The sequence below is a fragment of the Brachycentrus maculatus genome, unplaced genomic scaffold (genome assembly GCF_059751285.1).
Source record: "Brachycentrus maculatus isolate JH-2025_06_01 unplaced genomic scaffold, ASM5975128v1 h1tg000204l, whole genome shotgun sequence".
In the NCBI taxonomy this organism is placed as follows: Eukaryota; Metazoa; Arthropoda; class Insecta; order Trichoptera; family Brachycentridae; genus Brachycentrus; species Brachycentrus maculatus.
The window spans coordinates 191,420-257,765 of NW_028280955.1; the positions used below are offsets into that span (position 1 = coordinate 191,420).

The 66,346-nt window shown below is 34.7% G+C and overlaps 1 protein-coding gene across 1 annotated transcript; it reads left to right on the forward strand.

The window, feature by feature from the left end:
* Positions 1-5,435: 5,435 nt before the first annotated feature.
* LOC148307170 (unconventional myosin-IXb-like) lies at positions 5,436-57,588 on the forward strand. Its single transcript, XM_088263831.1, has 34 exons — positions 5,436-5,654; positions 6,378-6,624; positions 9,981-10,124; positions 17,336-17,448; positions 18,383-18,968; positions 19,554-19,884; positions 22,120-22,294; positions 24,035-24,174; positions 25,018-25,264; positions 26,059-26,194; positions 26,561-26,709; positions 27,327-27,437; positions 28,946-29,188; positions 31,621-31,854; positions 32,855-33,102; positions 33,421-33,592; positions 34,031-34,199; positions 34,523-34,590; positions 35,999-36,088; positions 36,172-36,291; positions 37,687-37,827; positions 38,172-38,277; positions 44,426-44,679; positions 46,069-46,295; positions 47,124-47,283; positions 47,659-47,862; positions 49,307-49,700; positions 50,381-50,662; positions 51,943-52,104; positions 53,214-53,411; positions 54,662-54,844; positions 55,938-56,195; positions 56,721-57,351; positions 57,460-57,588. Exons 2-33 carry the CDS (start codon positions 6,589-6,591, stop codon positions 57,102-57,104), a joined length of 6,465 nt encoding a protein of 2,154 aa, XP_088119957.1. The 5' UTR covers positions 5,436-5,654; positions 6,378-6,588; the 3' UTR covers positions 57,105-57,351; positions 57,460-57,588.
* The last annotated feature ends 8,758 nt before the right edge of the window (positions 57,589-66,346 follow it).

Consider the following 66,346-nt stretch of genomic DNA (forward strand, 5'->3'; position numbering starts at 1 on the left):
GTGTTTCAATGCATTCCGCATCATTTTCAAAAACCGTAAATTATTTTAAGAAATAGTGGTATTTACTATGTAAAACATTAATTAAAAATGGATAGATTTTAAATTCTAATAATAATTTAAAAAGTAATATATTCTTTCAAAATTCTTCACCTTTGCTTTCCATTTTTCCTTTATTTTCAAACTCCGCCCCCTTGACGAACCCCCTCCCCCCTCTCCTTATTTACAGAACAATTATTTATTCTGTTTTAGTTTACATTTAAATCTGAAGATGGAAGCTTAGCTTCCGAAACTAGTTGTCTTAATCAAACTCAAGTGGTAAAAAAACAAGCGTTTTCTTTAATGATGTCAAATATGATTGACGTACGCTCCATTTGCAAGAATTATAACATCTTCCGGAAGGGGAATTAATTTTGCGCCACCTGTATGAAGTCGTACCTAGTTTCACACGTATTTTCTGTGTATCCACTGTGAGGTTAAATATGGGTAGGAATTTGAAATTAAGATGCTAATTGAAACTAGATTTATAACAAGAGATAAGTTATTTATATATTGTGATTAACTAGACAACAGCGGGCGAATACTGTCGTGTAACTGTGTAAATCAGGTAACTGACCTGGTAAGTATTTTCCAATATGAATTGCATGAGTGTATGTGTCTACTAAATGTTGAATCTTTGTCTTTAACTCTAGTATATCCCAAAGGATACTCATCCATTTATCTAAAGTTCTCGTAATACAATGTATAACAGTGGTTTTCAAACTTTTTGACCAATACCTCCTCGGAATTAACTACTTAAAATCAACGTAAATATCGTGGGTATACTGGGTAAAAACGTTAACTCTAAAATCCCTGTTTGAATAATCCCTGTTATTTAAAGCTATTAGCCTGAATAAAATACCCACTATTAATCTTTAAGTTGAATTTACTCGTAAAACAACATAAATGTTACATTTCAAACTACTTAGTGTATTTTGCCAGTGAAAACTTTATAATACTGCATCATTTGTCAAAATTGCATATTATCGAGTTAACGTTTTTGCCAGTAGGTACACCGAAAATATGAAAGACAAAATGTACTTAAAAAATTAAAACATCAAATTACAGTGGAACCTCTCATAACGAGTGACATTTCGCATGAGTCACAGAGAAGGAGCAAGTCCCTTTTTCACGACATTCACTTGTGAGCCGGGACTTCCGCGCCAGTTAAAACTTTTTTTTTTTTTAATATTATTTTTGTCATCTCATCAAAGATGAAGAAGAATATGGAAGTCTGGGCATTTACGGGGCTGACGACCGTCATAGGCTGGTTTAAGTGATCACTTTACACACATGTAACATTCACCAATTCTACCCATTATTGACAACCACACTACTCAAATTCTTGGAAGTTCTGTATATATGAACCAATTTAGAAACCTTGTCCTTGAATCACTAGAACTTCACTAGAGACATCTATTGGTGAGATGTAAAGAAGCTTTTTACTAAGCAGAAACTCTTATATTAGTATGTGAGGTCCGAATCCTGGATAATAATCATACACATGAGAAACGTCAGAAAATACCATTTTCTTTTTTATTATTTAAGCTTATAATTTGACCAGACAATTTATTTACAACATTTTGAGTGTGTCCAAATACTTGTTCACAAAATCTGGATTATCTCCAATTAATTAAAATAACTCTTGTAATTGGAGATAATAAAGATTTTGTGAACAAGTATTTGGACACACTCAAAATGTTGTAAAAAAATGTTTCGCTTTACGAGTAAGATTCTGGAACGAATTATGGTCGTTATGAGAGGTTCCACTGTATATTACTTAATGATTCTCTTTAGTGTCATTTATAACATGAAGCGCGGTCTACATGTTATATAATGTATGACACATTGTTGGTCTGTTGTTAAAACAATCTTGTACCACCCTAGGGGCATGAAACTAATTTGACACTTTTAAAAATGTGGCTCCATTTTCTAATGCGTCGTCAAATATAATATTATGTACATCTACAACTTACTGGTAAATCGATAGCTTATGAAAATCTATTGACCTTATGCAGTTAGCTATATACTTCAACGCCTTGTTTCTACTAATTACACGTTTATAATTAATGATCTTGTAATTTATAATATAAATATTATGATGATAGTTCTAAATTATGCCTTTTTTTCATGTAACGCGGTGGAACGGCGTTATGTCACCTTTTTTGTTTAAAAAAAGCCCTGGTAAAAATAAACTGTTCCTTATTTTATCGATGGTACGAATCTGTATTATAATGTTAAATTTAAACTATCTGTCGTATCTGCGATTACGTAAACTTCACTAACTTTAACTATATGAAAAAAAGTCAATGAATAAATCCTTAGTATTTTTTTAAAATCCGACATGTCATTCTTCAAATTTTAAATAAAACTATGATACTAAAAAAAGTCATAAAATTGTGAAAGAGGCCATATGGCCGATATTGTGTGCCAATCAGAATTACATTATTTATAGATTTGGAATTTATGTAGTTTGTGGAATATGATGATTTAAATTTTAAAATAATACACTTGCTTTAAACCACTTTTGAGTTTCTGTAAACGCGACTAGTTTCGAGAACTGCAGATATTCTCATGAAAATGTGAAAAATTAACTGGCGAAAATACAAAGATTTTGTATTTTCACATATTGATGAGAAGATCTGTATTTCTCGAAACTAGTAGTGTTTAAATTTGTAAACTTAAAAGTGGTATTATACAAATGTTTTATTTTTATATACCGCTTAAATAATTAGAATTGTGTCATCTCAATCTCTATTTTTTTTTTAAAACTGGGTTTATTTTTACTTAACTACTTCCATTAACTAACTGTTCGTTTTGCTGCCCCCAGAAGTAGACAGAGAGGATAGAACGCTCAACACTATCCTGTCTCTGAAAACATTATTCGCCTCTTTCATATTAAAAAATCTCATCATATATAATCGATTATTCGGACATCTGACCTGACTAATTATTTATTGAGTATGTATAATATTTGAATCGGTCTTGCCTAATTTTCATCGATCTTCCTCTGCTGCTTTTACCAATAGATTTCTCACTTATTTCTTACTCAACCCACCCGGAATAAACCTGTATGCGAGGATGTAATAATTTTACTAAGGATGTGTGTATGCCTATATGCTGAGATCCTAACCATCCGAATTTTGGATGTGCCGGATTTATTACGAATGTCGAGATTTACATCGTTTCCCCTTTCTGGGTACTTACTTACAAAATCCTAAACGCCATGAGGGTAGGGCCTACCTTTTTTGTCCATGTTTGAGGGTGGAATATGTTAGACGGACATATATAATAAACAACCCTCTGTTTTTTAATCAATGAATGTTTAAAAACAAGGAAGCTTACAATTTACAATACTGAATGAGAACAAAAAAAACTATTTCTGTATAATTATGATAATGTATTGAAGACACTAGTCCAATTTGAATGGGCGCATCTCTAGGGCGTCTGCATATTTCTACGTCTAATGATAAACTTGTGTACGAATGATACAGACTTAATGTATGGTAATCAGCTGATGCCCTTTGTGTGGCGAGAGCCATTATTTAGTGACATCCTCTTAACATTTTGTCATTTATATCCAGCCACGCTTTGACTAGATAAACTTTTACACGCCAACCTTTACATTGTAAAGGTATTCTTGCAACAAGTTGTACATATTTAATTTATTAATCGATAGGCACCTACCTTCAACTTGATCTACAGGCCAATAATCCTAACTCACATTTCAGTTTTTATTTATTATTTTTCATTCAAATCACGTTTTTTTAGGCTTGAATATTAAATTTTATGTAAGAACAAAGTAAAATCATTGCTTTTAAGGCCCAACATTCGTTAAGACGCATTCATTCCACCGGAGATCACCGGAGAGATCACTTGTCTGCTCCCCCCTTTTTTATTAAGAGAAAATTAAGTTGCGACCTAACGAAAACTTGGCCTTAACAACTAACATATTATAACAACATGTGTAGTATATTTACAATGTAGTATATCTACAATCTATATGTGTAGTATATCTGGAAAAATATTAAAATCTAACGTCTTAGAAACTACATGATACATAAGTTATCTTCAGGGCATTGATTCCGTGCGGATGTTAACGTTTTAACGACATAGTACCTAAAGATAGCCTTAATTTTACCTCTGAATTTAAATTTCTAATGACTTTGGTACTGTCAGTAAGTTACCAATTAAAAAACTACCCACAAAAATACCTGCTTTATGTGTCCACCGTAATTGACACCCAGGTATAAAATGATGTGGTAGATTTTGTTAATTTTGTTATTAACACGTTGAACGCCATGTGAGTTATATTTAATTCACGCAGGTCAAGAGGTTGAGTGACTTAAATATAACTCCAATAATGGATTAGATTTTACGTTCTGTGAATTAGATACTCTTCACATTTTCCTTGTAATATAAAGGTATGCACACTATCTGTGGCTCCCTGGACAAATTACCGAAGTTGGCCAAGATTATTTTCTGAAAATTAATGTATGCTTGTACCTACTTTGCATTTTACAGTTGTAGCCCCATGGAATCGTTTTTTTCTTCTAATTTGGCAGGTACTGTGTTAATTTACAATTCTTTTTGTTCAGGAGAGCAGCGACGATGATACGTTTAGGTGACGAAATTTTATAGCTAGAGGGACTGTTTATAAGGCAATACTTTTTTTATTCACGTGTTTAACCACGTATTTCTACAGCATACACCCCAGATGTCAATGTCCATCTAAATGGAGACTTTGGATGAAACCGCGGTGTGAAATGTACCTACATAAATTAGCGCCAGCTAGATAATAGAATAAAATTAACAAAGCACACCTATTAGGTATTCCTGTGTCTAGAATACCCAAAAGTACCTACCTGACTAAAGAGGTTTTCAGCTCTAAATATTTATATTCTACCGCCATCTATAATAATTATATTTTACTTTTACCTAACTAAACTACGAACAGCGCCATCAGATATAAAAAAGCGGTGAGATGATGAATTAAATTGAAAATAGATTAAAAAATGTTGCTCTAAAATTTCGCTAGAGGGCAGAATTTCTCTAAGCTTCCTATATATTTATTGAACTTTTTTATTCATCAACGGTAATTTTTTTTATCTGAATAACAAAATAAAATTCAGAATCATTTATTTCCACGACAAATAATAAATAGCTTATTGTCCTATAATGTATTGGATCGTAAACTTCAAAAACTTTGTATTTCTAATCCTGGTCTACATAAAACTAGTAAATTGCGTTTTTTACTAATTTTATACGGAAATGGGAATAAATAAAAGCGATGAATATTTGGTAAATGTATTGACAGTTGTGTGTCCATAAATGAACTTAATGAATTTAAATTTCCCGCGACTGTCGCATGACCCTGATATTTGCGGTGCATTGTGGTTGGTCATTGTGGTTAGCGCACAAATAAAAATGGTGGTCGTCAGAGAGATTCCTCTCAACATTTGTATTTATAAAATGTAAATTGTATTTGTGATATCCGCGAACACACTTAAGTTAGAGACGTTTATGTGAAATCATTGTAAATAATCGATTCGAACCGCCGAAAGTAGATAAATTCCGTGGTCCAAATTTACAAGTGTTGTGTCGGCGACAGGATATCGGTGGGTGTTTCAGTGTTTCGTTTTCGCTATCATAAATTATCTTAATAATTTTAGTGTCAACCGATGAAATCATTCGTTTTGACCGGGCTCTTAAAATTGTGTGCAGTGCGGTGAATAAATAAAATGGCTAGGAAGTAATTCTAAGGAGTTTTTTGGAAATGCTGTCCACGGGACGGCAAGAGGTCACTCGGCTCGATTTAGCCAAATCAACATGTGACCCCAATCTGACGTTTTACTTGGCATCTTTCAGTTGAATTTGCGTTGTTTTGGTCTATATCATCAGGTAGTTTGCGCTTCTTAGACTAAAAATATTTGTTTTATAAATATATCCCGTACACCTGTCGTCAGAAACATCTACCTGTTACTGATTGTTGAGTATGTGGAAGTCTGTACGATTGTCGAGAGCAACATTTACGGAATGAAAGCTGTGCATGGTTTTCTATTTTGACGAGTCGATTTCTCTAAGTATTTCATATTGCACTTATTGAATGATGATTTGACGCTTTGGTGAAGTTTGGTAATGTTTCGGAACGACAGATTGGTGGTTATCAGTCGCTCGCGTATCGCTAGCTTCGACTGTAAAAGTGAATGTCTTCTTAATATTTTCCGAGAAATGTCATTCATCGATTCGTGAATCAGCGTGATTTTTGACAAAAAAAGTTTCATACATACCCGAACGCATGATTTTACACCGCGATTCTAAATGTGACATGTTGATTTTAGGTTCGTATTATGATTATTACGCGTACCTTATAGTATAAATTGAAATAAAACATTGTAAGTAGTAAATTCAGTGTTTCTATATAAAGTGAATTGTTTAAATAAGTGATAAAATAGTGAATTATCATGATGCTAGTTGTGCATTATTTGATATGCCTTCAAAACAATGAATGTTCCATCAAACCTTTGAAATAGTGAAGGAGTATGCCAGATAATGGCACTCATAGAAAACAACCGATACATCGTACAGGTGAGCATTCTTGCGTTATTGTTTATATAAAAATGAAACCGAAACTGTCCTTAGAACCTGAATTCTGAAAAATTTTAGCAAAGTATTTTAATATACACTGATCGCCATGCAGATGCTAAATGGTTACTCAAACAATTAGCTTTGTAATTTTGTACAATGTTAAGCTGCTCTTTGTATTTACAAGGTCATTTGTTGTGGATGAAATCGACGGCCCCTACGTAAAGTACTCTATCTGCAAATATGTTACTTTACAGGAGAGAGCTTAGATTTTTTCAACGTATACAACGGTGTTATCTGAAATTCTAAACTTGTATTATACATTCAAACATACAATAAAATAATGTATTAAATCGTTTTAAAACTTTATGCTTTGTCAAAATTAAGTAGTTAGCGTTTTAGGAGTTCAGTTCATTTCGAAAATTCGATGTAGATAGCGTCTTATATGCCTGAAAACTAGGCGTAATTAATGTTATATATATTTTTTGTTTGTTTATATTTGTAGATAACGGTCAGTTGATAACATACACCAAATATCTCAAAATTGACAAAAATGTATTTAGAGCACTTTATGTTAGGCACGTCGAAATATCTTAAGACCTCCATTTATTTCAAGAAACTTCAGGTAAACACAAGAATTTAAGTTTTCTACTGACATTTCTTGGTTGAACTGCATTTTATGTAATGAAATAACAACTGCATAGTTTTTTTGTTTGACCAGCAGCCGGGTTTCATCGTAATCGACATCAGTAGACTGATGATGTCGGTTGTTATTTTATGATGTCTATATAGTTGTTATTTTATTATATAAACACAAGAATAATGTTTTCTTTTTCATTTCTGATAAAAATTTAATACATTATTTAGACTTAATAAACATCAAATTTACCTTTTCCTACATACTATTCATCAATTTCCTTTCCAATACAGGAGTAATGTCCTTCACCTGAGCTCTTTATCAAATATTTTCCATTCCTAGATTAGATCCAAGAATCTGGAGTTCAGGATTAATCACCTAATGTAATTGATAGTCAAATTAACACCACATTGATCCAATGCAGTGCCCTATGCGCTATTAGAGTGTAAATAAAAAAATAGGAATGATGGAAATTCCTACACCAGGGTGCATACAAAAGAACAAACCTGTTTCATCATTGTAAATATAAAAAAAATCTGTGACTGGTTTCCAGTATCGGATTATCAGATTTGTAAATCTGGGATATCTTAACCCTTACTGGTCCAATGTCGAATCTCATTCGACATCCGATTTTTGCTCTTAGGTCCCATGTCGGATGTTATTTAACATTTTTTCCATCATTAGTATTATTTATTTAAACTCCAAGCTTACATTTTTGTCACTCGTATCTTTTACAACAGTATGTGAAGCAGAGGACTAATTTTTCTACCTAGATTTTTTTTTTAATTTTGGGGGACCGCAAAAGGTTAATAGAAGAGAAGATTTAGTGGAGATGTTTGTTTTGATAAATGTGAATGATGTGTATCCCAAATAGGGAATAATTATTGAAATGTATTGAATTAACTTAAAAATTAAGTGATTTTTTTAAAATTCTTATTTTTGTTGTTGTGAAAATAACCAAGTGCTTAACTGCTCGCCATCAGTTACCATGGTAGTGACATTTAAAATGTTGAAACTGTACCCCCTACACATTCAATGTTAACCTATTCGACCTGTGGGAATTTTTACATTATTCCAATTTCTTCTTGAAAACTTAAATTCTATGCGGAATGTTCAAAACAACTAACATGTCACCAGTCCAAAATGCATAATTTGCAGCTAATTTGAAGTAACAATATCTACACATTTGAAAATTAATGACATTATAAAATATATGTGGGATACATTGATTTTTTTTTGCATTATTGAAAAATATAAAAAATTAAACTGAAAAGGTTTATTGTATGTACTATGGTCAATATTCTATCTCAAAAGAATTTTAACCCTAGTGAAACCTCTAGCAATTTCAGTCAAATTTTACAATTTTTTTTTAATGAAAACTGTTATTTAAATTTCATGTTTGTGTAGCAATATCATTGATTTTTTTTTAAATGTCAATTTCTCAGTTCCCGTGATAAAATGTTTATACTCATTTATCTCTGAGTATAATAGTTTTATCTAAATCATATAATCAGTGTATTAACCCTTTTTTGTTTATGAAGTCATTGCTAATTTCTCCGCCAATGTTATCCATGAAACTGGAACTTGTTTTATCTTTATAGATTATCATTATCTCACCCATTTTAAAAACTTTTAAGGCATAGATAAAAGGAACATATTTTTATTGGCCCAATATTGAGGCATAAAGGGTTCAAGGTATTTTACATATCTCCACAAAATGAAATAAGTAATTACTGTCTTTATCTTATCACCTGTCATTGCTATAGTTGGGTATTTCTAGCCTATTATTGTGTCATTACTATTCTTTGTTGAGTAATGATATTCAATGCAAACAATTAATAATACAATACAGTGTTTTATTTATTAAACTCTTTGTATAAAATATACATACATTGGCGAGCTTATTGCTAAAAAGCAATATCCTCCAACCAACCAAAAATGGACTAGTGATACTGGTCAAATGGATCTTATACAACCGTTTGAAATTAGTTGGCAGACTCATGGCTCCTGTCCCCTAATTCTGAATATAGGCCTCTTCCGTATCCTACTATTTTTTCAGTCTGTTGCTGCTTGTAGCCAATTTCTACCCCCCGCTGTGGCTATGTCGTCGCACCATCTTTTTTGAGGTGTTCCGATGCCTCTTTTATTCTCCCAAGGTTTCCATCTCTCAAATTTAGGGGTTCATAAGTGGATTTAGTGAAATACTGCGTGTACATAAGTGTACATGAATAATCCGATGGTATTTTAAATACTTCATCATATAAAAAAATACCTACAAATGATTTATTTTTTCGAAAATATACAAAAAAAACTTCTTCATTTTTACTCAATAGACTGAACTTGTCACCCTCCGTATTGTAGTGGTTTAGGGCATTTGGCTACGGTTCTTTAGGTCCCGAGCTCCATCCCCATGGGTCTCAAAATATTTCCCTAGACCTGAGGTGCAGGACCAATCACATATGATAGAAAGATACACACTACATACATTTTGTTTTTGGTGAAATGCTTTTAACAAATTGCTTACAATTCGGAATATTGTTGCCTTAAGTCGATAAGTGTTCATATGGGCATACTGCACAGGAGAAAATACAAACATCACAATTTACATATCTAGCAGAATGGATCAATAAAAAAATCTTTTTTAAAAATTATTTAATATTACCTTTTGTTTGTTAAAAGTTAATTTTTGGTCAAATTATTCAGATTGTTAATTTCCTCTCAGGTTTTTGTTGGTGCGCTATCAGAACAATATGAAGCCCTGTCGGTGGAAGCATCGAAGCAGACCAGCTCTGAGGAGATCGTGTCCTGCATCGCAGACAAGCTCAACATCACGGATGCTGCGGGCGGGACCTATGAATTGGCGGAGGTATTTCATTTTTATTGAACAACCAATTTAAATGCACTTATTAGCTGCAAATAGGATTAAGTTATATTTTTCACCTTGCTGTAGATAATGAGAAAATACTTGTTATCTGATAACTGTGATTGATTTGAGTGCTTTATAGTGACTCTTAATTCGTACAATTATATGTTTATAAAAATATATCGCTCATAAAATGCCAATGCAAAAAAAAATGTTTATACTAAAAATGGTAGAAATTTTTTTTTTATCTGTATTTGGTCCACAATAAAGAGCGTATTGACATGATTCATTGTTTCCCTGACAGGTGACAGTTATTGTCACGATATTTTGATCAATACCACGATCTAAATATTTTTTTTTGTACTGGGCTCAAGTAACACATCAAAGTTTAAGTAGCATTTTCATATTCAAAAAAGACACCCATGATTCTAAATGAAATTGACATTTCAAACGCTAGAATCGTGGGTGTCTTTCACGAATATGAAAATGTGGATGATTTAGATACCATTTTCAGTATAATAATAACAAATTTTGATAATTTATATAGCGCCATTTTCGTAAAATACTATCTCAAGGGCACTTCACTGTGAATGAATTGGGGAAAAGACGATGGTGGAAATGATTTAGCAAACAAATGTGTTTTGTTTTATTTTTACTATCCTATCTGCAGACAAACCTCTGAAATAGAGGCTCTGCAATTTACCAATGATTAAAAAAAAACAAGAGGAAGACCGAGAAAAACATGGCACGATCAGGTATGCCAAATACTTGAAAGTGGTCAGGTTAGGAGTCGTAACAATCGGCGGGTATGTATGAGGAGATTCATGAACGTGGAAGAGGTGAAGAATGTTTGCAAGGACAGAGTGGTGTGGCGCTCTATTCTCTCTGCCTACCCCTGCGGGGAAGCGGCGTGATGGTTAGTTAGTTAGTTAGTTTAAAAAAAAACTTAAATGTATTTAATAAAATGATTTATTAAATACTGGTAACAACTGGTATTATTCTTTTGTCTTTCATATTACGTATATATTCTAAGCCTTGATGAAACAAGTAAAACATTACTTCATTTGTATACTTTGTAACTAAAAGGAATGTTGTAGTATCATTCATAGGTAAGTAGTAATTATTTATTTCCATGCAAGAATATTAATAATGAATTCCTCTCGAAGAATCGTTTACAGCTGTCAGAACTATACCTCTAATTATAATAATTTGCCTACTCTAATCATATTATTCAACTTTATTTAAATTTATGTAATAAAGGCACCATGACACATCTTAAAATACTTGTTTGCTTGCCTACACTAATGCGCAGGTCATAGATTGATTATTTGGTGTTATTTAAAAATAATTAATATTTATTTTAGTTATTCTAGTCACTCATGACATTTATATTTGTTTGATTTTTTTTCACCTAGATTCCTCGGGTACTATTTTGGTTATGAATTTTAATTCCCATTTGATTATTATTAATTGAAATTATACTTATTACTATTCTTAACAATATGACGCCCACACATCTGGTTATGATTATTTTATTTAGTGCATGTAGCACTTAACCCGCAAAGCCTCTACTTTTTGAGCCTTTTCTGCAAGTAGGATAGTAAAGAAGGGAAAGTAGGGGAGAGTGCCCATGAGTGGGACAGAGGATGAATGGGACAATCGTCCTCCAGCCCAAACTATTTTTACAAAAAAAAAATAAAAAATTACCCAACATGAACGCTACGATATAAGACAGATTAATCCTCAAACCTTAGTTCTCGACTGACAGTGAAGAGTGTAAGACGTGTTACAATTTTTTTGCGTCAAAAAGTAAATTATATACTGCAATTTGATTTTGTTTGTACATATAGGTTATGATAAGTGCTGCAATTGATATATACAATTATTTAAGTTGGCTCTCTCAGGATATTATAAAGTATGTTTCATCAAATTTACTTTAGTATAAACGTATCGATTTATCTATTTTTCTAAAAATCACGCATTTCCTTGAATGGGACGCGCGCAGTGATCATGAATGGGACGGTCCCACTCAAGGGAAAATTGTCCCATTCATGGCGAATACTTTTAATTTACATTAAAAATCGTTTGTACTCGTTTGTATTACACGCATTGTAAACATTATATTGTTTTTAGGTTATAATGCCAAAAACACGCCATCGTTCACCAACCATCAATCACCAACTTTCTAATTGAAGCTGCTGTAATAGAGGTTTTAAATAAAAGCAAAATATTAGGTCGGTTGCAAAGACATATGCAATAGGAAAATCTTATCTTTATAGACATGTCAAACAAGTAAAGGCTGATAGGAAACAAAAGAGCCTATCAGCGGAAGCTAAACTGGCAGTGCATAACGGAGTCCTGGTTCTAACTCCAATGTATGGAAGTGAAACATGGAGTTGGCAAAATAAGGATGAAAGTAGACTGAATGCAGTCAAAATGCGATCTCTCAGAAGAATGTGCGACAAAACGATGTATGATAGATGTTCGAATAGTGAAATAAGGAAGGAATGCAAAGCTGAGATAAGAATAATCGACAAAATTAAGAAAGATGTGTTGAGATGATTTGGACATGTAGAACGAATGAGTAAGGATAGAACGGTTAAACAAATTTATTAGGCGAATGTTATTGGAAAAAGGAGCAGAGGAAGACCGAGAAAAACATGGCACGATCAGGTAAGCCAAATAGTTGAAAGTGGTCAGGTTAGGAGTCGTAACAATCGGCGGGTATGTATGAGGAGATGCATGAACGTGGAAGAGGCGAAAAGAATGTTTGCAAAGACAGAGTGGTATGGCGTTCTATTCTTTTTACCTACCCCTGCGGGGAAGCGGCGTGATGGCTAGTTAGTTTTTTAGTTAGTTAGTTTAGTCTGAAGCGAGAAGAAATACTTTCCACGTATTTAAATTCAGCTGGAAGAATATGTTGTACAGTACAGAAATAAATCAGTAAGGGGAAATCAAGTATAATATCTGACACTTCAGAAAAGGACAAGTTTTTAAAAATACAATTATTGAAGAATGGAAAATGAAAACCTATAGATAGACCAAAAAATAAGCCTAACGCTAAAAGAGTTTTAAAAAACTCAGTTTTCAACAAAATATTTCAATGAGTGATGACAGAGATCAAGATCAGTTCAGATAAATCAGTTGAAATAGAAGGTGTATCACTGAAAAAAACAAAAGGAAAGGAGGATAATAAGTGTCACATATGTGAAGGAGAATATCAATATAGTTTTATGCATTGGCTTTAATGTAAATTTCGTGGCCCATGAAAATTGTGGAATATTAAGATATCTGAACTTTTTTTGCCAAAAATGTTGCAAAAATGTTTAATAAAATTTCTTTTACATGTGTCTACGTATTATACGAAAGTGTCTACAGATGATTTTTATTTTAAAATATAATTATTGCATCAATCTAGCATTTTAATTCATGTCCCATTCATGATATACTGGTGTCCCTCTCATGGGAGGGTGTTTATGAATGGGACATTTTAAGACATTATTTGAAATCGATTTTTCAGGCAGTTAGGTTAATTTTTTTAGAAAACAAAGTATGGCATATTTGTAGCTAAAAGATTGAATAAAGAGAAACCACGTTTACTTTTTGTGATTTATTTTACAGAGAAGAACTAGAAAGGCAAAATCAAAAACGTCCCATCCATGGGCACTCTCCCCTATATGTAAAAAATGCATCACAAACTCCCAGACCAATTTAAAATAAATCTTTCTTGAATTTGTTTTGCAATTGGCGGGAATCAAACTTGCGATGCCAATTTCCCAGTCGAGCGTCTACCCAACTATGTCACTGCGCCTGCGACTCAGGCATTGGTTCAGATCGTTTTTGGGAGATCATAAATTTGTCAAGTTTTACGAATCTCATTGCCATTTCTTATGAGCTCTCAATCTTGTCCTCTATTTTTATAAAAATTTCGAGGATATTGTCATATGATATTGGATAGTGTCACCGCATCTTGATAGTTTTGTGGATGTCACCAATGCGATATCAACAGCATTTGCCTTATACTTTTTGCAAAACCCCAATGTATCACCGGAAAACATAGTATCAATATTTGAATGAACAAAAATTCCATGAAAAATTCTCCATGCTCCACATGCTTTTCTGAAATTTACTCACTGGCTGATGAGGAAAACATTGTTTTTTTTTTTTATACTTGATTATACTTCATCTGTTGGGATTACATATATAGAAAATTAGTGCACAAGTAACATTCATGTACCGCATTTGTTTACGCTTCTAATGCCAGCTGCTTTAGAAATAGCTTCCGACATAGACTTTAGATTATACTGTAATGTTTGCTAAAGTATTGAAACCCATTAATTGTACTTAGTTTACTCTGATGTGTTGGGCATGTGGTGGTTTTAAAAAAAGCGCAGAATTTAAACAAGAGGCGACTAAAACTTGTCACTTAATAGAAACGTAATTTTTAAAAATTTAAGTTGCGAAAGAAACATGTAATAATCTTGTTAACATTTTGAGTGTATATTTGTATACAAAGTCTTATTTTAAAGCCATTTTTACTTTTTTTTTTAGATATTAACAAACATAGTTTTCCGTACATATCAGTTTATTTTTATGTTTAGTAATAATGATCGTTAACCGTTTAACTGCTGAAATATTTTCTTTAAAGTATACTTAAATTGTTGAAAACATGTTTGCAATAATGGTTCATTTCTAATTATGTGTATTGAAGGGGGATAAAAAAGTTTTTTACAAAATAAAAAAGCATCTTTAATTTTTGTCAGTATTTTACGCCGAAAAATATCGGAGTATCGATGTTTTTCAAAGTATACAAGAGTCAATATATTGCTTCTCAGCAGTCAAACGGTTAATAATTTATTATTCTTATCTATAATTTTAAGTGCCATTTTTATAAAATATCACCTCAAAACCTTGTGGTATCCTTTGATATGGTCATAGGCCAGAGAAGGTGAGAAAATTTAGCATGATATAAATTATAAATAAATATTTCTCAAACCACATTCATATGTTTATGATACTAAAATTGCTTAAGAGAATAATTATATGTCCCTACCTCATTCCCACTGATAAAAAAGTGTAAGATTACTATTTCAAGTTGGATAGGTAATCTGTTATACATATTACTAAAATATAAAATAAGTATTTCTGACTTAGTGTATTAAATGTTATTAATTGATTCGGCAGTCACTTTGTTATAAAAGTTATACATTTTAAATTTAAGTTCTTCTTAGTGAATACCACTATTTCTTAAAATCTATTGTGACAGATGATTTCCGCATCATTTTCATATACTGGCTCAATTTATGGTGTTTGAAAATTATGCCAAATGCATCTAAACATATCGCTCACTCCTTTCAAGAATGTCATAAATCAAAATACTTGATTTTTCAGGAGAACGTTTTTAACGTTTAAAAATATAATACAATGTATTAAAAATAAATATCAAGCCACTCATTGAACTTTTTACTGTGCAACAGATCTTTTTAGGTAAAACCTGAAGGTTTTTTCTCCGTTTGAAAAATATTTAGTTTATCAAAAAAAATAATTATATAATAACTTTTCTTAAAAATGCAAAAACGACACTTTCTGCCCTGTAGCTGGTAAATATTAAGTTAAAAATATGCCGCTTTTGCTGGGATATAGTACATTTCTGGGCATTCCGAAAACATGCACAATTGAAAATTTACGATTTTTGATTTATAAGGTTGTTGAAAGGAGTGAGCGATATGTCAAAATGGATTTTAAGATATAGTAGTATTTAATTAGTAAAACTGAAATTAAAAATTAAAAATATATGTTCAAGTTTCTCTACTTTCATACACATCTTGAGAAGTATTTGTGTTTAATTCAAGTTTATTAATGCATATTTTAATTTAATAGTTTACTTTAAAGTACCGCACTGCTCATTGTTGCTGTGTTAATATTATGACTCCTTTCTACCCGTCACTAATTGAGAAGCTAATTTTAATTGCCTTTAATCAGTATACACCCGAGCTTGCATTATTTTGCGCTCAGCAAACAAAGTACATTAACCAATTTCACTTAAGTGAGTACATACATATATATAGTAATAAAATAATTAGTATTTTTTAAAGTTTTTATATACTTATTTGGAAAATATTTGAAAGTACATTAACCAATTTTACTTAAGTGAGTACATATGAACATATAGTAATAAAAGAACTGAATTTTTTTAAGTTTGTAAATATTTGAAAGTACATTAACCAATTTCACTTAAGTGAGTACATACGGATAATAATATAAGAATTTATATTTTTTGTCTTTAATTCTCTATTAAATCATTTAAATATTTTTATTTGAATTATATTAATTTCTAAGGATTTGCTTATTTTGATCCGTTCTTATCAACTCCATTTACATTTCCTGTGATATGATTTTTCTGGTGCATGGTATTGTTATCATATAAATGTTTTGATTCACAGTTTGATTTTTAATATATGTATACTATACCGGTTTTTCACTTCAAATATAACATTTAACATATCAATTTGGATGCCTTACAAATCAAATTGGACTTTTAACAAATCAAATTGTACATTATATTATATTTTATATAAAAAGCTAGATTAAAAAAATATATATTCAAATTAGTAATACACATACTGCCAGTGTGAATACCACATGTTTTATTCTTAAGATTAACAAGTGTTAATATAATAAATTGCCCTTAAATTACAAGCAAAATGTAACATTATCGTCCATACTTTTATCAACTAACTTAACAAAAGTGTCGGGTTGTGGTCATAGTTTCAAGGTTCGAACCCACTCTACCATAATTTGATACCTATTTCTAATAATGAGCCACTCAGGTTCACGGAAATAGTATGAAATTGAAGTATTTTTGTAAATAATAAAGAACACAAATATTTCTCTTTTTAAAAAAAAAAGTACTTTGTTTAGATGACAAGGTTTGTCCTTACTCACCATAAGATTAAATTTCTAATGTGATGCAGAGTTCTACATAATTCTACCATAATTTGATACCTATTTCTAATAATGAGCCACTCAGGTTCACGGAAATAGTATGAAATTGAAGTATTTTTGTAAATAATAAAGAACACAAATATTACTCTTTAAAAAAAAAGTACTTTGTTTAGATGACAAGTTTTGTCCTTACTCACCGTAAGATTAAATTTCTAATGTAATGCAGAGTTCTACATAATTCTCGATCAATAATGTGTGGTATTTTGCAGGTTGTTGGAGATGTGGTGGGGGGAGAGTGCAAGGAGAGGCGACTGGGCGCCAGTGAGAGTCCCGTTGCCGTCATGCTCCTCTGGCCGCACTCCACTCCGGGACAGTACTACAGGTGTGTACTCTCAATGTTTGTATAAACACAGTCCGGAATTTGGACCTCGTCCAGCGGTTTCAGAATCGTGTGAATATTTTATCCACAGCATTTTGAGTGTTTGTCTCAAAATTAGACTCCGCATCAGAATTGTGAATGATACCATTCAATGGAAAATCTGTTTTATCATTGTATAATAATTCATATTTTAATATGAATTAATCAATAGATACTTAAAAGCGGTCAGGTTAGGAGTTGAAATAATTGGCGGGTGTGTATGAGGAGATGCATGAATGTGGAAGATGCAAAGACTGTCTGCAGAGACAGAATGGTATGGCGTTCTATTCTCTCTGCCTACCCCTTCAGGGAAGCGGGGTGATAGTAGTTTTTAAATCAATAAACTCTATAAAGTAAGTAATTTGGCGTTAAAGGTCTTGCACTAATTACTGTTCGTCATTATTGATATTCAATTCTTACCTGATTTAAATATGATTTTATTACTTGGTACACATAAGTACAAGAGATAATGAAACAATCTAAAGATGTCAAAAAAAGGCAAAACCATCTTTCGGCGAATGAATATAGCATTTTTCTAGATTTATATCATTAACTTCATGAAAATGATAAGTATATTAATTAAATTATATTACATTAATAATAAAATGCAAAAAATACACATTTTACATACCTACTCATTATATTATTTCTTCACAATGCATTCAACCGATTGTGTTTTTTTTATGTTTGGTTGTGCTCAATGAAGCATAACATTTCTGATCTTAACAACTGATGTAGCTGTGACTAAAACAGTATTTTCTCAGTAACACATTAATGGTTATGTGACTCACTCGTGATTATTTTAACTCTATAACTGGCTTCCTCAATAATTCCTTTCATGATTTGTTAGTCACGTACGTAATGAGAGTACTAATCTTTCTAAATATTTATATTGCAGGTTTTACCTTAGAGAAAAAATGACCATGGACGTTCTGTGGATGAAAAACTTCTCCATGGACCCCCAGCTCATCAAAGATTACTTTCAACGCTTTCTGTACCAACCGAAAGACCGCGAATACCCGGACTTATGTCAGCTGCCGGATCTCAACGAACAAACACTATTGGACAATCTTAGAGCTAGATTTTCAGCCGGCTACATTTACACGTACGTCGGGTCGATATTGATCGCCGTTAATCCGTTTAAATTCCATCCGATCTACAATCCCAAATACGTGAAGCTGTATCAGAACAAGAGAATAGGTTCTAGTTTGCCCCCGCACATTTTCGCCGTGGCGGACACCGCCTACCACTGCATGCTCAAGGAGAGGACTAACCAGTGCATCGTGATCAGCGGAGAGAGCGGGTCGGGGAAGACGGAGAGCACCAACTTCCTGCTCCACCATTTGACGGCACTCAGTCAGAAGGGCTCCCACGGAAGCGGCGTGGAGCAGACTATACTCAGTGCCGGGCCTGTTCTAGAGGCTTTCGGAAATGCCAAGACGGCCCACAATAACAACTCCAGCAGATTTGGAAAATTCATTCAGGTAAACAACCAGGCCATAATATTTGATCTTCAAACCCTTAAAGTGGGGACTGACCGGAGTCATTTCGTGGTAGCGCAACACGTTACGATGCGAGCATTCGTATAGGCAGTACAGCGTTCTGAGTGCTCCATACAAAGTCGGATGCTCGCCGAGAATGTTACATACGACAAAACGCTCCGGTCAGTCCCCACCTTTGTTTCTGCACCTGATGATGCATAAGGCACTGCATCGTATTGACACAGTGTTATCTTGATCGTTACTTACATGAAGGCAAGGTGATCACTCCTGCGCTTCAGGGACCAATCCAGGGTAATATTAAATAAATATTAGAGTGTAAAATCACTAATATTTATTTTCATTCCGAAAATCCCAGGAACAAGTCTGATTATGTTGCCTTTTTGCAAACGATGATCAAGTCTTGTCAATCCAATGCAGTGCCCTATGCATCATTTAGGTGCTAATGGGGGTTAAGGAAGTAAAAGATAACTCATGTTGCAAAATCACTGATCATGAATAAACACATTAATTTTTGTAATTTGAAGAAACAATTTTGGACCGTTGTCAAAAGTTTATATGTTGTTCAAGGTTAATTACAAAGAAAATGGCATGGTACACGGGGCCGTGGTTCAAAAGTACCTCCTGGAGAAGTCGAGGATCTGCAGCCAGAGCTGCAAGGAGAGGAACTACCACGTGTTCTACTACCTGCTAGCCGGCGCCTCCGAGCAGGAGAAGGAGCAGCTTCACCTGCTGGCCCCCGACAAGTACAACTACCTGGCCAAGAGCGGCTGCCCAGGGCTGCCTAGCATCGACGAGAAGTACGAGTTCTCCAGGCTCAAGCAGTCCATGGAGATGGTCGGCTTCATGCCCGACAAGCAGAGGCGCTTGTTTGGCGTTCTGTCCGCCGTCTTGCTTTTAGGTGAGTGTCTTCCTGCTACTCGGCTGTCCAAACTCAAAACACAGTAAGGAACATTTTGGACTAAGTAGAATCTACTTAGTCCAAAAATGCAAAAAAAAACTTATTACAAAAAATGTCCCTTACTGTGTTTTATGTTTGGACAGCCGTACTGCCCGTACCATTTTTTTTGTTGTTTTATTATAATCCGCTGCCGATGATATTAATAATTCAATATTATCGTCCGCCTCCGTAGTAAGCACGCTTGGCTACCGTTCTGGAGGTCCCGGGTTCGATCCCAGGGGGGTCGAATAAATTCAAGTGATTTTTTCACTCTAATATTTATTCAATATTACTTTCGACTGGTACCTGAAGCGGAGGGCTAACGATCAAGATTACACTGCGTTTATATGTTGCAGTGCCCTATGCACTATTGGGTGCGGATAAGGGTTTGAATGAATGAAGTCATTTACTGTAAAAATAATGACTAAAAATTTATAAAGCGCCATTTCGTAAAATACTACCTCAAGTGCGCTTACACACACGTGAATCATGATATGAAAATGAAAATGATAGACACCAAAAAAAAAGATTTAATTAAAACCTCCCTGAGCGATGGTCATGCCGGAGAGCAGTTTGTGGAGCTCCTCGTCATTGTATATGGCTAAGTTCCGGGTTCGATTCCCAGGGGGGAAAATACATTAGTGCTTTTTCTCTCTTATGTTTACTTTACACATTGTTTGCGGGGATGGCTTAGAAGTGTCTTTTACGTACTATTAGTAGAGAGCGGGAGACGCTTATAAGCATTCTATATGCTTACTTTTTGTAAAGCGCAAGACGCCAAAAAACATTTTACAGATGGGAATTGGGTTTGCAGTTATTTGTGATTAGTATACAACCCTAATTAATATACTAATTGGGGTCAGGGTTGATGAAAACACCACCCGACAGGAGCCCAGTCAGGTACTCTTATCTCCTGAGCTAATTGGTCATCTGCCTAAAATGAGAAATTGAGGAACGCCTATTTTCCGAATACTGAACTATACTTTCATCTCAAACCAATGCTTATCCTGTTCACTATTAATTCATTCCAATAAAACTATCCCCCTTATCGAAATGCAACATACATACTCCCAATTGTCAGTAATTGACCAATTTAAAATCAGAAAGAGGTAAGGGATCTCCTACGTTTATTGCATACTGGTGTGTAATAGATTGGCAATGTGCTTATTTTTTTCATTCGAGCACCTGTTTATTTAATGATTAATACTTTGCATATATAGTCAAAACTACAATAAGAAAAATAACAAACGAGATAATGATATGTTATTTCACCTGTTTATACAACAATGTTATATGTATTGTTATACATAATAATTTCCGGTGATAAATTTTTTGAAAACAATACCTACCTACCTTTGAATTTTTTCAAATGTTGCAACTATTAAAATTTCAGATTTAATATTTATTTAACCTTTTCTCTTTATCGTATGATAAAGAGACACTGATTAATTAAGGTCAGGCTATATCTAGTACCTCCACAGTCATTGTTTGTTCTATTCAACATATTCGCATCATCTTATGATAGAACCACGTTTCCATGACCTCTACTCTTTATATTACCTTCCTTGGTAGTCGAGGCTTCACATCCATAGGTTATTATCGACCAAATATATGCACTTCTTACTAACAATATATATTATGTAAGATTTTATATCAACGTAGTACAATTTATTGTTTCGCCATTCACTTTGTGGTAAGAACTGATTAAATTGTAAATAAAGACTCTTGTTTATTACCAATTGAGTATTTCTTTACCGACTAGTTTAAGAAGCTATGCTTCCATTTACGGCTTTAAATATAAAGTAAATAAAGTTTATATTTAAACCCATAGATGGAAGCATCTGTAGCTTCCAAAACTAGTCATTCAATATATGTATATAATACTCAAGTGGTAATAAAGACGTGTCTGCATTTACAATTTATCATAGTACATTACATATAAATTTTAAAATTAAAAATTACTGTAAATTGTTTTAAATGTTAAAATCACTACAGATTGCAAAGTGCCCTTGAGGTGATTTCTCACGAAAAATGGCGCTGTATAAGTTGTCCATTAAATAATAATAATAAATGTGAAAGTACATAAATAACGAAGCATATAGAGGTTAAGTAATATCCACATTTATAAGAAAGGGTTTTTTTTTCTAGAAAATATAAAAAGTTGAAAAATGTATTGATTTGCATTTTATTTTTCAGGAAATGTGGAGTTTCAACCTAGAAAATCATACCACGATGAGGCTGTGGGGGTTAAAAATATTTTAGTGGTTGGGCTGATTTCGGAACTGTTGAGAGTCAAACAGGAAACCTTATTAGCTGCACTTACTGCCAAGAGAGCGAGAGCTTCTGGAGAAACACTCGTTATCAACTACAGGTAATGAAGTCAAATTATTTTATTGCATACACAATAAAAATCAGCCTTGTTTAGCTTACAAATAACAAAAGCAGTAAATTAAATTAGTAATTTAACCATAGACTGAATGCAGTCGAAATGCGATCTCTCAGAAGAATGTGTAACAAAACGATGTATGATAGATGTGCGAATAGTGAATTAAGGAAGGAATGCAAAGCTGAGATAAGCATTATCGATAAAATTAAGAAAGGTGTGTTGAGATGGTTTGGACATGTAGAACGAATGAGTGAGGAAAGAATGGTAAAACAAATTTATGAGGCGAATGTTAGCGGGAAAAGAAGCAGAGGAAGACCGAGAAAGACATGGCACGATCAGGTATGCCAAATACTTGAAAGTGGTCAGGTTAGGAGTCGTAACAATCGGCGGGTATGTATGAGGAGATGCGTGGAAGAGGCAAAGAATGTTTGCAAGGACAGAGTGGTGTGGCGCTCTATTCTCTCTGCCTACCCCTGCGGGGAAGCGGCGTGATGGTTAGTTAGTTAGTTAGTTGATTTAACCATTTAAGTGCTGAAATTTTTTGCCCGTACTATGGGAAAAATGCTGAATATTTGCACTAAACACTATAAAGATACATAGCCATAAAGATGGCACAAATACAAAATAATGAAGACATCTTTTAAATATTAACCGAACATTGTTTTTTCTTTCTGATGTTTATAGAAGACATGTTATATTACACAATTGCACATTAACATTATCAAAATATCAATATCCATTTTTTTTATCAAAAAAAACATTCACAAATGTTTCCTTACACATACACCATACACTCCCCTTTTACAGCAAGTGTAAATGAGCCTTGTTTGTGATTTTCCCTTTCTGTTCTTATTACTACACATAACACTCTGCCTTAGTTTACTCCCTTGTAATTTTTTTCAACCCAAAATATTGCATAAGGGATGCAATGTAAATTTTTCCAAAAAAAATATTTTTTTTTTTTCCTGGCTACATCCCAGCTTATTGTCCTTGTTGGGATCAGCTCTCCTCGTCCTCAGGTTATATGTCCTTCTGTCCTGGATAACATCACCTAGGCCATGCCTTCGAATCATGTTATCTTTCTGTTTCACTCATGAATTCCTTGGTCTTCCTCTAGATAACTTTCGAGGAAGATCCATTTCCAAAAAAAATGTACAATTTTTTTTTACATACAAATGATTCTGTGTTTGTGAGTAAGGTCTTATAAGAATTACGTGTAAATATTAGTTTTTATACTAAATGTAATATGAGTTTAAGAAATAAAATAAAAAACAAAGTCTACATTAAAACTCACCAGTCAAAGGGTTAAATGACTTTTTACATCTGTGAATGTGTTTATAGATCAGGGGTTCCCAATCTTTTTCAGCCCACGGCGCACTTCCAAGTTCAGTATTTTGTCACGGTGCCCTACTTTAGTAAGCTATTTGGAATAGATAATGTGACTATATACATATGTATAAATGAATATTATAGTCGAAAGAAATAGGTACCTACAATAATAAAAGTTAGGTAGAAAGATGCTAGCTCTCAAAATAGAAATTGTTGCTATATAGGTACCCGAGAATATTTGTGGTTTCGGATAATGATAAAAGGATCGATTCACGGCGCCCCTCTCGACTGTGTACGGCGCACTAGGGCGCCGCAGCGCACACTTTGGGAACCACTGTTATAGATGATGATTTTCACAATAAATCTGCTATTAATTAATTTTGTTTTGATTTTTAGACTACCTGAAGCGATTGCGGCCCGGGATGCGATGGCCAAATGTCTATATGGAGCCCTGTTTGACTGGATTGTGATGCAAGTAAACCACGCTCTCCTTTCTAAGAAAGACACTCTGCGAGAGCATCAGGGACATAGTATAGGTAAATATCACTATCCTGTTTTCTCTATTTAAAAAATCTAATAAAACAACATCTTGAGTGTGTTCAAATAATGGTTCGTTCACAAATCTGGATTTCTCCACTTGAGAGATATTTTTATATTTTGACATAAAAATGTAAAAATAACTTTTTTATTTTTGTACAATAATAATAATAAAACCCTTATCCGCACCCCAATGGTGCATAGGGCACTGCGTCATATAAACGCAGTGTTATCTTGATGGTTTACACATGAAGGAAAGGTGATCAGCCCTCCGCTTCAGGTACCAGTCCAGGGTAATATTGAATAAATATGACAGTGAAAAAATCACTTATATTTATTTTACCCCCCTTGGGAATCGAACCCGGGACCTCCAGAACGGTAGCCGAGCGTGCTGACCATTACACTACAGAGGCGGACAAAATTTTTTGTACAATATGTTAGTAATATTATTATAAAACCACTCACCGAGATTTTTGCATTTACCCATCTTTTCGTCAGGACAATCATTACACAGCATGCAAACATTAGTACCATAGCATTATTCACACACTTTTAACTACATAAAATGTTGATCATGCTTTAAACATTAAAAATATCGAGAATAAAATTAACTCCTAAGTGGAGAAACCCAGATTTGTGAACAAAAATACTTTGTTACGTGCAAACCGCTAACTCGATAAAATTCCGTAACTTATTACTATATATTGTAGTGATATGATTTTGGTTTAATTATATTGAAAAAAAAAAATGTATTAAAAGTTATACAATAAACCATGCATGCCACCTGTAGTCGGCACTGGAGTGCCAAGGGCAAAAATTAATGTTATAATTTTTATTTTCAGGCGTTTTAGACATTTTTGGGTTCGAAGACTTTGGGCCATTTAACAGCTTCGAGCAGTTGTGTATCAACTACGCCAATGAACACCTGCAGTACTATTTCAACCAGCATGTGTTCAAGTACGAACAGGAGGAGTACAGGCGGGAGGGCATCAGGTGGACGGACATCGGCTTTCTGGACAACACGGGGTGCTTGCAACTCATCGAGGGTAAACCCAGTGGCCTGCTGTGCGTGCTGGATGACCAGTGCAAGTGAGGAAACAATTTATTTATTTTTGTCAATGATTTTCAGTGCGGTATTTATTACTAAATGTAATATATGATTTTTTCCACCTCCAGTGTATACTTGTTAGAACATTTGACCACCATCCTCTATGTACTGGATTCTATTCCCAGAGCATTCAAAATTAATATGAGAAAGTTTATCACTCAAATATTTAAGATTGCCCCAGATTATTCACCTTCCCTTCACAAGATTAATGATCAATTTTATGCAGTGGCCTATGCATCATTGGGTGTTCATGGGGGGTGGAAGAATATATCATTGTTAGAATGGCAAATTTGATATTAGCTAATCATTTTATTCTGATATATAAAACAATAATTTCATTTACTAAAACCAATGATAACATTAAATTTTGAGGTTTCTGTATATTTTTATGTACCGTAGAATGGGGCTACTTGGACTTTGATTTGTTACTTGAGCCCAGTACAAAAAATTTTTTTAAACCTGTATTTGGTCTACAATAAGGATGTATCGACATGGTTCATTGTTTCCCTGACAGGTGACACTTATTGTTACTATACTTCGATCGATACCACAATCTAATTTTTTTTGTACCGGGCCAAGTAACACATCAAAGTTCAAGTAGCCCCGTTCTACGGTACTTTATTCACATTTATTTAATATTCCACATTTGTAAGAGACATAGATCCCTTACTGTAGTAGCATTGGTTTTATAATTAAATTGTTACTTGAAATAAATTGTTACTTGAAAAAAAAAGAAAAATTGAAATAAAAAAACTCACAATTTTGTTTTTTTCAGTTTTCCTGGAGCAACTAATGAAACTTTACTACAAAAATTCAACACGGTTCATAAAGAAAATTCATTTTACGAAAAACCGCAGCGAAGAGAACCGGCTTTTATTGTGAAGCATTATGCAGGGACTGTTAAATATCAGGTTACTATTTTGTGTAAATTTCAATCATTAACATCTCAATACTAAATGCTATCTTATTTTACAGCATAGTGATAGTCTCACCGCTTAATTGTTTAAATACTTTTATTAATTTATCACTGTAGATATCGGTAGCTCAATTTTTTTTTTGCCAATTCACTAATTTTTATTCTACTATAAAAAAATAAAAGTTGACATTCCAAAGATAACGTTTTCCTTTTCTTGTTAGGTTTTCATAAAATCGGCTATAATATAAATCTGGCTGTTAATATAAATAGAATTACAAATCATTTTCATAAATTTTGATTTTCCCACTTAACAACACAATTACTAGCTAATCCTAATTTCCCTTATTTGTTTTCGTTATAGGTGACCGATATGCGAGAGAAGAATCTAGATTTAATGAGACAGGACATAGTCGGTGTCCTTAAAAATTCCTCTTTGGCTTTTGTAAGAGAGCTGGTTGGAGCAGATCCTGTGGCTGTATTTCGATGGGCGATTGTTAGAGCATTTTTCAGGTAACAAAATTGACTTACATAATTCTAGCTCGACAATATTTTTTTTTTAGTTTTTTAAAAAAAATATGTATTCAAATCTTGAATTACCAAAAAAACCTCCTTACCTGATAAATGGCGATGTTTTGAACGTAATTCTTTGTTTTTGTAGGCTAAATATTAAAATTAAATTAAAATATCAAAATTCAAGTTAATTTATAATATCTCTGTTATTAATAAACATGTTAACTAATTGTATTATTTTATCACTAGTTACTTTCTTTAGATTTTGGACTTAATCAAACATATCTTTGGGAATACCTGTTTGTCAATGTAAATTTTCCTGGACGACCAAAAGTGTAAGAAGTTCTAAAATTAAACAGTTCTCAAAATTTTTACTTATTTTCGTTGGCAATTTTGTTCAATCAGATTAGAAGTACTCGGAGCAATAGTAATTTACTAGAAAAATAATGATTTTAAACATGAGTGTAGGATAATGAGGGGTTGGAAATTGGTTAATCTCTTATTTTATACAGACTTCATTATCTGGTCAATTTTCTTTAGGAAAACCCTTGATACTGCCAATATAATGTAATTCTAAAGAATTTCTTCACTTGAATGATTATTTATACTTTTTTCAGAGGGTACTTTGCATTTCACGAAGCAGGAAGAAAACACAGGACAAACCGAGCCGACGGATCAAACAGAGTTTCCAGGACTTCTCTTCATGCTCCAAACGATCTTCTTATTAGGTAAATATCCCAAATGAAGTAATAATTTTCAAAAAATCTTTCCATTATATCCTCAAATTTCCAACCAAGCTAGATTTTTACTGGAAAACAGGAAAACATATTGATAGTTTAAAAAATATATATACTACACATGTAAAAATCTTCACAATATTTTTCTTGTAAGATATGAATTACCCTTGTATTTTATTACTTTTATAGTTTTATTGATGTACCTCACATAATTTATCATACACAAATTAATAAGCCCCCTTACTTGAACTCAATTGAGTTTCAGGTACACTGCTTTATACGACACCCAACTTATTGTGTTATAATGCAAAGATATAAAAAAAATCACTTACAAATTTATTATACAAGCAAAGTGCTCATACTGGAAGCATTTTACTCCAAATTTTTTACTTAAATACCAGCAGACGCACAATATTTGAATATGCTATATACACATTATCTTGGTGATTTTCAACCTTTGAATAAGCTTCTGATACAATAATAATATATATATTTTTTAAACTTTTGACTTGCCCACCGGCTAATAATGTCAAAAAAGTAATTGATTTACTGCAGTAAAGGTTAAACGAAAATCACCAGATGAGCCTCATGAAATATCAACAGTTGTAATGTATTTTCACCGCAAATCTTGTATTTCAACTTTTTACAATGAAATCTCCTTCCCCATTATGATGGCATTCCTGTAGTCATCTGGTCACGGTATCAGCAATCAACCTTGCCATCAATCGTATCGCGTAAGTCTCCAATTACCACACATCCCAGTGATGCCTCTAACTAGTTTAATGTGTGTGTACCGCTAGTTACTTTGCCGAAGGCCGACATTAAGAATATTACTGCATTTAGAATTTGTTCAAATTTTCATTTTATCTGTCATTTGTTCATATATGCGACAAAAGTTCATTGATTTGAAAATCAAGGGGTCGAATTATGTAAAGCAATTCAAATTTCGAATTATACAATTGCCATAAAATATTTGATTTTCATGTCAAATTATGAACAATTTGTACTAGTCAAGTACGAATTGTATAAGTCAAGTTTACAATCTTCAAACTGTTCCGATGGCATTTGCGAACTTTGATTATATTATCACGACTAGTCCAATAATTATGGCATTTTTTATTATTCTTTTGTCAAAATGTTAGCATTTCGGGCTAACATTTCATATCAATATGCGAGGTTTAATTTTATCAAATTTCATATGCCTAAATGCAGATTAAGTCTCATTCTTAATGTTTGCTACTCGGATACTTTTCCTCCTACAGGAAATTGTGCTCGTTCTTTCTAATTTTACCCACACTGTATTAATTATATTAGCTTTTTTTATTCAAGTTCTATTTTAGATTGTTTGTTGTAGAAGTTGTATTATTTATTTCCTTATCGAGTAACAATTAATTCGCTTTCGATTTCATTTTGACGGATTCACAGCTGTGCCAACACTAGAAATAATTGATTAAACTCTTCGGCTTACGCAATATTTTATTTTACCATCCAAAAATTAGCGCCCGGAAACAGCCGTTGAAGGTCGACCACCAGTATTCCCCGTACAGGAGTTCCACGCCGTACAAGGAGAACAAAATTCCCCTCTCTCCGGACAACGATAAAAGCTCGAGGAAAACCTGGTCTTCGGCAATCGGCAGGGGGCAGCGGCCGTTCCAGAAACCCGGACCCCAGGAAAACAGATCAGACAATGCCCCTTTGACCGAAGAGCAAGACGTAATGCAGCGAGCCAATCAGATTGTGATGTATGTTTCATTTCAAATTCAACACTTCGGGGTGGCGGTTATCACGCAGCAGGGCTTGATTGAACGCAGGCGGTGATGGCGAAAGTGATCCTTGTCAGTTTTCTAGCTTTTTTCCTCACATTTTTTGGTGGTGGTGCTTTATATGTCGTTTTGATGTGTTTCTGTATTCTTCTACTTATGTCTGTATTTTCCTACTAGTACGTATTTGATGTCATTGAAAAGTTTTTCCTGCGCTTTATTCCCTTCTAAAAATATCCAAACGGTGGATGGACAGAATGGCATGATTAATGTAGTACTTTGCCGTTTTGTTTTTTCACTCGAAGAATGTTGATTTTACTATTGCCTACACTGACTGATTTAATATCTAAGAGGTTTAATCACAATCATATTATGTGGTGATTAAGTAGGATAAAAACTCGATCTATGGATGGGATTGTAAATGCCGATATACAAGCCTTCTAAAGGTCCCGATATAATGAAAGCATCTTTTATAAGATTGAGTTATGGCCACATGATATGATTGTAACTAAACATCTGGGGTTGGAATTATAATATCTCACCCTACCCTGGTTACTGGATAAGAACAAAAATATCAAGAAACCTCTTCCTATATGATTAAATTTTGAGGGGATGCCCACCATATTGCTGGCTTAGAATGCATAACTGCTACATAAATTTATAAAAAAAATTATGATTTTGCAGAAAAAAATACTAGACTACACAGTAAAAAAATAGTCAATTTGAAATCATATCTAACATTTTCTAAATCTCTCAAATAAATATATTTATATTTGTGAATTACTCTTTTTCAGTCAACAATATGTGTTATTATCTCAATAAAATTATGTCTTAATTTTTTTACATGACTTATTTTATAATTTAGAATATGTATGAAATGGATTGAATTTTATTTCTTTAGTAATTGTGTCTGTACTAGGTTTAGGTATGCATGTTTGTAATTGAAATTTTATTCTGTAAAGTAAATGTAATGTTCAATGATTATTTATTTATAAGTTATGTTTCTAATTTCCTTATTTAATGTAGCAGTGTTTAACTTAAAAAAAATAGTTAACATTTTATTAGATCTTTCTCGTTTAATGTCATTTTTAATTGACATTAATATTTTCACAAATTATAACATAAAAAAAACTTATGTAAGAAACAAAAAATGCAAGGCAAATGATTGTGAATCAAAATAAAAATTATTAATTTCCCTTAGGTTAACAAGGTTCTAACTAATAGAATTTAGTGAAATGACTTTTTGGTGTGAGTCCATTTACAATAATCTATGATGTATTTTTTTCCAGGACTACTAAATTTGTTAAGTACTTTTCAAAATATTGGTGTTGCCATGTTTAAATATTAAATTTATTCCTAATTTAATCTTCTTCCTAAAACTTGTTATTATTATTACTTAAATATTTTGCAATAACAGTAACAAAAAATTATTGTACTGGATATAAAACACAACAATCTCAAAAGCAGAGCTTGTGTAGTGTTTACTTAGGCTAGCTAGTAGGAAAAGTTAGTATTGACATATGTATTAGCAATGGGGATTGCGGAATCCAAGTGGTTAGTGAACTTTGTACTAAACCTGGTATGTACTACGTTATTCGATTTTGCTTGCGTTTACTGTTTATAAAGATTAGATTTTTAACAAATATTTTTAATTTGCTAGCTTCCTAGAATATATACATTTTTTTCTGAGGGATATATATCAATCGTAAGTGGGGCACAAAAAACTGGAATTTCAATCCACCAATAATATTCCATTGCTTCAAGTATGCAGAAATATTTCGTGATTTTTTTGTCATTCCAAATGTTTCAATATTTTAAGAATTCAGTGCATATAAAAAATCCCAACCTTTGTCGATACTTTTTTAGTTTATTTTTATTAACAGTTGGAAATACCGTTAGAAACATATATTTTAATTTATATTATTACATAGGTTTTCAAGTTTTGTTTAGTTTAAAAATTCTATTGTTTTAATTTTTTGTTTGTTTGTTAATTGACCCTGCCACATGACATTTTGAAATAATTTCTCTGGCTTAAATGTGTTGATAAATTGATATATAACATATACACATACCACGGATGACTACCTTCTTGCAGATGTTAAAAACTGAATAGTATGTTTGTTGATGAAAGATAATAAAAAAATACATAGTTTTTAGTTTAACAACCCTCTCGGGTTATTTTCCGAGAAACAGGCAAAAATCACATTAAAAAAACACATCAGTATTATGAAAACAATGTTTGTTGTATTCATATATGACAAAATATCCACATGGATATTTTGTCTTGTTTAGTTAGCGCGGAAAGGTGCAGAAAAAATGCGCGTATCACGTACGCTCCTATGTGTAGGGCAGTTAACATACATTTCTTTCACTATTACTGCTTTTGGCTATAATGTGCTCTTCCACTCATCCAGGAAAAACAAATCGTTCCGTCCGCGCGACCGTGGCAAGAAGGGGTTGAAGAATCTGCAGAGCGTGAAGACCCTGGCCGGCAGGACGGGCGGCGGTGGGGCTGGGGGCACCTCCGGGTCGGGGGGCGCCGGCGGGGCCAAGGCGCGCAAGCAGCCCCTCACTGTCGCCGCCCAGTTCCAGCACTCGCTGCACTCGCTCATGGACACGCTCAACCAGGCCAATCCGTTCTTCATCAGGTAAATTTCAACCAATTCATGTAAAATTATGAGCTCTGAAGGGCGATGACGCATGGGAAGGTCGTCTCTAGTTTCTCGGTGAACTGACCGGATACCACAGATGTTTCCTTGTGGCTAGTTTCCCCACTCTGGAGTTCCGAAATGAATGGAGGACAGATCACCTTACACATCTATCAAATTAAAGCCTTGTCATTCCAATGCAGATCGCATCACATGTCGCTCACTCCTTTCAAGAACGTCATAAATCAAAAAACTTGATTTTTCGGAAAAACGTTTTTAAAGTTTAAAAATATAACACAATGTATTTAAAATAAATATCAAGCCACTTATTGATCTTTTTACTGTGCAACAGATCTTATTAGGTAAAACCTGAAGGTTTTTTCTCTATTTGAAAAATATTTAGGATACTAAAAAAAAAATCAACAATACCTTTTCTTCAAAATGCAAACACAACATTTTTTGCCCTGTAGTATGTAAATATTAAGGTAAAAATGTGCCTCTTTTGCTGGGATACAGTACATTTTCTGGGCATTCTGAAAACATGCACAACTGAAAAATGACAATTTTTGATTTGTGACGTTCTTGAAAGGAGTGACCGATGTGTGCAGATAGAAACCAGAAGATGCGCATTACTATGTTTTATTACTTTTTATATAAGTTTTACATTTCTTAGAAAGGCATTCTGAATTCAAAAATAGTATTTTATTGATTCTAAGGTAAAATGACTTTTAATATTTATAGTTTGTTGATATGGATGTAACTGGATGCAATTGATCATTCGAGGGTCGAAGAGATGCCGGAAGAAAGCGGATCTCCTCGTTCCATAATATACACGAGTAGACAGGAGTATGGAGCATCTAGGAGCTGTTTTAGGCTGCCCAAAATAGGGATACTTTCTCACAAATGATAGTCAACATCAGGGGGACCTAATACAACATGTAAAAATGAAGAAGAGATGTGGATAGTTCACACCATTTTTCAATCTTAATTTCTATTTTAGATGCATAAAATCCAACAAGGACAAAATTGCGAATGCATTTGACGATGACACGGTGCAGAGACAGTTGCGCTACACCGGGATGCTGGAAACGGTCAGGATCCGCCAGGCCGGGTACAATGTTAGACTGAATTACGAGGAGTTCATACAACTCTATAGAATATTGCTACCCAAGGGTTTGCTGAGTTCGCAGGCCGACGTCAGACACTTCCTGGCCACTCTCAACTTGAATAGAGACAACTACCAGCTGGGTGAGTGACCATTTCTATGTTTTCCTGCTAAAAAACTAGAGGTAAAATAACTGTGAACTGTTTATAAGCATTATCATGCTATCGAAGTCTGTATGACTTGAAAAATGAATTATTATAAAAATAATTTTAGAACAATTTTCACTACATTTGTTTTTTTTTAAAATATGAGTCCACTGTAATTTTGGAATTACTTGCATGATTTCTAGACAAGTCATGCCGTGCGTAAAACCTTGCGACCCCGACATCTACATAAAGCAATCTGCGTACTATGTTGACTGCAAAAATTACAATAAATTCAATACTAAGTAAAATTTACAGGATGTACCAAGATATTCATGAGGGAATCCGAGCAAACGAAGCTGGACTACAGATTGCATCAGCAGATTATGGCCTCCATCATCACAATACAAAGATGGTGCCGTGCCATCCTGGAAAGGAGACGATTCTTGGCCTTGAAGAAGGCCACCCTAGTGTTACAGCAGTATTGCAGGTTTGTATAATATAACAAATCCGCGTTTTTATATTCTTCAACAAAATCTCAAAAGAAATGTGTAAAACTGAAAAAATAAAAACAAAATGAAATATGGAATTTAATTTCTCAATTTTAATTGCACACAAACCAATTATTTGTGAATTATGTGAATATAAAAATATGCTACACACTTTTTGGAATTGCTTAGCGCCCAAAAGCGTGGCTCGGGCAATGAGTTTGCACTGTAATGATGATTGTATTCCGACTTCTCGTATTGATTTGTCTGAGCCGATTTATGAATTTGTTTTTATTGACTAACCCGAGCGGTGTTCGGGCAGGCTTTTTTCGACTTGTTGGTGATGATTTCCTACACCAAAAAATTTTCTCGCCAAAATTAAGAACTTATTAAGAGTTAAACGTTTCTGTTTAGTTAACGCTTTTTTAATATTTCTCCAGGGAGTGGCTTGCGATACGGCAGCTGGCTGCTCTGAAGGTGCAATCCTACTGGAGAGGTAGCCGCGTACGGAGGTGGCTCCAGAAACTACGTTCCGGCATCATCGGCGTACAGGCCATGGCACGAGGCTATCTGATAAGGAACATGATCAGAAACATGAAAAGAGAAGTTGTGAGTACCATAATTTTGAAAAATATGAACAAATTGTTGTTTCATCAACCCCGACCCTAATTAGGATACTAATTAAGGTCTATACTAATCACAAGTAACCGCTTACTCAATTCCGATTTGTATAATATTCTTGGTGTCTCGTGCTGTAGCAAAAGTTAGCAAATATAACGCTTATAGCCGTCTCCTGCTCTCCACCAACAGTATGTTAAGGACACTTTTAAGCGTTTCCCGCAAACAATGTGTTAAAACAGCATGTTTTGCATCATTGGTTTTTGGATGTATATAAGGTAAAAACATTTTTTTTAAATATTCTCTTTTTCTAGTATTGGCCCCCTGCTTCTGGAGATTTATTACCATTACCAACAGAGGAGGAGTCTAACGCTAATAGGAGGTAAGTTTAAAATATAAATAAACCTCTCGAGTGAGCTATCGCAAAGTAAACTGTATCTGAGCCGTGGGTGATTAAATACTGTAGATTACCAAAAATTCACAAATTCAAAAATTTACATATTATGTAAAAATAAAACGCTCGCATAAGGCCACCTTTTTTGAGATTATTAATGTAAACATGGCAAGTTTCAAGAACTACAGATGTTCTTATCAGCAGATTAATCAATTGTATATTTGTTTCGTTAAGTTTGCATCTTCATCTGTTGTTAAAAACATCTGTAGTTCTCGAAACTAGTCATGTTTACATTAACCACTTAACAGTTGAATTTTGGCAAGAAAATTCATCACTGCGGAAAATTGTCATCCACAGGTCGCTATAATACTCCCCTCGGGTCAGTCAATCAAAACAAATGCATCAATATATTTGGCTTGGGCAAATCAATACTGCCAAGTTGGAATATGATTTTCCCGAGCGGTGCTCGGACTAGTCAATCCAATACATACCCTTTGCGCGAGTCACGTTCGGGCTAGACTGGGAACTGGTTAACAAATTCAAACAGTGGTCTTATAAAAGTGTTTTTTTATTTTATTTTATGTAAATCATTATGTTATTCCACAAAATTAATGCCAAATTCATAAATGATATGGGGCTAGACTGGGAACTGGTTAACAAATTCAAACAGTGGTCTTATAAAAGTGTTTTTTTATTTTATTTTATGTAAATCATTATGTTATTCCACAAAATTAATGCCAAATTCATAAATGATATGGGGCTAGACTGGGAACTGGTTAACAAATTCAAACAGTGGTCTTATAAAAGTGTTTTTTTATTTTATTTTATGTAAATCATTATGTTATTCCACAAAATTAATGCCAAATTCATAAATGATATGCTTTCTATATCGCTCTCCTTTCAACGTCATATAAAAAAAGCTTGATTTTTCAGGAGATTGTTTTTAATGTTTAAAAATATAATAAAACGTATTAAAAATAAATATCAAGCCACTTATTGAACTTTTTACTGTGCAACAGATCTTTTTAGGTAAGACCTGAATGTTTTTTCTCCATTTGAAAAATATTTAGTATATTTAAAAAAATAATTAAACAATACCCTTTCTTCAAAATGCAAAAACAACACTTTCTGCCCTGTAGCGGTAAGTTAAAAATATGCCGCTTTTGCTGGGATATAGTACATTTTCTGGGCATTCTGAAAACATGCACAGCTGAAAATTGACGATTTTTTTATATGTGACGTTGATGAAAGGACTGAGCGATATGTTACAGTATTAATTTTTGCCATTATTACAGAATTATCAATCTATTTGTTTTAATAATATTTTTTGTTCAGTCCTTCATTTCGTTACTTCTTTTTTTAAACTTAGATGATTGTTTTATTTTTATTTTTTCAGAAATATTCTTCCTAAAGACATGCAGAAGAGCGATCCAGAAATAAGTAGAGCCCTTAGGGCAATAATTTCCTTACCTAGTCCCCGACATAGGTACGCTAACATCTTTCTCATTGATTTGCCAGAATTTTTTGTATCTCGTCTGTGCTGCGATATTAAATCCATTTTATTTTCAGCGAACAATTTGACGACATGCCGCAAATGCTCAGTAGTTATACAGCACAAACTTATTGTAAGAGGAAAGTGTCGAAAACCCAAAATACTAGTGAATTAAACGCAAGACAGCCGGATAATAGGTTTGTTTTTTATTTATTTATCGCTTTATAATGACGTTAGCCGCTCCTACCGTATGTAATTTACTGCCTGATCAGAGTTGTAGGTGTGAATTTGTAGACTAGAGAGTGAATGTGTATTATTGTGAGTTGGACTCGAGAAAATATGTTCCCAAAACTAACGTACTTATCTCCCATCAACGCGCATAATTTTTATGTACCTTGCCTTAAGTTTTACAGCATTCAGTGGTGCTTGCATTATTAATAATATTTTTTTTTACTTAAAAGAATGGAGACTTTTGAAATAAAAAAAGATAAAAAAGAAGTAAAAATTTGCCCTAAAGGTTTTTATTTATTTATTTTATTTTATAAATTCATATTCTATTTTTGAATTGATTTAACTATTCGGTTTCATTATCTGCTTTTTTTTTTTTTTTTGACAAAAAATATTAATTACGTTTGATACATTTCTGTGCATTAGTGAGTACACATATCGCTCACTCCTTTTAACAACGTCATATATCAAAAAACTCGATTTTTTGGATCGTTTTTATAGTTTTAAAATATAATACAATGTATTAAAAATAAATATGAAACCACTTATCGAACTTTTTACTGTGCAACAGATCTTTTAAGGTAAAACCTGAAGGTTTTTTCTCCATTTGAAAAATATTTTGTATATTTAAAAAAATAATTAAACAATACCTTTTCTTCAAAATACAAAAACAACACTTTCTGCTCTGTAGCGGGTAAACATTAAGTTAAAAATATGCAGCTTTTGCTGGGATATAGTATATTTTCTGGGCATTCGGAAAACATGCACAACTGAAAATTGACGATTTTTGATATATGACGTTGAAAGGAGTGAGCAATATGGAAAATGAGTAGATAATTTTTTATGAAAATTTTCTACATATTTTTCTCCTAACCCTATCCGCACCCGATGGTGCATATAGGAATGATTCGTTTGCATGCAGTGTTATCTTGATCATTGTTTACATGAAGACGCTTCAGGTAAAGTGTAATATTAACCCTTTCCGGTCCCCTAAGAAGTATAAAAAATCGATATAGACAGTTACACATTCCAATGGGCAAAAATTCATTTGTCTCTGCTCCACAGACACATACATACATGTGAGCTTGCATTTTATCTTAATAATACTGATGATGAAAAAAATATCATATGACATTCGAGGAAAAAATTTATGTCGAATGAGATTCTACATTGGACTGGAAAGGGTAGATAAATATGCAAACTAATATTTATTTTATCCCCCACCCTTGGGAATTTAACCTGGGACCTCCGTACAGTACATTTAGGCGGTAACCATTACAATACTTAGGCGGATAATCTTAAAAATTTGACTTTCTTTGATTTTACTTAAATATATTTTTTGATGAATTATTGAATGTTTTCAGTCCGTATTCCATCCACACATCGAGCCCTACAAGAAAACCGGTTGACGATCTCAGTGCTGCGGATTGGCCCTTGGGAAGCAGCACTCACGTAGACTTTATGAAATGTCCTGCCCCGAGACACGAACACGACCTATCCTCAAGGTTATTTTTTCTTCTTCTTCTTTCCATGTTCGCTCCCTAGGTGGGGCATATGGCCAACATGAGACGTCTCCAAGTCACTCTGTCACGCGCCATCTCCTTGGCTTCATCCCAGGTCAGTCCAGCGTCTCGAAGTTCCGCTGAGCATAGTCGGTGAATGGTCGTCAGCGGCCTTCCGAGGCGCCGGAATCCTCGGGGTTGGAAGAAGAGACATGAGGGGTTGATGCACTCAGGTGTCATTCTAAGGACATGTCCCAACCATGTCCACCTTTTTTACCTTTGTAAAATAAATCAGTTCAGTAAAGTAACAAGTTTTTGATCTTTAATAAAACATTTTGTCTTTCTAGGTTCCCGGTGGTGGCCAATGAGATAACGCCGGAAGATCTTGCCAACGAATTGATTTGGCTACAGTTTGATATGAAAAACGATGACCGATTAGCCAAATCTGATAATGTGAGTTGATTTTCAGCAAAAGTCCGTTAAATCAAAATTGAGATTATGAATTAAGGCTAGATAGATAAAAGAATTGTAAATGCTAATTTGTTCTTGGCATAACTCCATGTCTAAATTTTTATTTAAATGTATATTAATTACAAAAATATGAAAATTATCTTCAGAACTGTGAAAAATTGTCTTGAATGAGACTGACATGTCGCTCACTCCTTTCAAGAACGTCATAAATCAAAAATTGTCAATTTTCAGTTGTTCATGTTTTCGGAATGCCCAGAAAATGTACTATATCCCAGTAAAAGCGGCATATTTTTAACTTAATATTTACCCGCTACAGGGCAGAAAGTGTTGTTTTTGCATTTCGAAGAAAATGTATTGTTTAATTTTTTTAAAAAAATATACTAAATATTTTTCAAATGGGGATAAAACCTTCAGGTTTTACCTAAAAAGATCTGTTGCACAGTAAAAAGTTCAATAAGTGGCTTGATATTTATTTTTAATATCGGAGTTTTACCTACCATTAAAACTCTTATTATGTTTCTATTGATTTCTGGAGTCCATCATGAGAGAAGCGTTCATTTTCTTTTCCGTTATCGCGGTTTCTACTGTCTATTCCTGGGTCAGTGTCCTACTCTATGGTCGCTTTGTCCGTTTCCGCTGATTTGGTATCCGGTCATCCATGGATTTGGGTTGTTCATAAAGCTCATGATGCACCAGGTAGGTCTTACCTGGACTCCAGAAATCAATAGAAACATAATAAGAGTTTTAATGGTAGGTAAAACTCCGATATTATGTGTTCTGAATTGATTTCTGGAGTCCATCATGAGAGATCTGTCTGTTATCTCCTGGTGACCGGGTGATGCCTTTATTTGATGTTAACTGGTTGAAACAGGCTTGCTAGAGAGGAGTCTTTTGAGACGGTGTGATTAAGCAACTCTCTTTGGTAATATTTCCTGAAGGTATTTTCACTTTTCCAATTTCCTCTCTCTAAGATATTATCAATTGGGTAGTTTTCTAACCAATTGAGGGATGCGACCGCTGAGCGTGTACTGCCGGGGGTAGCTTCCACTCCTGCCATTTTCAGCGTGCTCTTTACCCATCCTCCTATTATGGTTCTTGTAGCCGCTTTTACGGGGCCCCTCGTACTTATAAATAGGTTATTAAGGTTATCCACTTCCGACCTTCGATCCTTGGACAATTCTACTAGTTTTCTTGTCCAAAAGACTGGGTTTATATTAAGCTCCGGTGATTCTAAAAGTTTCCAGCTGGATTGCTGGTGTAACCGGGTGTCAGTCTTTGATCCAAAAGACGGATGTAATATAATAGAAGTGCCTTCATCCTGCAGGTTTCCATCCGAGATGTTTAGTAACGTCAGGTCGTGTACTCTTCGTCCTGACGAGAGCAGCAATAGTGTTGCCACTCTACACGATATCTCGTATAAGGAGTTTAGTTTAGGGCTATTTTTACAGAGCCAATCTTTAACAATCTGTGGATTCCAGATTGGAGATTTTGGGAGAGTAGGCTTTGCCATGGCTATTGCTTTAAGGGTATGTTTTACCAAAAAATTAGAGCTGAGACTTTCCTCAGCTGTTGGGTTACAGAATGTTGCTATCGCTGACTTATGTACTAGTATAGTATTGTATGACAATTTCTCTTCGATAAACAACTGCGCCAGGTATCTGGCCACCTGGTTTGCAGACGGTTTGTTAGGATGGAAATTGTTATTTGATGCCCAGCGGCACCATCTATCCCAAGCTGGCTTGTAGGTATTTAGCGTCGAAGCTCGCCACCCTGATAGAAGCAAATTCTTTTCCTCAGGATTCCATCTACTCAAAACGCCGTCCCACCCCCAATTTTCCAAACTTCTATTTCCAGTTCTTGGATTTTTGGGCGGAGGTTTGCCGGTGGATGTGTCGATTAGTACCGATTCCGGGTTTGCTATTTTGAGTGGTGGCGCTAATGATCGGCGTATTAGGTCTGGTCGCCAGAACGCCCTCGGCCACCTTGGGACTGCGAGAAGGTATGTTCCGGTCGCCTTGTTCAGGTGTGCTAGGATTCTTGGTATTAAATTTGGCGGAGGAAATATCCAGGCCAGATTGAAGTCCCAACATTGACTGAAAGCGTTTTGAAAGATTGCGCACGAGTCCGTGCAATCTCTTGACACGTATGTCGAAGTCACGTGTGCCGTTACGGAAGCAAATAGGTCTATATCGGGTTGCCCGAAGAGATTGAAAATCGGTTGGGTTGCTGCCGGTAAAAGGTGCCACTCCGGAGGTGTTTTTCCCCGAGATAGGTGATCCGCGTCTCCGTTGTATTTTCCGGGAAGAAACTGAGCTGTCAACGAGATATCCCACTTGTCTGCAAGGATCAGGAGGTCTTGGGTCAGATTTAAAAGTGTTAAGGATCTGGTGCCCCCTTCCTTGGAGATATACGCAACCACTGATTTGTTGTCCGATTGCACTAAGACTTCTGAACCGGAGAGGTTGTGAGCTGAGTGTTGAAGGGTTGCAAGCACTGCGAACAACTCTTTTCGGTTTGAATGCCACTTTTTCTGTTGGACGGTCCACTGACCTGATAAGGTTAAATCGTCTAAAGTTGCTCCCCAAGCCAGGTCTGAGGCATCTGTTGTCAGGAAATGACTGAACATTTCCTTGTGAATGGTGCTTGACAAGTTCAAGTTCTCTAACCACCATTCCACCTCCTGCAAGCACTCCTCGGTCATTGAAACTAATCTTCTGGGTGGAAGTTGCTTCAGCGGTTTGCTCGCTATCTGCAATTGTCGGCAGTGCAGCCGTCCTCTTCTCACCACGAAGTTGGCAAAGTTTAACCTTCCCAGGAGACTTTCCGCTTGCTTTCGTGACCATCGGCGAGAAGACAGTATCGCTCGAAGTGATTGGTGGAATGCCGCACACTTCCGTTCTGACAGGGACTTGCGATTGTTGCGCATGTCCCATACGACCCCCAGGTATTCGCACTTTTGTGTTGGGGAGAGCACTGACTTTTGGAAATTTACATTCCATCCCAGATATTGTAGAGTGTTTACTGCTAGCCGCGTTTGTCGGCCTAGATCTTCCTTGGATTGGCTCGCAAGGAGGAAGTCGTCGAGATACACGATTGTCCGTATACCTTTCTGACGCAGTAACTCGGCTACCCAATTTGTAAGGGTCGCGAACATTCTGGGAGCAGATGAAAGGCCAAAGGGCAGACTTGTCATCTGAAGCAAGTTTCCTCGGTAGACCAAGCGCAAGAATCTCCGATGCTTTGATGCGATCGGGAGATGGTAGTATGCTTGTGAGAGGTCTATCTTTGTCAACCAATCGTTTGGTTGCAAAAATTCCGGAACCTTGCAGTGGCTTATGAGTTTGAATGGAGCAGGGTTTAAAAACAGGTTTAGGGACTTCAAGTTGAAGATTACCCGTGAGGAGCCGTCCGATTTTGGTGTTAGGAACATTTTTGATAAGAAGCTGGGAGTGAGATCCGCGGCTTCCAGAACACCGCTCTCGGTGAGTTCCTTTATTTGGGAGTCCATCTCGGCAGAAGGGGGTGTGCTGAAGTGATTTAAAGTATTCTTGTGTGGCATTATCAAAGGAGGTTTTGACACAAATGGTATTCGTGTCCCCCTTATCATTTTTAGCATAAATGCTGGTGCTCCCAGTGTCGCCCATGCTGCCTGGAATAACTTTAAGCATCCCCCGCGAAATGGATTCCTTCTGGCGTCAATTTCGAGTGTGCCTTCCTCTAAACTTTCCTTTTGAACTACCAGAAGTAGACTTGCCTCCCCCTTTTTTCTTGGTGGAAAATTTGCTGGGGCCAGCTTCTCCTCTGGGAGGACCGTTATTTTTGTTAGCGAGAGGCCTTCGCTGTTCACGAAAAAACTGGTTATCTGGCTTTTTTCTGGTAGGAACCTGGGGTCTTGATAAAGGATGGGTTGTTGCAGGTTTTATCGTAAGCTTGTCAGAGGTACCTACCCTAGAGAGGAAGGCCGTCAGATTCCCCTTTTCAAAGAGATATTCTGAGCAAGGAGGGATTTTGCAAAGTCCCTCTCTGACATGCTCGTCTCTGACTTCCCCGAGGATGGATTTTCTGCGGAATTGTACCGCCTCTGTGCGCCTGCCACATACCATCTGAAGAATATCTTCGGAAACCTTCTGGTATGCGGAGTCAGGAGCAAACAAAACTTTTACTTTATCGAATACGTTTCTTTTATTAAGAATTGTGTTCTTATCAGCGGCCCAATTGACCAGTTCTTGGAGCCCTGATTGAAACTCCTCTTTTTGTATGAGGAGGGCATGAGATAGAGCGGCGAAAGACCTTTCCAGCGAAGCCTGGGCAGGGGAGCTGACATCGCAGCGTCTGAGCTCGTCGTTGACTTTCAATTCAACAAACGATGGCTCTGCCAGAAATTTCTTCTGGACATCAGCATATCGCACGCCTGCCCAGTTTTCACTACCAAAGTGTTGCAGCTTTTCTAAGGCTCGAATCCTGATGGGATTTGCTGTTGGATGGATAGGTTCCTTGACTACTGTGCTGGGTTCCTGGAAATCCAGCTGCAGCTCTTCTTGGATATCCTGAGGATCCTCGTGTTCCTCTAGTCCAGGAGGCTGCTGTAGAAAACCGTCGTCGTCTTCTTGCGATCCCGAGTCTACGGGAGAAGTGTCGCCTGGCGCCGCGACCTTAGCCCCGGTTTGACTTTGGAACACGGCGTCAGTCAAAAGTCCTATCTGCTGAACTAGATAGTCTATCCGTGGGTCCATTAACACTTTAAGGCGCTTTTGCTGACGCGGTTCAGGAGACTCTGAATCTGACGATAAAACGGATGGATCGCGGGATCTTTTTCGAGATTCACTGCGCTGAGAAGGCCCAGCTACCGGCGATAATGGCGAAACATTTTCTGTATCACTCATTTTCTATAAAGATCGGTGTTTTCGGACAGATGTGAAAATTTATATGAAATTAGGCACAAAGCATAAAGTTCTATAAAAATTTAATTAACTATCCGTCGCCCTTGAAAATCTTGACTCGCACGATGTTTGTAAACAACAAACACGTGTTTCAAGATGGCGTCGTTTTGTTTATAAAATATTCGAAATGAAAAGTTTTTTCGGTAAATGCGCGACAATGCCGTTTGGATTGAAGCGAAAGTTTATAATACGAGCACTTCTTTAGTTTTGTTTTTATAGAAGACGAGACACTTAATAATAATAAGATTCACACACTTCTCACGGTGTTTGTAAACAATTACCGCGCACTCAAAATGGCGGCGGCGTCTCGCAATCAAAATAAACACGATAATTATCCGTTATACACAAGAACTTGACGTTTTAATGACGTAAATTAAAAGAACTAAATATGTTTTCAAAGTTTATAACACTATCTACGATATACTGCCCAGGAATGAATACGATTTTTTCGAATTGATCGGACAAAATCAACGAACGTCGTTACACGATGGGAAAATGACGCTTTATGAACAACCCAAATCCATGGATGACCGGATACCAAATCAGCGGAAACGGACAAAGCGACCATAGAGTAGGACACTGACCCAGGAATAGACAGTAGAAACCGCGATAACGGAAAAGAAAATGAACGCTTCTCTCATGATGGACTCCAGAAATCAATTCAGAACACATAATACATTGTATTATATTTTTAAACTTTAAAAACGTTCTCCTGAAATATCAAGTTTTTTGATTTATGACGTTCTTGAAAGGAGTGAGCAATGTTTAAGATTGTAGTTTGGTGCATGAGTATAAATTAAGTTAATATTGGTCAAAGTTGTACACCCGTTCCTAATTCTTACTGTAGCTGATGCAGATTGGATCTTAGGAAGGGGAAGAAATTGGTCTTATTAATTTGTTTGTTTTAAAAAATTTATTATTAACATAATTAAATCAGTTTACGTATTATTTTTACCGATATATGTATGTTTGTATGCATGTGAATGTTTAAATGTATAAATAATTTGGTTTTGTCTTGGAAAGGTAATCCTATTTAAACAGGAGTAGTGATTAATTTTTAAAATTGTAAATTATGTCCGTAAATAAATAAATAATTGAATATAAATTTTCAGCATTTGAATAGTTCAATGACTTTTTGTCGTAACTTTTTGCTTGTCTTTATTGAAGCGTGTTTTTTGTTGTTATTTCAGATGACTCCTAAGGAAGTCCAGAGATCTCTTTATAACATTCCATCCGACTTGTACGCGGAACAGAACAGAAGCAAGGCCAGCCAGATGCAAAGGCACAGCGAGCAGATCAACAAGATGATATACACGCCGGAACAGAAACATTCCAGGAGAAAAGACTCGGACCAGTGGAACGTGGAGGAGATGGCCAAGCGGCCCGTGTCGGGGTACTTCCCGGCCATGGCCGACCCGGGCAGGAGGAGGGACGAGCTCACCAGGTGGTGTATTTGACTATGCATTTTTATCGATTGTTGCGCGGTTTATCTATAATCCTGAAATTGTTGAATGTTCCGTGTCTGTCTGCTGTGCTGGTCGGGGTTGTGGGCGCTGTGTACCGGGCAACATCGAGTCGGAATCGGATCTAGCTGACTAATTTGAACTAAACACTAATCCCTTTCACTGCCTACACTGGGGTACTTCTAGAAAATCTGGTGATGGACTTACAATCTTGTATTTATTTAGATTGGCAGTGACAGGTATATTGAAAGCTTTTAAATGTAAATTCACAGTAAAATCGGGATACAATTTTATATTGTTTCACATTTTCAATAAATTTCGCAACTTAGTTAAAAAAAAAATTGCTTAGCAAGAGCAGATCTGTCAGGAAGCCTAGATGCTTCTGTATCAGATCTGGGCATGCGATGGGACAGCTTTAAAAAAAAAATCCTGAAATTATCCGGAGCATTGGTCTGTATGTTCCCGATAAGTTGTCTAAAGGTTGGGACTGACCAGAGCATTTCATTGTAACGTAACATCAGAGCATCCGACTAAGGGTGTAGCACTTGGAACGCTGATACGAATGCTCGCATCGTAACATGTTACGTTACGACAAAATGGCTCCTGTCAGTCCCCACCATAAGACAGCGTCGGCATAGATTGTGTCACGTTTCCTATATGCAGGACCAACCTGCTGATGGTTACGCCTGTAGGAAGAGCTGCCGCTATGTTGAACAATATCACACTGGATATTGATCTGTTCCATGTATCTGAAGGAGTATTCCGAAGCGGGATTCTTCTACATCTTAAACAAAAGTCTTTTTGCTTACTTTTCAATTTATGTTTTTAATGTATACGCCTTAAATGTTGGTTTGTAATACATATATTAATTATTTAATAAATTTAATTTAATAATTTAGTTGAATTTATATTCTCAATATTATTAATATTTAAAGAATTTACTTTGTGGTTAGTCATTTTTAGTTTTATATTTTTTTACAAAAAATATTTGCAATATTAGTATAAAACCACTCACCGAGATTTTTATGTCTACCGGTTTCGAGACGTACCCGTCTCTTCATCAGGACAATCACTACCACAACATGCAAAAAATACTACCCATCACTATTCACACACTTAAAACTACTCAAAATGCCTAACACATGTGATTTTGGTCGACCCAAAGACCAACATGGACTAGGGGTTACAGAACAAACATTAAGAGCCGAGGTTTAGCGTGCACTAGGGATATAAGTCACAATACGACGGGTTTATATACTCGTAGGCTGAAAGGAGTGGGCGGGGTTTGAATTGGATATTGAAAAATCTTGCTTAACCGATGTTGAATCAAATAATGGACTATAAGTAAAATTTATTTGGTAATTTTCCAGGGAGGAGATTATGCTCGGGGCGGAGATGGTGGACAGCAGGAGGGCGGACACCTCGCCCTCCGGCAGGAAGAACTCCCCGCAGATGTACCACCGCAGCCTCTCCACCACCATGCTGGAGCCCATGGCCAGCAGGGGGCTGGTCAGCCTGCCGCCCGTCAGAAGGGACCCCAGGATGCAGGACCACATACCGCTCAGAAGGGACTCCAGGGGATATAACAACGCCCAAGGTTAGTTTGGACAATAAATACAACCTGGAATTGCTCCATTTTGCTGCGTTCTCATTGTGTCACTTCACTATTTTGTTTGGTTATAAGCAGGGATTTTTTTTAACAAAAAAGGTCCCGGAACTCACTTCATGTCATTCCTTTTACTAAAACAAATTATATTTAAATATCATTTTAAGTAACTTTTCCTATCATTTGACGAATTATATAAATATAGATTGTAATTACTTAACCGCAAACATTGTTTCGTCTTATTGATTTTGAAAATTAAAAAAAAAATTATTTGTGAAAAAAGGTGCCGGAACCGTTCCACCGTGTTACATGGAAAAAATTTCCTGGTTATAAGTCATTAATAAGTCAGTTATAAGTCACAACTTCTTCCTTATCTCAATATAGAATTTGCAGTTTTTCCGAAGCTGATCTACATTAATTCTTTGGTTACCAGGACTTTTGGAATTACTATGCCAGAAAAACTACGATTTAAACATAAATAATTCAAAAATCAAATGTGTTTGATATTCAATTCAACCTGTGATTGACAACCACACTACTCAAATTCTTGGAAGTTCTGTATATATGATCCAATTTCGAAACATTGTTCTTGAACTTCACTAGAATTTCACTAGAGACATCTGTTGGTGAGATGAAAACTACGGTTGTAAACCCCGTAAACGCCCAGACTTCCATATTCTTTGTCATCTTTGTTGAGATGTCAGAAAATAATATAAAAAGTAACTCCTGTAATTGAAGATAATCCAGATTTGTGAACAAGTATTTGCACACACTCAAAATGTTGTAACCAAAGGGTTAATGCTCTGTATTTGACTACAGGAATGTACATAGAGAACACCGTCCAAGCTCCCGTGGATAATTCTGCTGAGGCACTCTACGGACGCCCCGCTGGCCGCGTGCCAGAACCTCCAGTGAGAAGCGTCCGCAGACAGAGGAGGGAAGGCGTTGAGGAAGTGCGGAGAACTGACAAGACCACCAGGTCAGTCAAACAGATTTAAACGTGACAATACTTTGATTGGATCAAAATCCTATTTTGAATTTCTCCATTAAACTTGTATATCAATAAATTTACAGACCTATTCTTAACACATTTCTGAAGGGTATTTTTTATGTTGGGATCTGATAATTTTGTACATAAAGTTAAGACCTTAACAAAGATATTTGTACATAATTTCATATAAAAACATAAAATATCTAATTCCTTCTTTTCTGACTTTGAAATGAGGCCGGCGTAGAAGGTAAAAATACCTTCCCGTTCTAGCATCAATCGACCGAACGGGTAGAAATACCTTTCCCATCCTTGTGTATTAAGAGCTTAAAATTAGCTAGAGACTAACGATTACAAAATTTGCAGAGCCGCATCGGAACAGACGCCCAACGTCAAGCGGCCGAGACCTGCCGCTGTGGTGTCGCCCGGCGGGGAACTGAGGAGGCGGAACTCGGACCCTGCGGCTGCACCCCCTCCCGCGCCCACCCCCGCCCCGCCGCGCCCCCCGCCACCGCACATGGACTTCATCGGCTCCACGGCCAACGGAGTCTTCAAGATAGCCGGCCACAGGTGAGTTTTCATGAAGTGCTGGGAAATTATCTCTCACACTAACATGACCTTTTTAAACCTAAATATGGAGTTATTTTTGTAAAAGGAAATATATGCAGATCTAAGGAATCCCTGAGTTAACCTCCGACAGGCGCCATGACATAGTTTGGTAGGCGCTCGACTGCGAAACTGGCATCGCGGGTTCGATTCCCGCCAATTGCAAAATGAACTGAAGATAGATTTATTTTCAATTGGTCTGGGTTTTTGTGATGTTTTTCACATTTACCTTCCCTATCCTTATTATCCTACCTGCAGACAAGCATCTAAAATAGACGCTTTGCAGGTTATTCCTTTAGAAAAAAAAAGTTTAATGGTCAGCAAGCTAGGCTGGAGGTCCCGGGTTCGATTCCCAGGGGGGGGTCAAATAAATATAAATGATTTTTCCCTCTAATATTTATTCAATATTACCCCGGACTGCTACCTGAAGCGGAGGGCTGATCACCTTTCCTTCATGTGTTAACGATCAAGATCAAATAAAAACGCTTTTATATGATGCAATACTTTGGATGCGGATAAAGGGATTAGTATAGAATTGCCAACAATCGTAATATGCATATTTGGCTCTTTAGCTTTGCTGACCACTGGTCTATACTATTCTTCTTCTCCGTCTTAATCCTCATTGCTGAGGGCTGTGACCCTTGCAGAAGCAATGACTCTTCTCCAGTTATCCCTTGACTGCGCTGCACGTAGCGCTCCAACCACTGAGGTGCCTGCTGCTGATTTGATTGCTTAATTTGATCGGTCCATCGTGTGGGGATCTTCCTCTCCCTCTCTTTCCCTCCAGGCTACCGATCACAACTAGTCGTTCCAGGCTATCCTCGTTGCCACGCGCAACGTGTCCAAAGAACTGGAGAATCCGTCGGGTACAGATATTGGCCAGAGTCAAGCCATCCAGGCGTAGTTCCTGGCGAATGGACTCATTGGTGCGTCTAGCTGTCCATGGAATTCGGAGCATGCGCCTCCAACACCACATTTCGAAGGCATCAATTTTTCTCCTTTCTGCTGCTTTTATAGTCCATGTTTCAGCAGCATAGAGAAAAATGGAGTGGACCAAGCTCCTGACAAGCTTCATCTTGGTGTTGTTACTCACACCCCGGTCTTTCCAGATTTTGCTATAATAAAGGGATATTTTATTAAAATTAAACACTTGAATATACCACTTAAATGAGTTTTATTTATATATACGACTAGTTTCGAAAACTGTCTTTTTCGAAACTAGTCGTATATATAAATAAAACTCATCAAAGTGGTATATTCAAGTTTTTAATTTTAAAAAAATAATCCTGTCATTCCACAAAGTTAATGCCGAATCAATAAATTTTATATTATAAAGGGACACGTTTTTCTGAGATTCCATAATATATGCAAATTGGCTTCTATCGTAATAATTGTTTTTTTTTCTCAGATTCAGAAAATGGACTAGATTTTCAAAGGACGACAAGTGCGTGTACTGCCACGACGCGATGGACGCGTTCGTCACGCAGGGCCAGAAGTGCCTGGACTGCAAGCAGCTGTACCACACCAAGTGCATCCAGAACAAGGGCGTGTTCACGATGCCGTGCCAGGGGAGCAGCCTCGCGGGGGGCGCGGGCGGCGGGCGCGGCAAGCACCGCAAGGCCTCCGCCGCGGACGCGCCCGCCAAGAGCGCCGTGCAGTCCAAGTTCAGCCTGACGGGCACCTCCGAGTTCACCGACCGCACCGACAAGATCATCTCCGATGCCAAGGAGCTGCAGGCCATGCAGGACTTCATCACCAAAAAGATCTACAAAATGGAGTCTGAAGACAGAAAGCAATCGGAGGTTTGTTTTCATTCTATACATGTATATCGTAGTCGTACAGGAGAAAGTGACCAACTTACAAAACGTTAGGAGGGCCATTTAAGTTACTTGCTTGGCAAGAAGATAAACATCAATGCAGTTAGTCATTTTTAACAAGTCAGTATATTATACTTCCAAGCTTAAAATCCTTCGGGATTTTTTCAGGGCAATATTAAGCTTGCATGATACCAAATAGTGAATGATCACTTTTTTGTAAACAAATGCACTTGGTCACTTTCTCCTGTATGACTACAATATGTTTATTTTTTATAACATTTATCCGTCCCCAATGGTGCATAGGGTACTGCATAGTAGTGATGCAGCGTTATCTTGATCGTTAATCGCATGAAGGCAAGGTAATCAGCCCCGCGCTTTACCATACCTAGATACATATATTGTTTGCCTTCATAGTGTAGTGGTTAGCGCCGGAGGCATGGCTTCCATATAGGCAAAAAAGCAGTGCCTATCCTAACTTACCCGCGTGACACAAAAACTAAACCAGCACCTACCCTACCTTACTAAGTAGTACCAGCTTACTTTACTACCTTCCTCTACTGCCTACCCAAGTAAGTAGTACCCAGCTAGTAAGGTTACTACCTACCTCTACTGCTTACCCTAATTAATCATCTGTGCACGCCGCTGATGCAACTGTTTGTGGACAGGTGGACAGGCTGTTCAAGCACGCGCTGAAGGAGTTCAAGGACAACCTGGTGGCGACGTACAGCGTCGTGAACAAGCAGGGCTCCGCGCTCAAGTACAAGGACCTCATCGCCAACTTCCACCACGTGATGGGCACCGCCTGCAAGGAGGGCGGCCAGGCCGACACCTTCCCGGTCACCATGTGCGTCAACGCCTTCCGCGGCTTCATGGACCAGTTCATGAACTCGCGCCAGGAGGTGGACAAGACCAGCAAGACCAAGAGGAAGAAGGACAAGAAGAGAAAGGTGCGCAAATTATATTTACCATTTAACTTAACATTTAAGTGCGCCTCTGTGGTGTAATGATTAGCGTATTTAGTTGCTGTGCTGATTTCCAGCCGGGGTTGAATATTAGTTATATTACGCTCTAATATTTTTTATGTATTAAATGTTCAATCAAACACTGATATTTTGAGTCTACTAAGTTGTATTTTATTGTTTAAAAAAAATACATTAAAATCAAATTTGTGACAATTGTTTCGCCTAGTTATGGCATTTTCAAACGAATGTGAAGATTAACCATTGAACTTAAAACATTATTTAAAAAAAAATTAACACAAAAGATTTAAAAAATTAAAATTAACACACAACATCCGCACCCAATGGTTCATAGGGCACTGCATCATATAAACACAGTGTTATCTTGATCATTAACACATGAAGGAAAGGTGATCAACCCTCTGCTTCAGGTACCAGTCTGCGTACACACTTGTGTAATACCACTTATTGAGTTTTGTTTCATTTTTAATTTATGTTTTACTTAGTAAAAACCACTATTTCTTAAAATTACGACACGGGTTTCGATGCATTCCGCTTAGTTTTAAAGATTTTTTGATAATGGTGCGGAATGTATCGAAGCACGTGTCTCATTAGATTTGAAGAAAAGGTGGTATTTACTAAGTAAAACATAAATAAAAGATGGATAGATTTTACCACAAAGTGAATGCCAAAGTTTTATTTCATTTAACATGACTAGTTTTGAAAACTACAGGTGTTTTCATTGACAGGCCATTGTTAAAACCAATGTGTCAATTTTAAAACTCAATAAGTCTTATACATGTGTTTAATTTTTTTGAATTTTCAACATGTCATTCCACTAAGTTGATGCCGAATCAATTAATAATATAACTTATCACATTGTTTGCGGGAAACTCTTGAGAGCGGGCGACGTTTATAAGCATTCTAATATCTTAATTTTGGTAGAGCGCGAGAGACACCAAAAAACATTGTACAGATCGGAATAGGGTTTGCAGTTGCTTGTGATTAGTATACGACCCTAATTAGTATGTATACTAATTAGGGTCATATTAGTGGAGGTTGAATGAAAAAACTGCCCGACAACAATGAGTTTACAGAAATTTGTTAACAAACTATTTTCCAGCTAAATTTGGCAAGAATTGTTATTGTTGATTACTTTCTTACTCTAATATATTTAAATTTCTTCTAACCCTTTGAACAGCGTATTTTTTTTATGTAAACAAAATTTTAATGAAACTTACCCGACTTTTATTATGCATTTATTTCAGGTGGATGACCCTGTTATGTTTGCCGGCCACACGTTTGTCCTGTCCATGATCAATATACCGACAGAGTGTGAAATCTGCAAAGCATTCTTCATGTGGCCGATCGAACGTTCTCTCATCTGTCAGACTTGCAAATTGGCTGCGCATAAAAAGTGCTATATGAAGGTAATATACATGTAAAAAGTACAAGTATTCCTAGTGTTTAGATGAGTTTCACTCAAGTTGATTTGATAGTAATCATAAAAGGTACACTAACAATTGATAAATTACACAATTGCCGAAAATATTTGATTTTTATGGCACTTCTTTTATTATCTGATTAGTCATAAATTAAAGTATACTTTACTTAGTAAATACCACCATGGTATTAACCAAGTACCAAATAATACCATGGTATTAATAAGGTAAACTTCAAATTAATAATGGATAGATATTACCACAAAGTGACTGCCAAATCAATTAATAAAAATAAATAATGTTTTGAATATTGAAAGCATTAACTTTGTGGATCATATTGATATATTATTTCGAGAAATAAAAATACTTTGTGTTCTGATCCACTCACATTTGAATGTGAGTGGATCAGAGCACAAAGTATTTTTATTTCTCGAAATAATATAAAAATAAATAAACTGCGAATTTTTCTTAAATACTTGTCATTCATCGTTCGCTTCGTGTAATACCACTCAAAAACTCTACTTCACGACTACTAGTTTCAGAATAACCATTCCTTCAGCATCACACAAAGTAATCAATGAATAATAGAGTGTTATATTACCATACCGCAAACTTAACCTGTCTGGGTGTGAGTTTCTCCGGACAAAACTGTATCTGAGGAGTGAATTTGTTTTTGTTTTTTTTTTTTTACTTTTAAATTTTTATATTATAGTCGATGCTATAAGCAACATGTTTTCTTGAATAAACAAAGATATTTACCCCAGTAAACATGATTTATATCAAAATTATAGAAATATCGATAAATCATGTTTTTAACATGTTTTGATATAAATCGTGTCATAAATCATATTTTGTATCGGCCGTACATGTACGTCCAAACTCCTTTGAGAAAAGTTTGGTATGGTCGTACATGTACGGCCATACTCCCGGACAGGTTAAAAATACTATTAGGGGTATTTTTTGTTCTTCGAATTATTGGAGACTTAAAAACAGCAAAAATTAAGAATGACAAATAAATAGTTTTACATAATAGTAACTTATTTTAGACCAAGCCAAATTGTTTCCTGAATCCGGAATCATATTGTTTTTATTTTCAGGTGACGACTCACTGCAGGAAAGAAAACTCTACGCTCGTGGTTGGCGGCGGAGAAGGCCACGTATTCGGCATTCCCCTTTACAAATTATCCACTGGGGATGGTAAAGTTCCTGTTGTCGTTGATCGCCTCATCACCACCATCGAGCTCTATGGTCTCTACACAGAAGGCATCTACAGAAAAAGCGGTGTCAGTTCCAGGGTATGTTTAAATATCATAAATCACCATCATAGACAAAACTCTACTTGTGAATGTGATGTTATCACAAGATGTCCTTCATTTAGTTTGGGTATGTCCAATTTTTAAAAAGAAAGATTTAAATTGGATACAAACCCTGCAAAAGAAGCACACATTTGTGTATTGGTAATTTTATCCCCGATTTTTTCATAAATTATATATTTCCGTCGCTGAAATGAATAATTTTATGTAATACATAATTATATCACGGAGGAATACGAAAATTCTGAGTCCGTATCTATTATAGTTTATATTGATATTCAGCCAAGTTGTAGTAAAGAGGGGAAAGTTAAAGGGAAAATTCAAAGTACGATTTTGATTCAATCACAGAATTGTCATGTTTGAATCTGTTAAATTTTTACGGGTCATGGTGCATTTTGAGAATACCACATCCGTTTTAAAATTAGATAAAACTCTTTTTGTGTATGTGATGAGACGTCATCACAAGATGTCCATCATTTAGTGTGGGTATGTCCAATATTTGAAAAAGAAAGATTTAAATTGGATACAGAACCTGCAAAATAAGGTATTCCATTGGCAAAAATTGATGAGGCAACAGGACATAAAGATCTATCAGATTTAGTGGTGTCTTATTTAGAAAATATGACAACACAAATAAGACAAATAAATGAGCTATGTGACAAATCTTGATTGATATAAAATAATGAATCCATTGTTTCTATTATATTGTTGTATCTTTTGTATTTTTTTTAGAAATCAACCTTCGTAATTTATTATGAACTATACACAATCACTTTCATTTTTAAGACATATAAACTAAATATGCTGTAAACCATTTATTGATTCGGCATTAACTTTGTGGAATGACATGATTATTTTATTAAAATGAAACACTTGAATTATACCACTTTAATGAGTTTTATTTATATTTACGATTAGTTTCAAAAACTTACAGATGTTATCATCTTCTGGTACAAATTAAAACTAATTCAGTTTTAATTTGTACCAGAAGATGAAAACATCTGTAAGTTTTCGAAACTAATGGTTTACATAAATAAAAGTCATTAAAGTGGTTTATTCAAGTGTTTAATTTTAATAAAATGCTATAAATCCTTGTAAATAATAGGCAAGGATAATTTTCTAAGGCAACTAATAAATATAAAAAAAAAAAAACTCATAAATGTTTGGTAAGAATTCAAATTAATCAAGTCAAATAATGAGATTTTTAAAGGTTTTTGGTTGTTTTGTTTCAGGTAAAGGAATTAAGGACCCTTTTGGATGCTAATCCTGAGGAGACGGCTAATCAGTTAGAAAACTATTCAGTCCACGTACTGACCTCCGTTCTGAAGTGTTTCTTCCGTGAAATGCCGGAGCCTCTGCTCACCTTCGACTGCTATGACGACTTCATCATGGCCGCCAGTCTCACTGACTCGCAGGTATTTTTTTTATAATTCACAAATCGTAATGTCAAACAGCAATAGTTTGAATTTTGTAATAATTAAAAAAAATATGGGAAAAATCTGATGTTTCCAATGGTTTCTTTATACAAAATATTTAAATTCCAGAATAAATTGCGAGAAAAGGGTTTCAAAAATCATATAAATAACTCAATATTTAAACCAATACTACGACTTTGTATTGAATATTTATTTTTACACCTGTTAAATAAGATGAGTAAAATTCTAAAAACATAAAAAAACTAATTATAATAAATATCATTTTTGCAATCTATAATAAGCAATAAGAAGTTGTGGAAAAAAATATAAAAACATTTTATTTACAATTTTTTACAAATTGACAGGTGTAACTGTAATTTCAATTTTAATTTTACACAAATACCACTATTTCTCAAAATGACACGTGTTTTGATGTATTCCGCATCATTTTCAAACACCTTATGCTGAAAATTGAATAGCCAATAGAAAGAAGTAGGTAGACAGGCGCCGTGTCGTAGTTGGGTAGACACTCAACTACGAAACTGGCGTTGCGTGTTCGATTCCCGCCAATTGCAAAATAAATTCATGAAATATTTATTTTCAATTGGTCTGGGTGTTTGTTATGTATTTTCACATCAACCTTTCCCCTATCCTTACCATCCTACCTGCAGACAAGCCTCTAGGCCAGTGGTTCTTAACCGTGTTGGAGGTACCGAACCCCACGAGTTCATATGCGCGTTCATCAAACCCTTAATAAAAAAATATTGCTAGATTGATTTATTCCTGCCAAATAATATACTAGATCTATTAGATAAATGAATATATTGTATGTTGTATCATTTTTCATAATATCATACAATAAGTCAGGTGTGTGTTATGATATCCGCCGAACCCGGGAGACTGACTCACTGAACCCCTGGGGCTCGATCGAACCCAGGTTAAGACCCACTGTGTACACTTTGCGGGTTATTCCTGTAAAAAAAAACATAAACATACATTGTAGCTTATTTAGAGTATGGAGTGCGTAGGCACCACACCATCTTTGTTCCAACGAGTATGTGAAAAGATGAATACATTAATATTACTCTTGCAGGATCGCGTGGCAACGCTGTTTGCCATCCTGAAGAAGCTGCCCAAGCCCAACTTCGACCTGATGGAGCGGCTCATGTTTCACCTGTCGCGCGTGGCGGCGCACGAGCAGGCCAACCGCATGAGCGCGAGTGCGCTGGCCATCGTGTTTGCACCGTGCATCCTGCGCACCAGCAAGGCGCAGCCCGCGCAGGTCAGCCTGCACCACATCGCCGCGCAGACCATGTGCGTGGAGACCGTGCTCACCGAGAGGATCAAGACCGTGAGTGGGAACCGCATATTATCACAGTCAATATAAATCTTTATCAAAACCGAAATTTTTTACAAATATTTACCTTTTTTCTAGTGATGTTAGTTTTTTTAACCTTTCCTTCTTGGTGATATGTATTTACTATTATTTGACTCTATAAAAAAAACATCGATATAAAATGTTATAGATACGGGCTCAGTTTTTGTGTTCTTATAAGGAGATTGGCGTCTTCCACAGAAGTTGTGCTGATACGCCAGCTATGGCAGCGATTTTTTCTTCTTTTCGTTTTCAGATACTTCCCTGAGATAAAATTACAAAATTGTTACATTTCAACTTCAACTATGGTCAATAAAAGCAATATTTTTCCCGTTTTTAAATCACATTTTCATATTCAGTATAAAATACATAACATCATTGCACGTGGTATTTTTTAGCACCGTAAGAGAAAGGTTAATGTTATCTATCTCGGGTCATAGAATAGAAAAGTAGCGAAAGATGTAAAAGATTCAGAATATCTAATTCTTATTAACCACTCAGGTGACCGCTACTCTGGCGGACATAGCGACACTGGACACGGCGTGCCACACGGCTACGCACCGGCTGTCGTCACTGCGCTGCTCCAAGGTGTTCACGCCCGAGGAACTGCAAGGCGTGCACGCGCCCAGCGCCCCCGAGCCGCCCGCGCCGGAAAACGAAGAGGAGGCCCTCCTCGTCGGGCACATACAGGAGATACAGAAGGAGAAGGCCATCCTGACGAGCGCGCTGCCTTCTCTCACTCGAGCTACGTCTGACGACGACCTCCTGTCCACCGACCTGGACGGCGAGTGCGGCAGCCTGGACGACCTCACCCACACGCCGGCGCGGCGCCACCGCGCGCCCCTGCACCGCCAGCTGTCCTCGGACGACCCCATCATGGTCTGAGCGACCCCGCCTAGCCCCCTCCGCCCGCTATCATGACCTAGTAAGGTGCATTTTTCAACCTAGTCAGTGAGAAAATGTTAAAAATTCTTTGCTCTCCTCCGTGTACAAGATGTTTACTTACGACAGTAGTTTATTCTATTTACGTTTTGAATACTGAAAGGTGCCTTTGTGGATCATATTGATATATTATTTTGAGAAATAAAAAGACTTTGTGTTTTGATCCACTCACATTTTTATTAACCAACTAGTTTCGTCAACAACCTGTTGCCCTCTTCAGGGTTTAATTTATGACTATTACATGATAATATGACTAATTTATGACCAGTCATAAATTAAACCCTGAAGAGGGCAACAGGTTGTTGCCGAAACTAGTTGGTTAATAAAAATGTGACTGGATCAAAACACGAAGTCTTTTTATTTCTCAAAATAATATATTCTACTTACTGCTGAAACTGATCATATTAAAAAATAATAATGAAAAAAACTTGACATGACAAAATACTTAATTAAATTCTGAATTTTTGGTTCTAAAAAAAACAGTTAGTTCAAATAAACGTGAATTTTTAACCATTTATTTGAGCTTGTGTCAAAATTACATTGATTGACTTGGTCACTTTTTGCAGTATGATAGATATGTCATCACCAAACATTTTCCTAATCCTTGGTTTCAAATGTAACCATTTGTGCGTTTGAAGGCCTAAAACATGGATCGATAAATCTTATACTTGCTACCGATTTACAGATACAATAACTAATCTTCAAACACATTCCTGTTAGAAATTACGTTGAATATACATCATTTTTTCAACATATCTGTAGGTGCAGGGTAAATAATCATATCTGAAATATCAAATGTTCAGGAGAGAAAAATAGTATTTTTTTTTCAAATTTTTACCGTAGTATTTCAAAAGTAAACAATATTATTATGTTCAATAATTTTATGGTTACTTCAAAAAAACTGACAGCGTATTATTCTAAAAAAAATACTAATACATCTTTCCTGAATATTACGATTATAATTCTGGCACCTGCTGATATTATGACATTGATAGTTAATTTATAATTTTCATAAATTAAGCTGAATGTGCAAGTAAACATCTCATTTACTGACTAATTTTTCTCCCTAACTCCAACTATATAATTGTTCCATTATACATTCCAGCCAATTAAGTCACGGTTGATCTGAATTCCATGATCAGATAACCTCATATATCACCACATCTTGTAGTGTTACAATTTTGTGTTTGAAAGGAAGAACCCTTACTAGGTTTTAAAATTGAACATTGGAGGTCTCTATAGTGTAGTGATTTGTATACATAATTCTAAATAGACACATAATTTTCTGGACACTATGAAAGCAATAGAATCAAAGAGTAATCATTTTGAGAACTGCATTTAAAAACTAGTCTGTGGAAAGAAATTATGATAATACACATGAGAAGGTTTGTAGAATATGTATGGTGTATTTTACAAAAATATTGTGATTTTTTACCTTGGTTGTAAATATATTTTTTTAAACAGTAATTAAAAGATTCCACCTCCACATTGTCCACCTCCGTAGTGTAATGGTCAGCATGCTCGCCTACCGTTCTGGAGGTCCCGGGTTCGATTCCCAGGGGAGTTTAATAAATATAAGTGATTTTTTCACTCTAATATTTATTCAATATTACACTGGACTGGTACCTGAAGTGGAGGGCTGATCACCTTTCCTTCATGTGTAATCGATCGAGATAACACTGCGTTTATATGAAGCAGTGCCCTATGCACCATTGGGGTACGGTAAGGGATTTATAAACAGTAAAAGTCTGTAAATTCATTGACAGGGCCAAAATTAAAATTTTTTTTTTTTCATTTATTTTCTAATTACAAACTGACGTTTAGTGATGTCTCGAAGGCAATTCGTATTTTTGGTTGGCAAAATAAGAAAAGCTAAACCGGTCATTTAAATTATTTTGTAAAAAACCTTTTTTTCTTAAATATTTATAATTTGGGGCAAAATATTATTTCCAATTACGAATTATCATTTTTTTAAAGTTTTGTATGAAAGCATTGTGGGAGAGACTAGATTTTTGTAATATTTTTTTATTTATCGTCTTTTAGCGTTTATGAACTATTCCTATATACTCCTTTTCTTTACAGCTCTTTTTTATCATTGTAATTTTTGAATTCCCACAAAATCTTCTTCTATTTGATTGTAATTTCTTGCTGCAGACTAGTTTTCATACTTGACATTACATTTACTTTACTATTTACTTTTAATACCCTTGTGTATCCAATCACATTCTACCTATTTCTAACACTTTTTTTTTCAATGGTGTCCATTTTTGTAAGGAGTCTATAATTTATCTTCCTGCATGTAGTAAATATTAAGAAAAATACTTAGTATGCCAAATGACATCAATGTATTTATATTATCCACTGACACTTCGTGATGGAATTGCATTTTAAATTTATTATTAGATTAAAACCAATATTTTTAGCTTTTCCACTTTTTTTATTTGACCAGCGACCGGGTTTCGTCGTTACCGACATCATCAGACTGGTCTGATGACCAGTCTGATGACTGATTGACCAGTCTGATGATGTCGGTAATGACGAAACCCGGTCGCTGGTCAAATAAAAAAAGTGGAAAAGCTAAAAATATTGGTTTTAATCTAATAATAAATTGACATCAATGTTATATTAACATAAATAAATTATTACAACAATATGCTTTGCATTCATTGGCTATGGGCGTCTGTGCACTACACGGAATTTTACCATCCGGCACTTCAGTTAGGGTGATGAAACGATGATTTACTTGGATTGGCTTGTGCTTTTGTCCATCTTTCTTCGGATCGGTGCGTGAACACGTTGCGCGTAAATTTGATAATGCTTCACTGTGATAGTCGCTTTTAATTTTCAAAACCGGACTACTGGACGGTAAAATTCCGCGTAGTGTACAAGCCCCCTATGTGTGTAAATGATTTTACATGAAAAGGAACTGAAAATCACAAATGAAGTACTTACTATGCCAAAATAATGCAAAATGTAGTGTTAGAAATAGGCCACATAAATGTCTGCGGATATAACCTGTTAATTTGATTAACAAATATAACCTTGTCACAATATATTATCAACCATTATTCAGTTGATTTATTTTGTAACAATTTACAGGTAGATTATAATAAATATGGGCTATGATTCTTTGGTTACTCGTGTCAGATATTTCCAAAGTAGATGTGATCCATAGGTAATATTTTATTAGTAAGTGACCGATTTGAAAATTGGTTATAGACTGCTATTGTCAAAAAAATATCTTAATGTTCCCTCAAAGCTAGTGCTAATAAACTTGCACAATTTTCAACATCGTCTATTTTGAGTTTTTGTCTAATGATGTTAAGAAAGTTTAGACAATGATATCAAACATTGACCAAAGGCAATGTTTAAATGAACGATTTGTAATAAACTGCTACAATCGCTACTCGTTGATGATATTGATTTACTTAACTGTATTATTTTCAGTTTATTGTATTCTTTTAATGTTTTTCAAATTCAATATTGGGCATACGGCCTTTACATGTGTATATTTTAAGCTGGAGATTTATTTATATAATATCTACTTAATTAAAGTTTAGTATGTATAATGCAATCAAAAGGATATCTAACAACGATCGCGCTCTTGACGGGGTCAGTTGTATTCAAATACATACGACAGTTCTTATTTTCCATTGAAAAATTGTGATAAATGATAATTTTAATGACATATTTTTAACGAGCACTCGCAGTAATTTTAATTTCCCCCTTATTTTATGGAAACTAAAACCGTCACTTATACTAGGTACAAGAGAAGATTTAAAATACTATAGCGATGTTTTATTTTTTTCCAAAAATGTGATGCATGTGTGAAAAAAGGTATTTAAGAATTATAATGTTGTACTGGGGCTAATAATGTCCACCTAGGTTTAGGGTCTATAATTTGTCCTCTATCGTATCCTAATATTAAAGAATATACGCTTAATACCTCTGCCCTTTCTTCTTAATGAGTCCACTTCGAAATGGTTATAAAATGTATATGTATTAAGAATTGTTGTATACATCATAAGTACATATAAAATTCTAATTAATGTTAAACTTAATATTCTTTCTTACCCGTTTGAAAAGATCTCAGCTGATATTGATGTATTAATTTAGAGTGTTTTTCTTCGACATGTTTTCATATTTGAATGTATATCTATGAGAAATCATTTATAAATCTATATTTTCATAATCTTTACAATTTTCCAGAACATCAAATCTTTTTAAATATGTTACTTGCATTAGATTAGAAGTATGTTTTTAGAAATTTGAATCTCATTCTATTTAATCTTATTTATAACCATTTATATATATTTGTTAGTTATCTGATAAAGAAAAGCATTTATTTATATTTTATAATATAAAAAAATAAACATTATTAATAGAATATAGTGTCTCGTGAATACACTGTTTTTAGACATTGATACACTTTAAAAATGTTGGTTTAAATAATACAATACTTGAGAACATAATTTTATATGTGTTGATAAGTAATGAGAAATTACGTAATAAAGTTGTACGCTTTATTGAAGCAATAACTATTGTATATTGCATATTTCTTATGACTCTTTCATGAAAATTGCCATTTTATATATTTTTAATGTGTATGCTTTAATTTTCATTTGAACGGGATAAGGAAATTCCACCGTGTTGTTATCTCGCGCATATATTGCCAAAATATCAAAAACATTATTGTAATTATAAAATATGGATCAATTTTATATTTCAAATTCATATTTCCTGTAAAAAATACCAAAATAAGTTTCTTGTTTTTGAATTTTCGGTGCATTTTTAAAGTTAAAATTAAAATAAAGACTTAATCTACGTAATAATATTTTTCTTTTAAATAAATAATTCTAAGCATTTTTTTTACATCTTTAAATTATATTTAAACAGTTCCTTATTTTTGCATCAGAAAGGCAACAAATTTGTATGCGTATTATAAACTTTGTATTATTTTTTAATCTTTCATCATTTGTACCTACACAACTGTTTGCAGATAAAGATATTATAGATAATCATTTTTCATCATTCATCTACTGCACTTTTACTCTCGGGAGAGTTTGAGATATCGTCTTTATTATCAAATGTACTCAAACTTCGAGCAATAATATTTAGAATGTTTTTACATTTACATGTAACTAATAAAATAACTATAAGTGCATTTTCCTCAACCTCGGAACAAGGGTTGATCTTTGCCTGAATAACTGTCTACCTAAGGTCGCAAATAGTCAAATTCAATGGATAAACATTTAAAGCTCTTTAATTCTGACAAAAATAATTCAAATGTTGCCATAATAAAAAAATAAAAACGTAATTCATATTTTTTTCATATCTCGATATTTTCAATATTTATTTAGCCTGCAAAACATAATTGATTTGAACTATCAATTTCATTCTTGCCTTTTATTTTATTACCAATTAAAAAATGCAGTTTTTCAAAATGTCATTTTGGAAAATGAGTGAAATACTTCAATCCTTAAATTGCAGATTCATGTGCTTTTGCTTGTAATCTTTTTTAGTTTTATGACCCAGTTGTTAAGAAAAACATTTAACCGATACAATAAAAGAATAATAATTTTATTTGATTTGACTACTGATGATAAACCACACCGTATTTCTAGGTATCCTTGGTATGCACACAAATAATGTCTCTGTATACTGCGTGCTTGATTATTTATTAAAACTCTCTCACTGGCGTTTAATGGTATCAAAGAAGAAAGTCTTATGACATTTAGAGTTTCTTTTCCTCTGTAAAAAAATAATCACAATACACTGAATATCTATTCTTTATTATTGTCATTTTGCTTATATATCTATCACTATCAAACTCCTTGGAAATTGGTTTCATTTAACTCATCGACTCAGTTTACACGATGTATAAACTTTTCCTATTTTGTTTGGTTGTGATCATAATCTGTAGTGAAATATACACCTTGTTTTTGTAATAATTTACACAAAATATTTTGGATAGTTTTTTTTTTTTCAGAGACTTACACTCTAAATTATCATGTTACTATGCGAATTTATTCCCCGTTGATTAAAATCACGCCACACTCCTTCAAACCATCCATACATTGTTTTCTTGTTATCAATCAAATAAACGTGCCAACCAGGAAAAAGGGTTTTAGCCAATGTATTTATAAGCAAATGAATCACAGGCAAAGAACCCTCTGAATTAGTAGTTAATAATTTTATGTGTTGAATTAAGTTAGCTTGCCAATCATAACCCATACAACGATTATGCTTTCATGCCAGACCCACCGAAAATAATAAAAAATAAAATAGAATTGTATGGATTCTCAGCCAACGATTGCTTACCTGATTTTTCTATGAAAGTCTAGTTTATTTTTATGATGTAATTTTATATTTGCACTAAATGAATACGGCTGGCGTGCGCTGACAAGAATCAGCCTGCATTCTACTCGGAACTTAATCAATTCAGGACAGCAAAACTTATTATATTACAAATGTTTATTTTATTGATAATTTTGTTTTCCAATCTTTCAATATATTTAATCATTTCGTAAACTAGAACCATTCTGCTTGTTCAGAAAGTGATTATTTCAGATTCAATTTGATGCCATGAATTAGATAGGATCTCTTCCCTAATTCGTGGACTGATTTTTTTCTGACATATTACCTGATAGCTTACGAATGTGGAAAAATGATGCATGTGTAAATATTCATATTGCGTACTACATTTACTATTACTGCGTTTCCAAAATGATTGTTTTTTCGCATGTTTAAATTGGACTTAGCAATATTACATCTTGCCGAATTAACATTTCTTTGTTCTTGTTACATATTATGAAGAAAAAAATCTGATTTAATCGAAGGCAACAAACAAGTTGAATAATTGATAACAAATTAAACTAAATTCGGATTTTTTTTTGTTATTTGGATGCCTTGTCAATATTCAGATGTTGGTAACTATCATGGCCCTGCAATATTTACTCTACTCCAAAACTCGTCCAGTTTACGATTTTCCGCAGTCATGATATTTTTCTTTCTCCTCACCTCCTGCCTTCCCTTGGATTATCATTCCGAGTAGGCAATACTCTGGATTTTGCTTTATGTGACCAAAGTACGAAATTGTCCATTTTTATGGATATCATCTATTGCAGAATGGTCTCGTTTGATATACAGTCTGTCCATGATATTCGAAGTATTCTGCAGCAATACTAAATTTTTTGCTTGTTGACAATATAATTTCATGCGGTATTTTTTGTAAATGTAAATATATTTTGCAGTTAGACTTTTAATTTGTACTTTTACTCAAAATTATTCTAAAGTGAAAGATATACAACCTATTTTTATGTATATTTGTGTGTATTGTAAATTACACGCACCAAAAATATTTACAACATTCGACAAATCTTGGATTACTAAGAAATGAGTAGGCTATTTTTTTAAATATGTATGTGTGAACAAGTAAACTCATATGTTGAAAATTATATATTCTTATTGTACTGTTGGACGTATTTAAAGTATTTGCAATAAGGGATGTCCATGCTAGTAAAATGTACACTTATATTACAGAGATTGTGCAATCTGTAGATCTTACGTTAATCTCCATTATTATTAATGAATCCATTAGTTGACGTTAAAAATGTACAGCATTTTGTAAATAAAACAATATTTTTTTTACTTATATTCCATTTGCAATTTCAGTTACATTATCATGGCCAAACTTTCTGGTTGTTAAGTAATTTTACACTATACATTTTATTTTGTTCGAACCTATTTAAAATATTTTTAATAATTGCATTTGTTAATCATTAAGGCATTGTGCACTGCGTTTATCGAGAATGTAAATTTGTATCACCTCTTGTTGATTTTCTATGATTTGGCATTTGATGAAACTGGAAAGTGGTTAACAGACATTCCATCGCATAGTCGCTCACCCGTCTACCGTGGGAGATCATTTCAAACTCATAATTACGTATTAATATTGTTATTTTATAAGCATTCTTATGCCTTCTTTACGTGTTTAGAATATTTAATCCTACGATAGGGGAAGAACTTATGAAGTTTCAATGTAAAAAAGTTATTTGTTAAGATGTTTAGAAAATATTAATGATGAATATATAAATTGTACATACAATTTGATGAAAACAGTAAAAATTATATATATTTGAATGTTTTGATGTTGTCTTTACAAATATTTAAACATAATTTTGTTTGTATGACATTGACTCTCGTAGTAAAAAGTTAATAAATACAGTGTATACTGCATATATATTATATACTTATAAGTCTATTATCATTAGCAGCAATAATATAACATTTATTGAATACATTTATATTAGATGTGATCGAGTTGACACTACTCGTACCCAAGTATTTCTAATTTTCCAAAAGATCAGTATATAAAATTTGCATCAGATAATCATTTTAGGCGAATCGATACATCTGTATTTCATTCTGTAAAACATAAATTAATGAAACTATGTATTGCCACAGTTGAAAAATACACTATTGATTCTTTGTGACCAATATTAAGAGCATTTTTCCCCAGAATTATTATAATTTTTATCAAATTATTGTCACACGAATTTTGTTTTGTACAATTATTTTCCTACAATTTTAATTTTTATTAAAAATGTATTCTTTTATATTACTAAATATTATTTCTATAAACTGGTGAAGTCAAACATTCAATTTATTCTTATAACCAAAAGTGACGCAAGTTTATAAGAAATTACCCGTATATTGCTTGTCTCCAGATTTTTATTAAAAAATATTATTTTGTAATATAGGCAACAAAATTAATAAACTGAAATTATTTTGAAAAGCGAGCTTTGATTTCTATCCCTCCCTTGATGCGTTCGACGGTTGAACAAAATATTTAACTAAACTTGACATTTCAAGTGTGTCCAACACGTTCATAAATCTGGCTAGTCTCCTCTTAGGAGTTATTTCTTACTTGTTTTTGACATCTCAACAAAGATGAAGAATATGGAAGTCTGAGCATTTACAGGGTTTATGATCTGTTACAGGCTGGTTAAGTGACCACTTTACACATATGCAACATACACCATTCTACCCATGATTGACAAGTATACTCTTCAAACCCTTATCCACACCCCGATGGTGCATAGGGCACTGCATCATATAAACGCAGTGTTATCTTGGTCGTTAATTGCATGAAGGCAACGTGATCAGTCCTGCGCTTCTTGTAC

Excerpts from the sequence above, each read along its gene's own strand:
- LOC148307170 (XM_088263831.1), top strand. The coding sequence starts at position 6,589 with ATGGCACTCATAGAAAACAACCGATACATCGTACAG. Across the intron at positions 37,828-38,171 it reads GAACACGACCTATCCTCAAG|GTTCCCGGTGGTGGCCAATG; the intron begins GTTATTTTTTCT and ends TTGTCTTTCTAG. Across the intron at positions 49,701-50,380 it reads AAGACAGAAAGCAATCGGAG|GTGGACAGGCTGTTCAAGCA; the intron begins GTTTGTTTTCAT and ends GTTTGTGGACAG.